This window comes from Vombatus ursinus, unplaced genomic scaffold (genome assembly GCF_900497805.2).
Source record: "Vombatus ursinus unplaced genomic scaffold, bare-nosed wombat genome assembly UNPS02014170.1, whole genome shotgun sequence".
Classification (NCBI taxonomy): Eukaryota; Metazoa; Chordata; class Mammalia; order Diprotodontia; family Vombatidae; genus Vombatus; species Vombatus ursinus.
The window spans coordinates 2,541,414-2,613,502 of NW_020953948.1; the positions used below are offsets into that span (position 1 = coordinate 2,541,414).

Sequence of the window (72,089 nt, forward strand, 5' to 3'; positions counted from 1 at the left end):
AAACAGAATTGCCTTCATCAAGTCAATTCACCAATTTGTTAAACAACTTATTACACACTCAGTAGATGCAAAATACTACATGAGGATCTAGAGATAAAAGGCAAAATTAAAAGTAATTCCTGGGGGCAGCTAGGTGGTACAGTGGATAGACCACTGGCCCTAGAGTCAGGAGAACCTGAGTTCAAATCCGGCCTCAGACACATAACACTCACTAGCTGTGTGGCTCTGGGCAAGTCACTTAACCCCAATTGCCCTCACAAAAAAAAAAGTAATTCTTGCCTTTAAGAAACTTAGGTTCTGGGCAGCTAGGTGGCACAGTGGATAGACCACCGGCCCTGGAGTCAGGAGGACCTGAGTTCAAATCCGACCTCAGACCAAACTCTTGGCACTTACTAGCTGTGTGACCCTGGGCAAGTCACTTAACCCCAATTGCCTAAAATAATAAAAAAAGAAACTTAGGTTCTTCCAAGGGATATGATATTTACGCAATAAGTGCAGTACAACAAGTAGGGAAAGGGTTCTTAACCTTTTCTCTGTGTTATGAATCCTTTTGGTACGTGAAGACTAAGGATTCCTTCTCTGATTGTTTTTAAATACATAAAATAAATACATAGTGTAGGAAGATCTTTTTGCATTGTTTGACCCTAGCCCTACATGGCTGAGAGACTGGTCTTGCTGCTTACTTGAGACTCCAGATTATGCTGACTCCAAAAACTTTCCAGAGCCAAAGACTGAAACAAGGAATATAACTCGACATCTTAAGCAACAGACATGCCTTATCTGGAAACTGATTCCATGCTGGCCAATCCAATGACCATTTCTTTTTCTCTTTTTCTTTTTTGCCCTTTTCTTTTTTTTTTTTTGGTGAGGCAATCAGGGGTTAAGTGACTTGCCCAGGGTCACACAGCTAGTAAGTGTCAATTGTCTGAGGCTGAATTTGAATTCGAGTCCTCCTGACTCCAAGGCTGGAGCTCTATCCACTGAGCCACCTAGCTGCCCCCAAACAACTATTTCTTTGTACCTTTTTTTGAATTCTATAATGTAAAACTTATAGAAACTGGGAGAAGCAGGCCACCTTTTTTTTTTTTTTTTTTGGCTCTTCCCCCTGCCAGATGACTTAATAAACTTCCTTCTAAAATTTTTTTAGTTCTGGTTTTGTCCTCTGTCATCAATAGGATCACAAAGGAAGCCAAATCTTCCATGTGTATATATACATATACACCATACATACATATACATGTATGGTTTGTGTATGCATACACACATGCACACACACTCTGATCATAATAAAATGCATAATAAATGGATGTTGATAGATTGAAAGGCCATTCTACTTGGCTAGGAAAACAGAATTGCCTTCATCAAGTCAATTCACCAATTTGTTAAACAACTTATTACACACTCAGTAGATGCAAAATACTACATGAGGATCTAGAGATAAAAGGCAAAATTAAAAGTAATTCCTGGGGGCAGCTAGGTGGTACAGTGGATAGAGCACTGTTCACAGAGTCCAGTTTAAGAACCTGGAGCTAGAGGGGTCAGAAAAGACTTCCAGTGGGAGATGACGCCTGAATTGAACCTTGTAGGAAGCTGAGACACAGAGAAGAGGACAAAGTACAGTTGAGGAAAGGACAGTTTGCAAAAAGGCACAGATGCTTGATGTTTGTTGAATGAAGAGAAGGGAGGGTTGGAATGCTGAATTTGGGGAACACTAAGGAGCTTATTTGGCTGGAAAGTAGAGTCCAAAAAGTGATATTATTGTCACCTCCTCTAGAAGCAGCAGTTCTATTTCTCTATGATCATCCACTTTCCCCCAACAGATCTAATCTTCTCTGTCCTCCCCTATACTTTTTATTGTCTTTAGTTTTCTTTGTCAACTTGATCTCATTTTGATGTTTCTTTAGCACTGCCAAGATCCCAACAGTATCCTTACAGCACTGTCATTTTAAAAAAAAGATTAATGTTTAAATTGTATTTATCTTTTTTTAGACCAAAATTGTCTTCTAATATATTCCCTACTCACATTGAATTCCCTTTTGAAACAAAAACATTTAAACAAAACCAATTGACAAGACAATCACGTCTCACAGTGTATATATTCTGTAGCAATTGTCCCCCCAAATCTCTGAGAGGAGGATGGTGTATCATTTTACTGTCCCTTCTTCTAGACAAGGGTTTGTCAATAGGATTAACCTGAATTTAGCTATTATTTAGCACTGATTTAATTACTTTGCTCTCTCTTTTTTTTTTTTGCGTGGCATAATAAAAGACTAAAATGGCAGAGAGTTAAGAGAAGTAGAAAAGATTAAGAAGAGGTGGCAAGAATACACAAAAGAACTATACAAGAATGATCCTGACATCAAGATGGCGTAGTTATCAATCTAGAGCCAGACATCCTGGAGAATGAAGTTGAGTGAGCCATAGAAAGTATTGCTATTGAGGCCTTGGCCCCTCCATCCCAAGCATATCTTGGTGTTAATAGTCCAAATAAATAAATTTTCCAGTGATGAAAAAAAAAAAGTATTGCTAACAATAAGACTAGTGTAGGTGATGGAGTTCTAGCTGAGCTACTTAAAATCCTAAAAGAAGATGCTGTTAAAATGTTGCGCTCAATATGCCAGCAAATTGGGAAAATTCAACATTGTCCACTGGATGGGAAAAGATGAATTTATGTCCCTATCCTTGAGAAGGGCAATATCAAAGAATGTTCAAATTACCAAACAATTGTGCTCATTTCTCATGCCAGCAAGGTTATGCTTAAAATTCTGCAAACTAGGCTTCAACAATATGTGAACCAAGAATTACCAGAAGAGCAGGCTAGTTTCCAAAGAGGCAGGAGAACTAGAGATCAAACTGCCAGCAGTGCATGGAGAAAGCAAAGGCGTTCTGGAAAAACATCTGCTTCTGCTTCATTGGTTACACTAAAGCCTTTGACTGTGTGGACCACAACAAAATGTTGTAAGCCCTCAAAGAGAGGAGAGTGCCAGATCATCTTGTCATCTGAAGAACCTGTATGCAGGTCACGAAACAAAAGCTGGAATGGAACATGGAACAACTGATTGATTTAAGATTGGAAAAGGAGTACAACAAGATTGTATACTGGCAACTTATTTAATTTATATGCAGAGCACATCACGTGAACTGCCAGAAAGGCTGAATCAAAAGCTGGAATTAAGGTTGCTGGGAGACCTATCAATACTCTCAGATATGCGGACGGTACCACTCTGATGGCAGAAAGTGAAGAGGAATTAAGAAACCTCTTGATGAGGGTGAAAGAGAAGAGTGTAAAAGCTGCCTTGAAGTTTAACATTGAAATAAAACAAAACAAAGGTCTTGGCAACTGGTCCCATCACTTCCTGGCAAAAAGAGGGAGAAGAAATGGAAGCAGTGTCAGATTTTACATTCCTAGGTTCAAAGACCACTGCAGATGGTGACTGCAGCCATGAAACTAAAAGATGCTTGCTCCTTGGAAGGAAAGTGACAGCAAATCTGGACGGCATATTAAGAATAGACAAGCTTGCTGACAACGGTCTGTATAGTCAAAACTGATTTTCTGTTAGCAGTGCATGGCTGTGAGAGTTAGATGATTAGGAAAGCTGAGCACTGGAGAATCAACGCTTTAGAACTGTGGTGCTGGAAAAGACTTTTGAGAGTCCCTTGGACAGCAGGGAGATCAAATCAGTCAATACTGGAAGAAATGAATTCTGACTATTAATTTAAAGGTCGAATACTGAAGCTAAAATACATTGGCCACTTAATGAGAAGACAGGACCCATTGGAAAAGATTCTACGTCGGGAAAGATTGAAGACAAAAGGATAAAGTGATGGCAGAGGATCAGATGGATAGTGTCATGGAAACAATGAATTTGAACTTGGACAGACTGTGAGCGATTAGTGGGGCACAAAAGGGCTTGGAGTGCTATGGTCCGTGGGATAAAGACGAGTTGGACACAGCTGAACAACAAAAGTATGTGTGTTCTGCTGTCTTTGCTTACTTTATCAAATCCGGACAAATCTCCTGTTTCTTTGAATTTTTACTACTTGTCACTTCTTATGGCATGATAGTGTACATTCACATGTATAATTTATATAGGCATTTTCCAATGAATGTTAATCCAGTTTCATTTTTCTGCTACAAAAGTGCTGTTGTAAATATACACGTGTATATGTACGTTTGAGGCAGCTAGGTGGTGCAGTGGATAGAGCATTCTTTGGGCCTGGAGGCAGGAAGATCTGAATTTGAATGCAGGATCAGACACTAGCCATGTGACCCTGGGCAAGTCACTTAACTCCTTTTTGCCTCAGTTCCTCATCTGTAAGATTGCGGTTGTGGTTGTGGCTTGCTCTTCATCCTGGAAGAGGACCATGACATCAGGGAGATGATGACGTGCCTCGTAATTGAGTTTGATTGGAGTGAGGGAGGGCCGTGCAAAGTCACCTGCCTCACCTTCCTCCTCATCTGCAAAATGGAGACACACTGGAGAAGGGAATGGTAAAACTCTGCAGAATCTTTGCCAAGAAAATCCCATGGACGTAGTCTATGGGGTCACAAAGAGTCAACTGAACAGCCAAACAATATGTATGAATGCAGACATGTACACGATATGGATCTGTGTATATCACCTTTCCTTGTTTACATCCTTAGGGCACATGTTGAGCAGCAAGATTGCTGGGACAAAAGGTATAAGCCACTGAACCATATTGTGATTTTTCTCACGTAATTCCAAATTATTTTCCAGAATAATTGGAAGACTTCTGAGCTCCTCACAATCCCTCTTTTAAGATTTTATCTTTATCACTTTTCTGATAGGCAAAAGATAAAATCTTAAAGTTGTTTTAATTTGAAGTTCTCTTATTCTTTTTCATATGGTTGGTGATACTTGAATTCTTTGGAAAACTATTTGTGTCCTTTGACCATACTGAAGAACGGCTCTCAATTTTGTCAGTTTGATACATATCTTTATCAGGCTTTTATCTGAGATATTTTCCCCCATTCTGGCTTATTATTTCAATTGCACTTGGTTTTCTTCAGGAAAAATTTTAAAGTCTTATGTGAATGAACTTCAACTTTTTCATTACTGATATAGGAATTTCCTTTGTCTACAAAGATTCCTAAAGATTCTGATTTAGTGGCTATGACCTAGGAAATAAAAATAATAATAAAACCAACCAACATGAGGCTAAGTAACTTTCCCAGAGTCATACGTCATTAAATGTGAGGCAGAATATGAATCCAGTCTTCCTGACAAGCCTGTCTCTATCTGCTCTATCTTGCTGCCTCTACTTGTCTTTTACAATCTCTTCTATCCCGTTTAGATAGAGTTCTCCTATCCATAGTTGTGAAATCTAACACCTGTTCTTTAAATTTTTAAGGATATAATCTTCTATATTTAGGCTGCATATCTATTTGGAGTTCATTGTGGCATGTGGTTTAGGACAGTGGTCTGAAGGTAATGTTCAGCCAAATTGCTTTCCAGTTTTTTCCGGCAATTCTTGTCAGACAGAGTAGTACTCTCCAAGAAGCAGAGAAATTTCACTAATCGATAATTGATGGAGCAAAGGACCTGATGCATAGTAGACACTTCATAACTGCATGTTGACTGATAATAAAATTTTAATAAAATGTTAGCAAACAATAAAGCAATACATCTTTTTAAAATGTTGACTATGACAAAATTGAACTCATACCACTGATGGTGCAACATTAGAAAAACAACATAACTTATCAAATAAAGAGGGAAAAAAAAAACCTGCTGATATTAATAGACACATAAAAGGCTTTAACAAAATATGGTTACATATTTATATTACAAACATTTTAAAAACATAGATAAGGGCCCTTCTTAAATGTGATTGATAGTATTTATTTAAAACCAAGAGCTAGCATTGTTTGCAATGGCAATTTTTTGAGTAACAACCATGATAAAGCAAGGGTGAACGCTTTCCTTAATTTTATCTGATTATGCTAAAAATGCTAGTTATTGAAATAAGACAAGAGAAATTAGTAAAGAGGAGTCAAAACCATCGCTGTTTACATGCATGATGGTTTATTTAGAAAACCAGACATGATTAATAAGGAAACTGAGACTAAATAGTTAAATATAAAATAAATCCAAAAAATTATCAGCATTTCTATATAGTATTAACAACAAAAACAAAGAGGAACTGACAGAAAAAAGGAATTCCTTTAAACATATCTACAAAATGCAGAAAATATCTACCTACCAAGACAGGTTTGTCTTAATTTATAGATTTAGTACTAAAACAATTAAATGTTCAAAAACGGGCTGCACATATAATAAAAATAATGGTACTCATCAAATCAGTCTGTAAATTTGATGCTATACCAATCGAATTACCATATAGACAATATAGAACTTTACCATACAAAATAAAGTTCACATGGAAGAAAAAGTTTTTAAAAATCAAAGGAAATTATTTATTAAGCACCCATCGGTGCAAGGCACTGTGCCAAGTGCTGGGAATACTAAAACAAGTCTCTACCCTCATAGAGCTTACATTCTACCAAGAGACAACATGTACAGAGATGAATAAATACAGCTGGAGGGAGAACATACAAACAACCAGGAGGTTCAGGAAAGGCTTCTCCTAGGAGGTAGCACCTGAGCTGATCATTGAAGGAAAGGAAGGATTTCTAGGGTCAGAGGAGGAGAATATTCATTCCAGGCATGGGGGACAGTCTGTGCAACTCTGAGCTATCATCTCACATACATGTTGGCAGAGGGCAAATAGTGAAAAAATTCAATAGAAAAGTAGACAAGCAGGCTTATTTACTGCTGCTGGTGTAGCTGTGAACAGGGACTATTCTGAGAAACAATTTGGAATTACACAAGAAGTTATTACTTTTTCATACTCTTTAATCCAGCAGTATTTTTTTCTTTGGAGGCAGTTGGGGTTGTGATTTGCCCAGGTTCACACAGCTAGTGTCTGAGGGCGAATTTGAATTCACATCCTCCTGACTCCAGGGCAAATGCTCTACCCACTATACCACCTAGCTGCCATCAATCTTTTTTTCTGGGGTTAAGCAATGGGGTTAAGTGACTTGCCCAGGGTCACACTGCTAGTAAGTGTTATGTGTCTGAGGTCGGATTTGAACTCAGGTCCTCCTGAATCCAGGGCCGGTGCTCTATCCACTGTGCCACCTAGCTGCCCCCATCAATCTTTTTACTGCATTTATGCCCCACAGGTCAACAGCAGTAAGAAAGGACACATATGTACAAAAAATGTTCTTAGTAGTACTACTGTAAAATTTGGGGGAAAATGAAATGTAGTTAGTGCCCAATGATTGGGAAATGGCTAAAGAAATTATGTTATTCAAATGTAATGTAATATCATGAACATAAATTCGGAGGAACACGGGAAGACTTATAGGAAATGATGCAGAGAGGAAGGCATAGCCTAAAGAATAAAATACATACTGACTGCAATTTGAATGAAGACAATATTAAAAGGCAATATAACTCTGGTCACGTACACAAAATGTTGGTACTAAATTATAAAAGTTAAAGCACAACTCTTTTATGTTGATGAGAGGAAAAGTTGGTAAAAAGAGGAAAGTGGCACGTACTATCAGTAAAGATTTCTATCAGTTGAATTTGCTTAACTGTTTGGGGGACTGAATTGTGTCAATGAGAGTGTCTGTTAGGAAATGTCTGCTTTGTCAAAATAAAACAAAACAATAAGAAAAAGACGCATAAATGAAAAATAGCTCCCCCAAGTGATTTAGAAAAGGAAAGATAAAAAAGAGTCAAGGCTCAGTCAATGCGCACCATATTGGATTAAGATCTTCAGCTACTTTGAGTGACAGTTTTCAGGAACAAAGAGGTGACAGTTTTGTTGTACTCTGCCCTGGTCAATTCACATCTGGAATGTTGTGTTCAATTCTGAGCATTAAATTTTAGGAAGGAAATGGTGAGAGGAGGGCAATGAAGACAGTGAAAAAGGCCAAGTTCATGCCATATGCAACCAGTTTAAGGAACCGGTGATGTTCCTCAAAAAGAAAATTCGGGGGAACACGACGGTTTTCTAATAATTAGAGCTCTCCCATTGTCAAATGAGCTGCCTTAGAAGATAGTGGGATTTGACCTTAATGGAGATCTTCAAGTAAAAGCTGAATGATTATTTGTGGGGTGTGTTGTCTTGGGACATGCTTTGTCCAGTATGGGTTGGATTAAATGGTTGTGAGTCCCTTGTGACTCTGAGATTCTGTGATTTTGTGAAAATCAGTGACATGTTTATAGGGCTTCTGTCAAATGTGAATTCAGTGGTGTTCAGCAAGGTTCACAATTAAAATTAATCCTGTGCTACAGTTCCTACATTTATAGTTACCCCGTTAACATGAAATTCTTAAATTATTGAAAGAGCATTTTCCAGTTAAAGGTTCTCTCAAATTCACTTCATTAATATGGTTTCTCTCCAGTATGAATTCTGATAATTAGGCAGAGACATTTTATGGCTGATGGCCACTCCTATAAAGCAGTTCTCTCTAATATTGAGTTGTTTGATATTCAACAATACTATATGAATAATGTGGTTCTGTCTAAAGAGCTTTTCACCATAATTTGTTTTTGCTGCAATATTGATTCTTCAATGTTATGTTTTGTATCTCAGCTAAAAACCTTTCAAAAGACTACAGGTTTCTCTCCAGTATGATTTTTTTTTTTTTTTGCTGACATTTAAAGTGTGTTTCATCTAAGGGCTTGACCACAGTCATTACACTAATAAGGTTTTTCTCCAGTATGACTCCTCTTATGGTAAATTAGGGATGAATTGTGCCTGAAAACTTTCCCACATTCGTTACATAGATAAGGTTTTTCTCCAGTATGAATTCTCTGGTGGTAAGTAAGTTGTGTGCTCTGAATGAAGGCCTTCCCACACTCATTACATTCATAAGGTTTCTCTCCAGTGTGAATTCGCTGGTGGAAAGTAAGCTGTGTGCTCTGGTTAAAGGCTTTCCCACATTCATTACACTCATAAGGTCTCTCTCCAGTGTGAATTCTCTGATGAGAAATAAGCTGGGTATTTGACCTGAAGGCCTGTCCACATTCATGACATTCATAAGGTTTCTCTCCGGTATGAATTCTCTGATGGGAAGTAAGGTGTGAATTTGACCTGAAGGCTTGCCCACATTCATGACATTCAAAAGGCTTTTCTCCAGTATGAATTCTCTGATGGTAAGTAAGGGATGAACTAGAGCTAAAAGCTTTCCCACATTCATTACATTCATAAGGTTTTTCTCCGGTATGGATCCTCTGGTGGTAAGTAAGATGTGTGCTCTGAATAAAGGCCTTTCCACATTCATTACATTCATAAGGTTTCTCACCAGTGTGAATTCTCTGATGGAAAGTAAGCTGTGTGCTCTGGATGAAGGTCTTCCCACATTCATTACACTGATAAGGTTTTTCTCCAGTGTGAATTCTCTGATGAGAATTAAGTTGTGTATTTGACCTGAAGGCCTGGCCACATTCGTTACATTCAAAAGGTTTTTCTCCAGTATGAATTCTCTGATGATAAGTAAGGGATGAGCTGTATCTAAAAGCTTTCCCACATTCATTACATTCATATGGCTTTCCTCCAGTATGAATTCTCTGATGGGACGTGAGCTGTGTTCTCTGGATAAAGGTCTTCCCACATTCATTACACTGATAAGGTTTTTCTCCAGTGTGAATTCTCTGGTGGTAAGTGAGCTGTGAGCTCCACCTAAAGGCCTCTCCACATTCGTTACATTCATGAGGTTTCTCCCCAGTGTGAATTCTCTGATGGAAAGTAAGGGATGAGCTAGAGCTAAAAGCTTTGCCACATTCATTACATTTATGAAGTTTCTCCAGTGTATGAGCTCTCTGGAGTTCACCAAGACGTCTTCCCTGAAGGAACGTTTTCTCACATTCACTGTATCCACACGTTCTCTCTTCAAAACGTATTCTATGATGCTGAGTGTTTGAATCACAGCTGAAAAGTTCCTCACATTCATTATCCTGGGAAAGTGTCTCAACGTCACAATTCCAGGCTTCTTTCAATATGGAATCCTGATGACCGTCACTTGGATTTCTTTCCTGGACTGATTTTTCCACAGTAAAGCCCAGTTCTGAAGCTGATTCATCTGTTTTAGACGTGGTCTTCCAATCTGTGACAAGCAAATAGACACATTACTATTAAGTCTTTTCTCCATCTGAAGAAAGAGAACTTCAGTCTATTTACTCTTGTTCTGTCTTCCCTTCTAATGCTGACTCCACCAGTGCCTTCAAGAAGGATATAATAACAACAACAACAACAAAATAACACCACCTTCTATGTGTTGAATGATTCTAGTTTACAAAGAAACTTTGTATATTTATGGGAAATCGTGGAGAACAAGAGGTGCTAGAAAAGTAGTGAAAGTTAGATATCTAAATGCTCCAGAAGAAAGAAAAGGTGGATTCTGCATACTACACCTAAACTACACCTAACCAAATTGGCAGCCAGTGTTGACATGGAAGAGCAGAGCTAGATATGGGGCTAGAAGAGACATAGGTTCAAATCCAGTCTGTGAAACTTAATAGTGATGGGCAACCATGGGCAAGACTCACTTAAGACTTTCATCATCCATAAAATGAGGATATTAATACATAGACCTCACAGGGTTGCTTTTAGGATCAAGAATGATAATGTATTATTTGTTATCGTTATTATCATTATTATATTCAAAGGAATCTGTGATTAGAAGGCACTGGACCATTAGAAGGCGCCTAATAACGTCACAAAAAACCAAAACTGATTATCTTTTAAAGGTCAAGAAATGTCTTATTACCAGTGCTGGAGCCATTCCTGAAGTGGGGGTCGGGGATGTGAGGGGAATATATGGCCAAGCACTGCGCTATGCGCTTTACAAATATTATCTCATTTGATCCTCACAACAACCCATCTAGGTAGGATCAGCTGTTTATGTACCCAGACCACCAGTTATTAAGAGTACGACTCCAGCCTGATCTATTGCAACAAGTTATTTATGATGAAAAATAAGATCGAGATGAAAGAAATGACAAGACCAAACTATAACAATGTCATACGAAAGTTTAACTAGCAGAAATCAAATGCCATAAGAAGGCAAACAAGAGTACAAAGTGATTCAGCAAATACCTGACATCCTTTGTATTACTTAGGGCTGTCTGGTACAGAGTAAGCACTTAATAAAATACTTGTTGACTGACTGAGTTCCTTACAAGTAGATGGACGATAGCCAAGGCAAACAGCAATGTTAAAATCTAGATTCATTAGTAAAGTATTACAGAGAACGCGAGTGGGAGGTTATGACCAGTATCATCTCACATGAGAGACAGAAGCAGTGAGTTAAAACTAGTTTAAAGAAATCTCAGTAAGAGACTCAATTAAATGAAGCTGTTTAAAGATGAAAATGGATGGACGACAAACAAAAGAAAAATTGAAGAAATCTGTAGAGATTTTTATAACAAACTTTTTCCCCACCAAGGACAAAGGACTTTATAGTCACCGTTATTAAATATCACTTAAATAGGTATGATCTATCACTCTGGTCTGCAGAGATCTAGACATTTTCATGTCCTGATCTTATAAGGAGGAGTTGGCTATCTTTTCAAGGTTTGCGCCATCTGGTAAGGGCATTTATACTTCTACCCAAGTCAAAGATGGAAAGGAGAAAGACCAGCACAGAAAATATGAATCCATTCAGGACAGAGAAGGAGGGTTACCACGTGACTAAATTAAGACAGGATAAGAATAAAGAAAAAACTACTCAGAGATAATTGGTGGAAATAGCCTAAGGTCAAAATCTAAACTCTCTGAGAAATATCTGAAATAAACAGGCTCCTCACGCCTGTCTCTCCCTCCCGCTTCTCCCCGTCCAATCCATTCTTTTCCCAGTTTTCATATTAACCTTCCTGTATCCATCACCTGATTTCAACACTGTCCCAACGCCTCCGCTTACTTACAGGATAGGGGAAACACATCTTAAGGAGGCATTCAAAGACCTCCAAAACCTTGTCCCAGTTCAGCCACCTACCCTTCCGTTCCACCCCGCTGCTGCTCCAGAACGACGCTCATTGTCCCGCCATTCTGAACTCTATCCCCTTTCTCATATTGCTTCCTCTTGTTCCGAGAGCTTCATCCTCCACCTTAGCATTTATTCAGATGCCAAAAGTACTTTGTTCATTTTCTATTTTACCTATCTAGCCTTCCAATATCTTCCCTCTGCATTAATTACTCACTTCTCTCAAGGCCCGACATAGAGCAGCTCTACAGTTCATTTTGACCAAATGATGGGAAGCCATCATTATCTGCCCTTTCCCATATCAAGCGCCAGATATTGCCTCTTTCTCTCGTAGGACAGCCTTATATTCCGTACCTCACTGGCATCCAAACAGATTAGCGTAAGGAACGGTCAGTGGAGACAAGGGAAAGGCTGCTTCAGGAAGCTGACCGTGAGGAAATGGGAGACAGAAAGCTCTGTGTCCTGCTGGGGCTACTGCTCTCCCTTCTCTGACAACCGAGGCAAACGTGAACGAAAAGATGTAGGAAAGTGATCTGTTCAGAACAACGCGTGAGGGAGCTTCTGTAGGAAGCTCCATTGCTGGTGTCCCTCTCGAGTGGTGGAGAGCTGAGAACCGTCTCCCGTGCAAACTTTCAAAGGCCTCCTCCACCCCCGACTGAAAAAGAGTACTCAAGGACCCAAATTTTTGCTCACTTACCTCTTAACCCTTCACTCTCCATGATCCATGGGGTTTTCCCTTGCTCCAACTGGGAGATCACATCTGGTTTGGAAACTGGAAGCCCTACTTGGGGAAAATAAAAGTCCTGAGGATAGAGAGCCACCTTCAAATTCAATGATACCCATTCATTTCCAGGGACAAGTAAGCACCCCAGAATAATCAAAGGGCAAGACAAAGAACCTCTGAAAGATGTTTGATACAGAGTTTCTGGGAAGCAGGGATTTTTTTTTCTTTTGAGGCAGATGAGAGTGTATAGTTCAAAGGCAGAAGGTTGGAAAAAGAAAGAAAATCAGATCATTTGTTCATCTCATGGGACCACAGATTTAGAGCTGGAAGTGGCCTTATAATGTGAGTCCAATCATCTCATTTTGCAGATAAGGAAACAGGCACAGAGAGGTTAAGTGACTTGCCCGGGGTCACAAAGTGACTGAGGCAGTATTTGATCCCAGGTCTTCCTGACTCCTACTGTACCATCTAGCTACCTACTAGAAAGCTAAGATTCTTTCTTGTATCTTTAACTTGAGGCAACAGAAGATGTAGAGGGTATGGCCTCAGTGGCAGCCAAGCGAAGACGCCCCTTCCCAGTTTTACAGAACAAATTCCTTTCTGCTCAGTGAAGGCAGCTAAATAGCACAGTGGATAACAGGAAGGTCTGAATTCAGATCCAGCCTCAGATATTTACTAGCTGTGTGACCCCGGGCAAATCACTAAACCTCTGGCTGACTCAGTTTCCTCATCTATGAAATGGAGATAATAACAGCACCTACCTCCCAGGGCTTTTGTGAGGCTCAGATGAGTTAACAATCACAAAGCACTTAGCACAGAAGGGCTGGTATATGGCAGGTGCTCCACAAATGCTTATTCTATTCTCTTCCCTAGAAAGTGTAAAAGTACCCTGACTCACAGAAACAGAGGGATTAGGAGCCACAGGCCACTCCAAACCCAAAAACACTGCTATTAAATCCAAACATTCCACGGCATTTATCAAGTGCAGAAACACAGGGGCAGCTAGATGCCACAGTGGATAGAGACCCAGCCCTGGAGTCAGGAGGACCTGAGCTGAAATCCAGCCTCAGACACATAACACGTGTTAGCTGTGTGACGCTGAGCAAGTCACTTAACCCCACTGCCTAGCAAAAACAAAAACAAAAACAAAAACCAGAAACACACCAGCAGACTCCCAGGTACAAAGTGTAAGCGGCAACAAGTCTCTCTTACCCAGAGAGACCAGGTTCCTGTAGTTCTCCAGCATCACATCTCTGTACAGCTCTTTCTGAGAAGGATCCAGATGTGTCCACTCATCCTGGGTGAAGTCCACGGCCACATCATTAAATGTCACTGCCCCCTGAAATACAATACGCATTCTTGCTTATTCAGAGACTGCCCCTCATCTGGAACTCCAGAGGAGATGAGGTGGCTAGGAAGTTTAGGGCCTGGTTACAAGGGTTAAGTGACTGTAAACTCAGGTTTTCAGATTCCAGTTTACCGTTATTTTCCTACACAATGACAAGAAGTGGTCTATGGCTCCTTCTAACTTGTGTGGGCTCTCTCTCCAACGGTGCCAGAAATGGAGCACTTCACTCTTAAAGCCCCTGACAATCGATAAAATCCACAGGTCCCTTATAATTAGGTACGTAGCACTAACACTGTCAACCTTGGGGGCAAAAAACCCAAAACTCAGACCAACTAGGTGATCGATAAATAAAATGAGGCATTGATTCAGGGTCGAGAAATTGTAATTCGGGGCAGCACGCTGCCTTATTCAGACAGGGATGTCCACGGAGGAAGGGAGGAAGGGGATTCTTATAGGGCCTAGTTGTGGGAAACAGCAGGAGGGCGCATACAGATATCTGTGTCTCGATACACAGAGCAGCTTAACGGCTGGACGGAAGCGTTGAAGGTGTTGTGGGACTACAAGAACAAGGTTGCAGAAGTGTCCTTGGAACCATCTCTGTCCAGGAACAGGGACAGTTAGAAACTGCTGGTCAGAGAACGGTAGGGGTCCAGATTGTCCCAGGGGTTGACAACACATTAAACATTCTCCAGCAAATTTCCATTAATAATCAAGTACCATTTCTATCAAATAAGAGACACTGTCCCTAACAATTTCCCATTGATTAATTAAAACTTGTTTACAAGAGAGAGCAGGCCCTCCATGGCACCAGCCACTGTAAGGAAACAGCCTTACCTCATATATTCCTACTAGGAATGCTACTCCAAGTCCCTACATAATACTTTCCCCAAAGCTGCCATCAATCCACAATTTTGGTCACGTTTTTATTTTAAAGGACATACTTCACATGAAATCATTTCTCTCATTCTAACTACTGTTTTAGACCAGTCGAACTCTAGGCGTGGTTCTCAAGTTTCCAATTTACTTTCATTTAATTACGCCCCCTCCATTAACAAAAGCACTTATTCCCCTCCCCCCAATTGATCCAAAAGGCTCCCCACAACTGTGTTTGCCTCTCCAGGCCTTTCCAAGTGTGCTATTTCACCCTGATCCAGCCCTGGTCTGCCTGAGGCTTCCAGCTTTGCCCTTCAAACTTCTATGGAAGCCCTGAACTCAGCCAGCCCATCTATGTCCTCTGCCTGCCTGCCTGTCTCTGGCCTCCCTGCTCCTGAGTTTTCCCAATGCAGATCTATCTGTCCAGCCCTAACCTCTCTCCTGACCTGCAGTCACAGTGGACAATTCACAGTTCAAGCTGACATCTTTTAGATGTCTTCTAGACATTACCTTTATTATTATCTTTCTCCCCAAACCATAACTTTCTTATTACTCTTGAGGGCACCACCATCGTCCCAGTCACCCAAGCTTGAAGTCACGGGGTCCCCCTTGACTCCGCACTCTTTCACTCTCCATATCCAGTCCTGTCAATTCTACCTTCCAAACATCTCTTGAATACATCCCCTTCTTTCCTCTGATACTGCCACCACTCCAGCGCAGGCCCTCATCACCTCATGTCTGGACTCTTGCCATAGCCAGCTGGTGAGTCTGCCTGGCTCCAATCTCTCCCCATTCCAGACTATCTTCCACCCAGCTGTCAAAGTAAACTTCCTTAGTCTGACCATGCTATCTGAGTGTTCAATAAACTCTACTGACTCCCTATTACCTGCAGGGTCAAATATCAAATCCCGACTTTTAACCTCTCATAACCTGGCCCCTTCCTACCTTTTAAGTCTTTCTGCACTCTACCTACCTCTACACGTGATTCACAGGCACTGGCCACCTTGCTCTTCCTCCAACATGGCCCATCTCCTGACTCTGTGAATTTTTTCCGGCTGTCCCTTGGCCTGCTCTCTTTCCTTATCTCTATATCCTGGCTTCCTTCAAGTCTCAGCTAAAAACATCACCTTCTGCAAAAAGCCTTTCCCAGTCCCCCTAATGCTAACGCTACTACTTTTCTTCTACCCTGTAAACATCTTATGTATGTCTGTCTATCTATCTATCTGCGTGTTATCTATCGGCATGTTATCTGTCTATGTCTATCTGTATGCTATCTATCTATTTATCGTGTGAACTCTCTCATAAGAACGTGAGGTCTTTTAGGGTAGAGACTGGTTTTGTATCACCCAAAGCCTAGCATAGTCCCTGGGACATAATAAATGCATATTGAATGACTGGAAAAAAATATCAAACTCTTGTAACTAATATGCTCAGTCAAGTAAAACAACTTCCTGCCCTGGCCATGTCTGAAAATCTGTACCTCGTTCAGAAAGGAGTCCATCACCTTTCTGTCAGGAAGTGGGTAATATGGTTCATCACTGGTCCTCTGGAATGATGGCTGATCATTGCTTTGATTAGGGGAGGGGGAGGGAAGGTAATCGTTAATAATTAGTTATTATTACGGGAACTTATTAAGCACCTATTGTGTACCAGGCACCGTGCTAAGCTGTTTACAAACATTATCTGATCCTCACAACAACCCTGTGAGGTTAGTGCTCTTTTTCAGTTGAGAAACTGAGACAAGAGATTAGACTTGCCCAGATTCACAGACGTCATACATGTCTGGGGCAGGATTGGCTTTTCTGACTCCAGCCCAAACATTACATTTATTGCGCCACCTAGTGGCAGTGATCAGAATTCTTAAGTCTTTCAAAGTTTTTTTTGTCTTTATAAACAACTTTTGTATTCATTATTGTAAAAATTCTTCTCCTGGTTCTGTTTACTTCACACTCTGAACCAGTTCATATTTTCTCAGTTTTCTCTCAAACTGTCCCTTTTGTCACTTCCTAAAGCACAATCGTAATCCATTAGATTAATATTCCATGATTTATCTAGCCATTGTTCAATTGACTCCCTTTATTTCTAGCTTGTTGTTGTTTTGGGTTTTTTTTTTTTCCCGGCCACCACATGGGTCCTTTTTCTCTTCTGTCGATTTCTTTGGAACATAAGGCGAGTACAGGCATGGCTGTGTCAGAGGGCATACACAGTTAGGTCACCTTTTCCGCGTAGTTCCAAATTGCTTTCCAGAATGGGTGGACCAGTTCAAAGCTCCACCATCAGAGCAATACTGTTGCTACTGGCACAGGACCGCTCAGCACAGCATACCCTCATCAGAGAAGGCGCTGTGCTCTATGAGTAAAACCAAAATTGAAGTGGCTCAAGGGAAACTCTAGAAACGCAAATTCAGAGACTCCACCCCAAATATTCACATAGTCTATTTGCGCCTGACCAATTCCAAGCTTGTGTCGGTCTGCTCAACCACAGTCAAGACACACTGTAACTTGAATCTAGCGTAGCGAGGTCCTCTTAGAAAACGAAGAATAACAACCAGTCCCAAGCAAAACAAACTAACAAAGTTGATCAAAGAGGAAAATGACTTGCTGGAGGGGCTGTGGGAAAACAGGTACATTAAGGTAGTGTTGTCGAGACTATTAAGCAATTTGGAACTGGGTCCCAAAGCTGCGCATACCCTTTGATAACAGTGATACCACTATGAGGTCAAAACCCCCCAAAAAATTGCAAAAAGAGGAAAAGGATCCATAAGTACCAAAATATTTACTGTAGCTCCTTTTATGGTGGCAGAGAATTGGAAATTGAGGTGATGTCCATCAATTAGGGAAGGACTGAACAAGTTACAATATATGAATGTGATAGGATACTATTGTGCTGTAAATGACATAAGAAATGATGAAGGGGAGGGTTTAGAGAAAAATGCATGAACTGACACAGAATAAAGAGAATAATTTTATAATAACAGCAACATTGTAAAAACAAAGACAAAGACATAGGAGTTCTGATCACTGCAATGCCCAATCCTGCTTCCAGAGGACGAAGGCTGTGCTGCTGATCTCTTGATAGAGAAGTGATGGCCTCAGAGTACGGACAGATACTTCTTTTTGGACATGGATAATCCAGTAACTCGTTTTGCTTGATTACACATGTTTGTGAGTTTTGGTTTTTCTTGCTTTTTCAATGGGGTGGGGCAGGAGACGGAGCTGGGAAGTAGAGAAGGCAGATTTTGTCCCTTCCAACTCTAAATCTTTGATCTTAAAACATTTTCCTCCGATGACCTGATATGTTATTTAATGTTCTTCCCTCTCGTTCTGCTTCTTATGAACCAAAACAAGTATATGATTATTAACAGGAGAGTCTAGGTGGGTGTCTGGAGAATGGCACTAAAACTTTCAGGTAAAGACCTCTTTCACTCATCTTTTGTGTTCTCGTCACCTAGTTCAGGACTGAGCAATCGGCATACCTGAATGCCTCGACAAATGAATAAGTGAATGTTGGGGAAGGAAAATGGGCATTAAGGTGGGCAGGGGGCAGATGTTTATTTATAGAGCATATCACAGGCCTTTCGTGTTCCAGCACACAGGCAAGTATTTTGTGTATACTCCAAAATCCTGGGTGCCAATGAGGAAAATCCAATGGAGGCTGGGAGGCAAGAAGGGTCAGGCCACGAACCCTCCCCGATTCCCTGGATCACAATGAATGAACGCTGTCTGCAGATGCAAGGTTTGCCACGCGCTCTGCAGACGTCATCCCTGATGCCCCCCCCGCCCCCCCCAGTCTCCCGGGTTTCCCCAGCGGGTCCGGAGCGCTGCCCCCCTGCGGCAGGAGTCGGAGCCCGGGCTCACCCCCGAGCTACCCCCACGGGGCAGACCCCACGCAGGGGCTCCCCGGGTCCTCGGTGCCAACGTCTACAATCGGGGTCACTCCAGCAGATGGGGAGGAGGAGGGTCTACACCGCAGGCCCCTCCCGCCCGCTTCTCCCCCCTCCCCTCCCCAGGCGGCTCACCTGTGGGGCCCGCGCCGCCCCGCACACCGGCATCAGCCCCAGCTCCATCCCTCCCTCCCTGGCTCCTCCTCAGCAGGCAGGCCCGGGGGCAGGAGGGGCCCGCGAGCGGCCCGGCCCGGAGGTGGGACGGCACATCCCGCGCCGGGCCGGGCCGGGCCGGGGCTGAGGCTCAGGGCGCTTCTGGAGGGGGCCGCTCGGCCTGGGATCGGACCCCCGCCATCCCCAGCCTTAGCCCAGGGCACTCTCAGGCCCAGAGCCTGACGAGCTCCCGCATCTGAATGAAGCCTGATCGCTAGGGGGCGGGGCGGAGAGGGACGCCGGGAGACGCTGCTGATTGGCTGGCTAGCAGCATCACGTGATCGTGGAGAAGCCGAGGGGGAGATCCGTGGGGCGGGGCCGAAGAACAAAGAGGAAGCGGGCCGCGGGAGTTCACTTCCAAGACCCTCGGGACGTGGGGAAGTGGAAACTACCTTGGCCGCAAGGAATTTTGGGAATCGTAGTCCGGAGGCTAGAGGAATCTGTTCTGCGCATGGGCAAGAAAAGTTGCCTCTTCTTCCAACTTTGGTCCAGTGCGCTAAGAGCAAGAAGCTAGCAAAACGCACCGTGAAGACAAGAACCTGCGATGGCGGGGAAAGAAAAGGAAAAGGAGGGACAGGACGCCAGGGGGAATGGGTCTCAAGGCTGCATGGGAAGCACCCTGGAGAGGCTTCTGTGAAGGGCTGCGTGCCCCCTTCAAACCCCCAAGTTCCCTGAGCCTCTAGGCATGGTCCCATTTGGCCATAAGGTTTTGGATAACCAATGGGCCACTGAAATAAAAATCTTTACTTTTGTTTTCTTTTAATATGATAACTTCTTCTGTGCGCCCTCTCTTCCTCCCTCCCGTTCCTTCCTTCCTTCCTTATATAACACTTATTTGTGGGACTTCCTGACCAGTCATGCAAAGGAACTCACAGGCTGAGATTCCAAAACGACAGCGGACTTCTCTCTCAGGGGTCTTGGGGTAATCTGAGGAGTTGGGTTTCTCATAGTGCTGCTCAGGATTCCTCACCAGTGTGCTTCCCATTGTTAATTAGCCATTACTACATGCCTTTTTTTTTTTTAAACTACTGAGATGGCATAGTAACAGCAGTTAATGCAAAACATTCCTTCAGACCAGGCAAGAATCATCCCCTGCACCTTCAAGATCTTTGGGAAGAGTGAACTCAAATTTCAATTACGAAGGTAGTGAGTTAGTTGTTGCCCTCCATTTGTTTTCTCGAAGAGGACCAAAATGGCATCACTGTGTTGGAGTCAAGTTACAGTGTGTTCAACTGTGGCTGAGCAGACCAATACAGCTTGGAATGCTCTGCCACACACTGGGCACAAATAGTCCACGTGAACCTTTGGGGCGGATTCTCTAAATTTGTGCATCTTGTGTTTCTTTTGAGCTACTTCAATTCTGGTTTGCTTACAGAACACACCACCTTTTTTGATAAGGGGAGGCCATGGTGGGCGGTCCTTTGCCAGTATCTCTCTTGTCACATAGTAAATTCCAAAGTTCTTCAGAGAGACCTTGAGAGTGTCCTTGTACCATTTCTTCTGACCACCATGTGAGTGTTTGCCTTGTGTCTCCATAAAATAGTCTTTTAGTCAAGCATATTTTTGGCATTCTAACCATGTGGCCAGCCAATCAGAATTGTGTTCTCTGCAACAGAGTTTGAATGTGTGGCAGTGCAGCTTGAGAAAGGACTTCAATGTCCCACACCTTTTCTTGCTAGGTGAACTTCAGAATCTTCCTAAGACAATTCAAAATTCAGTTTCCTGGCATGGCACTGATATACTGTCCAAGTTTTACAGACATACAACAGTGTGGTCAGCACAATGGCTCTGTAGACCTTCATCTACAGTCTTCTCTCCCACACCTTCCTTTGGAGCCTCCCAAACACTGAGCTAGCTCTAGCAATGTATGTGTCAACCTCATGATTAATGTGTACATCCCTGGAAAGTATGAAGCCAAGGTAAGTGAACTTATCTATAATATTCAAAACGTCTTCATTTGCTGTAACCAATGGTTTCCACATATGGATGGTGTGGTGCTGGCTGGTGGAGCACCTGTGTTTTCTTGGTGTTGTTAGGCCAAAATTAGCATAAGCAGCAGTGAATCAATCCATACTTTGTTGCATCTCAGCTTCAGAGTTACTTATCTTCAGTTAGCCACAGTTTCTTCAACTGTAAAATGAGGATTGTAATAGCACCTACCTCCCAAGGTTGTTGTGAGGATCAAATGAGAATTGTAAAGCACCTTAGCATAGTGCCTGGCACCTGTCCTCTTCCCCCCAGACACAGTTGCCCGTTGACTGGGAAATGTCAAAACAAATTGTGGCAAATTAATGTAATAGAATATTACTGTGCTATAAGAAATGGTGTATATGATAAATACAAAGATGCATGGAAAGAAATACCTGAAATGATAAAGTGAAGTAGAGCCCACCACCAGAAAATACACAATGACTACAAGAACATAAATGAAAAGAAAAACCACACACACACAAATCAAAAATGAATGTAACAAAATTACAAAGTGCATGAATGACTAACAGAAATATGAGAAGCTATCTCCAACTCACTTCTTCACAGAGCAGGAGGCCCAAGGGCTTGGCACATTACACACGTTTTTGAACTTTTTCAATATTGATTAGTTTGCTGATCTTTCCTCTTTTTCTTTAAAATATATTATTTGTTATGTGGGATGGCACTCTAGGAGTGGGAGTAGAAGAGATAATAGGGGAAACTATGATGTATGGAATGGAAATGGAAAACTCAATAAAAACTTTTTGTAAAAAATGTAAGTTGTGTGATCTGGATAAAAATCTTCTTGCATTCAGTATATATATCTTGGTTACTAAACCTTTCTCAAAGAAATTTGATAAAATGATTATTTTCCATTTGACCACTTCTCTTCTTCTCCTAGGTCCATTAATTTGTCTTTGCAGAAGCTTTTCAATCAATCGACATTTATTAAGCAACTACTATGTTCCAGGAGTTATCTATTTTATCTTTTGTAATTCCCTCTCTCTTGTTTGGTTAAGAATACATCTCCTAGGATCTGAGTTCAAATCCATCTGCAGACACTTAACACTTACTAGCTGTGTGACCTTGGGCAAGTCACTTAACCCCATGGCCTAGTCAAAAAACAAAAACAAGAACAAAAAAGAATACATCTCCTACCCATAAATGTGAGAAGTATATAATCTGTTTTTGTTTGAAAAATGTTTAAAGCATGATCTTTAATATTAAGGTCATGTATCCATTTAGAATGCATTGTAAAATATGATATAAAATGTTGGCCTAAGTCTAATTCTGCCAGATTGCTTTCCATTTTTCCCAGAAGTTTTTATGAGATAAGGAGTTGTTTTCCCCCAGGTATACACACAGCTTACTTTCTATGAGAATTCACACTAGAGAAAAACCTTATGAATGTTCGGAGACTTTTATCCAGATCACATATGTTATTTCCACCAGAGAATTCACACTGCAGAGAAAGCTTATGGATATGTTAAATGTGGAAAAGCTTTTAGCTCCACTTTATTTCTTACTTGCTCCAGAGAACTAATACTGGAGAAAATAATATCAATATACTGAATGTGGGCAGACCTTCAGATCAAACATACAGCTTATTTCTCATTAAAGAATTTATGTTGAGTATTGTAAATGCAATGAACATAAGAAGACTTTCATCCTAACTATACATCATACTTCCACCAAAGAATTAATTCTGGAGAGAAGCTAACTTTTCAGTGTCACCAGGCAACTCTTTTAATCCATATTACATATGAATTGCCCATCTGAATTTGGTGGAGGTTATTTCTATACTAAGTTCCCTGAATCAATCTTCGCAGATCTATACAAATACGTGAATGTGTTTTCCATGCAGAGGTTGCATGGCACAGAGGACAGCTAATGTCACAGACAGAAAGACCAGGGTTCAGACCCCGTCTCTGACATATCCTGGCCCTGTGAACCTGGGCAAGTCACTTCACTTCTTAGTGGCAGAATTAACTCTCTAAGATTTTGATTTATAGAGAAGGTACTGATAGGCATAGGAAGTTCCTCACCATGAGCTCCCTTTTTATTGTTATTCAGTTGTTTCACTCGTATCTGACTCTTTCTGACCTCATTAGGGCTTTACTCTGATGGAATTACAGGTGTAGTGAAAAAAAAAAAAAGCCAAGTTGTATAGGTCACAACTTATTTAAACATTCCTTGTTGTTTAGACACTCTGCTTATTTCTAACTTTTACTATTACAATTTTTTTTTGTACACATGGATCTTCTCTTGGCCTTTATGAGGTATGAACTCAATAGTGAGCAATGCTGGATCAGATTAATAACAAAAAATTCCAATTGTCTTTTCAGAATAGTTAGACTGATTCACAGCTCCACCGTAGTGAATTAGCATGCCTATTTTCCCACAGTCATTCCAATGCTGAATTATTCCAATTTTGTCATGTTTATCAGTTTGATGGGTAAAAGATGGTATCTTAGAGTTATTTTAAGTTTCGTTGTTTTGATTAACAATTTAATTTTGAATGTTTTTCAAGTGTTTGCATTTATTATTTTGAGAACTTCATAACCTTTGATATTTATTGGGGAATGAGTTTTAATCACATTGATTCTCTTGTTGATTATGGATGTCCTATTTTTAGCAGTGACTTTTTTATGTCAAGATATAATCCAATCTATATCTTTTCTTTTTCCAGCTGCAATGATTTTGTGTCAAAGTTTGTTTTGAAAATTTCTATAATAATTCTGTCTCTTAAAAAAGACTGCTACAGTTAGTTGGTTATTACATTTGTGAAAGCTATACTGTAGCATTCTTTAACAATGTTATACTAAGACTTTAGATTAACATTTGAAATGTATTATTGTATATACTATAATTAACTAATTTAAAGCCATTTCTCAATAAACTGCTATCCAATTGCCCCTAGCAGTTCTTGTTGAATAAAGAATTCTTTCCATTGTATATTATGTTCTTAGATTTATTAAAAATTAACCTGGTATATGTTTCATTCTAAGCTTTACTTATGTGATCCAGACCACTAATCACCTTTTCTATTTTTAACCTTTGTGGTATATGCATGTAACAGAATACTATTATTCTATAAGAAATGATGAGCAGGCAGATTAAAAAAAAAAACCTGGAAAGACTGAAATGAACTGATGCTGAATGAAATGAGCAGAACCAGGAGAACACTGTACACAGTAACAGTAACACTGTGCAATGACCAATGTTGATAGACTTAGCTCTTCTAAGCAATGCAGTGATCTAAGACAATTCCAAAAGACTCATGATGGAAAATGCTATCCCTATCCAGAGAAAGAACTATGGAGTCTGAATGCAGATCGAAGCATACTATTTGCTCTTTTTTGTTTCTCATGTTTTTTCCCTTTTGTTCTGATACTTCTCTCACAATAAGACTGATGTGGAAATGTTTAATATGATTGTACATGTATAGCTTATATCCGATTGCATGCCATCTTGGGGAGGGGGGAGAAAAAATTTGGAACTCAAAATCTTATAAAAGTGAATGTTGTAAACTATCTTTACATGTAATTGGAAAAAACAAAGTACTGTTAAGTGGAAAAATTAAAAACAATTCCTTAGATTTTTTAAGTCACACCTCCATTTATCTTAAGGTGTTTTAATCTCTACTGTGATCTTTGGCATAGATTAAACCCAAAGGACCAAAAGGGAAAGGAAAAAACATGGAAAATTCTTGGTCTCAGGGCTCTTCTAGTTTTTATTCCAGGAACATTAAGTTGAGGTTGATTCAAATGGTCCAAATTTTGTGATTACCAAAGATAACAAATTAATTGGATTTTGTTGCAATTTTTTGGTTCCTTGTTTTGAAATTTTTCACATCATTCAATTGAGACTGGGGGGGGGATTGAAAAGTACCATTTTGCAAAAAAAAAAAAGTCCAAAAAATTAGAGAAATCTGTTTTTTTTTTTGTAAAAAAAAAATTATTTAACTTCCTGAGAAATGTACATGAAACAATTTATTGATTGAGTAAAATAAATAAAATTTGTTCATTTAAACTCAGAATTCAAGGCATCAGTCCAGTGGGTCAACAGAAAGATTGAGAAAAGCTGAGGATCCCCAAGGATCTGGTGCTTTGAGCACCTTGATGTCCAGACACAGAGATACCAGAAGAATACCAAGCAATTCCTCAGATGTTTTAAGTCACACCTAGATTGATCTTAAGGTGTTCTAACCTCTACTGTGACCTTTGGCATAGATTAAACCCAAAGGCCACAAGTGAAAGGAAAAACATGGAAAATTCTCGGTCTCAGAGTTTTTACATTATTTTTTCAAGGAACATTGAAGTTGAGGCTGGTGAAAATGATCCATACTTTTTTAATTACTAAAGATACCTAGGAAATTGGATTTCATTGAAATTTTGCTCTGCCTTGTTTTGAAAATTTTCCCATTATTCAAATGGGGCTCAGGTCTGGAAAGTACCATGTTGATCAATGTTTTACCAAAAATTGGAGAAATCCATTTTCTTGTTCCACTAAAGGAATTTTTTCCACTGGAAAAAAACATAAATGTTTACCGATCTATTAAAATATAAGGAAAATTTGTTCATTTAAACTCAGAATCGAAGGCACCAGCCTCATCTCAGGGCCTGTGGGTTGAGGGTCACTGGGATGAGCCAAGGCTTTAGGTGTGAACCTGGCCACAGAGCCTAGCCAATCAGTACCCAACCCAGGAAGCACACATTCTGTTTAAAAGTGCAGTTCGGGGGGGCGGAGCCAAGACGGCAGAGTGAAAGCACTGACTTACTTGAGCTGTCCCCCAAACTCCTCCAAATACCTGTAAAAAAATGGCTCTAAACAAATTCTAAAGCAGCAGAACTCACAAAAAGACAGAGTGAAACAAATTTCTAGCCCAAGACAACCTAGATGGTTGATTGGAAAGGTATATTGCACTGGGCAGGGAGAGGAGCACAGTGCAGCATGGGCACACAGGCCACAGAGAACCTGGAGCAGGCCTCAGAGGGCTGATTCATGGGCAGCTGTGGCCATTTCCAGACTTCTTAACCCAGGAATGCCACAGACAACTTAGAAGGTCAGTGGGAAAAGTCTGTGACTGCAGTGAGAGAAGGAACTAGGTCTCAGCCGCAAGTCCCAAGCGTGGCCTCTGGGGCAGCGGCTGCCTCTTGAGCTCCCAGCCCACAGACTGAGGGGGAATCAAGTGACTGATCAGAGGGGGATTGCAGGGATCTCTCTGCCAGTGCTGAGGTAGGAATCTCTTGCTTTGCCTGTGCTTGGATCTGGGTCACAGTTCTGAGGGGCAGTCCTGGGGCAAGGAGGAGAGCTGGCATGGTGGAGCTTGTTGTGGCAGTGGAGAGGAAACATCTCATCCCTTATCATACCACCTTGGAAGAACTGAAAATTTACAGGTCCCTAGAACTATCTCTGAAAACAGCTCTACAAACCTCTGAAGCTTGGGACAGTACATTCTCCACATTGGAAGCAGACTCTTACCTTAACAAAGAGTTTATAACTCAAGTAATTGGCTGGGATCATGAGGAAGCAGCACAAAAAGAGTCAGACTATATTATCTTACTTTGGTGACAAAGAAGATCAAATCATACAACCAGAAGAAGACAACAAAGTCAAAGCTCCTACATCCAAAGCCTCCAAGAAAAATATCAATTAGTCCCAGGCCATGGAAGAGCTCAAAAGGGATTATGAAAAGCAAGTAAGAGAAGTAGAGGAAAAACTGGGAAGAGAAATGAGAGTGATGCAAGAAAATCATGAAAAACAAGTCAACAGCTTACTAAAGGAGACCCAAAAAAATGCTGAAGAAAATAACACCTTAAAAAATAGCCTAACCCGAATGGCAAAAGAGGTCCAAAAAGCCAATAAGGAGAAGAATGCCCTAAAAAGCAAAATTGGCCAAATGGAAAAGGAAGTCCAAAAGCTTACTGAAGAAAATACTTCCTTAAAAATTAAAATGGAGCAATTGGAAGCTAGTGACTTTATGAGAAGTCAAGACACTGTAAAACAAAACCAAAAGAATGAAAAAATAGAAATGTGAAATATCTCATTGTAAAAACAACTGACCTGGAAAATAGATCCAGGAGAGAGAATTTAAAAATTATTGGACTATTTGAAAGCCATGATCAAAAAAAGAGCCTAGACATCATCTTTCAAGAAATTATCAAGGAAAACTGCCCTGATATTTTAGAACCAGAGGGCAAAATAGAAATGGAAAGAATCCACTGATCATCTCCTGAAAGAGATCCCCAAAGGAAAACTCCTAGGAATATTGTAGCCAAATTCCATAGTTCCCAGGTCAAGGAGAAAATATTGCAAGCAGCCAGAAAGAAACAGTTCAAGTATTGTGGAAACACAATCAGGATAACACAAGATTTAGCAGCTTCTACATTAAGGGACCGCAGGGCATGGAATATAATATTCCAGAGGGCAAAGGAGATAGGATTACAATCAAGAATCACCTACTCAGCAAAACTGAGTATAATCCTTCAGGGGAAAAAATAGTCATTCAGTAAAATAGAGGACTTTCAAGCATTCTTGATGAAAAGACCAGAGCCGAATAGAAAGTTCCCCAGCACAACATCCAGAAGATTGTGGTGAAGGGAGACAAGGTCACCTTTGGTAACTTCTCCTGGCCCAAGAACATCAAAACCAACTATTTAATTTGGGGCACAAACAAGGAAGGTCAACCCAGAGAGCACTACACTTTGGATTCTATCTTGTTCCTGCTTAATTATGGACATCTTTCTCATGCTCAAATTTGTCTGGCATGCAGCAAGTGAAAACATTCCTAAATGGTGAAAAGTCTACATCTACAAAGACTGACAGAAGTGAACCTCTCAAAATAGATCTTCAATGACCTGCACAAATAAAAAGAATAGAAGGCCAAATATTAGCAGAGGCAAAGAAACCACAGATCAAGGAGGAAGACTGTGGACATCTTGGTAAGGAGCCACTGGCTGTTGTCTTGTAAGGTCACAAAGAATGAAGTGTACAGACAGATAAGATTAGATTGGAAGCTATGACTGTGGAGAAAATTGCTGCAAACAAAGCTAAAATTATGGCCAAGAGAAGGGCTACTATCAAAACTGACCTGGAGAATGACATATCTGCACTTAGACAAACAACATTTGTTGATGCAGATTTGTTAATGACTAGAGATGTGGTGAGTTGAGAGAGAGTAGGGAAGGCAAGAACTACCATTCTGCAAAGCACAGGAAAGGATTTTGCTGAGCATACTTTTGCAACTCTTCAATCTGTAAAAGCCAGAGAGGAAGGATGTACGACAGAGCAGAGGTCTGCACCTAATACGACACCTCTGGATCCCACATTACAGAATAAGCCACCACCTTCTCCGGGTGCCTACAACAAATATGATCAGAAAAGATTCAAAGGAAAAGAAGAAATGGAAGGCTTTAAAAATGACGCAATGGGCATCTACCATGGAATGACTGTGAAGTCTACCATGGAGGCTGCACCAGCCCATAAGACTCAAACTCCTTTGTTACCAAAGGAAGATTCTATAGTCAGACTTTTTTTGGACCTTTGCTTGCTCATGATCCTAGCCAATTAGTTGAGTTATAAACTCTGTTAAGGTAGGGGTCTACTTCCAGTGTGGAGGGTGTACTCTCCAAAGCTTAAGGGGTTTTGTGCAGCTATTTTCAGAGATACTTCTAGGGCCCTCTAAATTTTCAGTTCTTCCAAGGTGGTATGATCAAGGGCGAGGTGTTTACTCCTTTCCTGGCCTGTGCTCTGGTCTATAAGCGACCACAAGCACTCTTTTCTGCTTTGGAACTGTGAGGAAGATTCCCTTTCCACTGCCACTACAAGCTCTACCATGCCAGCACTCCTCCTTACCCCAGGATCGCCACCCAGAACTGTGACCCAGATCCAAGCATAGGCAAAGCAGAGAATCCTGCCTCAGCACCAGCAAAGAGATTCCTGTAATCCCCCTCTGATCAGTCACTGGATTCCCTGAGTCTGTGGGCTGGAAGCTCTGGAACCGCCCTGGGGCTGGGACCTAGCTTCTCTCTCGCCACAGTCAGAGACTTTTCCTACTGACCTTCTAAGTTGTGTTTGGCATTTGTGGGTTGAGAAGTCTGGAAACTGCCACAGCTGACCATGATTCAGTCCTCTGAGGCCTCCTTCAGGTTCACTGAGGCCTGTTTTTCCTGCACACCCAAGTTAAACTGTGTTCCTCCCCCAGCTGGGCACGACAGACCTTTCTAATCAACCATCCAGGTTGTCTTGGGCTGGAATTTGTTTCACTCTTTTCGTGGGTTCTGCTACTTTAGAATTTGTTTAGAGCCTCTTTTTACAGGTATTTGGGGGAGAGTTCAAGCAAGTCACTGCTTTTACTCCACAATCTTGGCTCCCCACCCATTGGACAGTTTTTGGTGAAGAATAAATCCCATTTGAGATTCTGACTCTCAATTCTGAAGCTCTTGATTTATGAACTTGTCAAATTTTATAAATGAAGATAATCACACAATAATGTTCTTTTACTAAGACCTTATTTGATGCTTCATGCTTTGACAGGCTGATGTGTCATAATTAAAAGCAGAAGGGTTTTTCTTTTTGCTTACAACTATTTTTAATAAAAAACATTAGCCTTCTAGTCTGCAATGGAAATTGTATGTTTTGATAGCAGTTGTTTTCTCCATCGGTTAAATTAATGTCATGTAGAAAGTCGAGTTCCTCTTTAGAAGAGAAATGCAGGTTACACATTGTGTATGTGTGTGTGTATGCATGCATGAAATGAAGCTGTTGGTTACTTTGCTTCTGATGTTTTCATTGTCCCATTGTTTTCCTTTTTGAACATGGTATGTTGTGACCAATATTAAATTTGATTCCTCAAACTGGCAAAACCAAGCAAAGTAAAGAGTATTTTGAGTGAATCCAAACACCAACCCCTTTGTGTACTCTATATTCTATTAGTCTTCATTTACAGAGGGTTGATGAAAAATCTAAAACCACCCTTGGGCTATGACTGAACTGTTCAATCTCAGAAACCTTAGACCCCTTGTCCTTGTTCCCTACACAGTGTCACAGCCATTTTACTCCAAGCTAAGACTCAGGCTTTCTCCCATCAGGAGGTGGCTGCTTTTTGTCTGTGTGGTTGACCTTTTGTCTAATGCTAATGTCTCCACTCAACGCTGTAAGGTCTCCAATCCAGGCACTCTCCTTCCTGAACCTGTGAAAGATGGTGAAGAACCACATGACTGCCTTGAAGTAATTGAGGCCACAGAGAGTGCCTATGCCATGACCTCACAGACAACCCCTTGGAGGAGCCCTATCTTACAGAGTTCACAGATGGTTCCTCCTTTTATGAAAATGGCAGATGAGTGACTGGAGGAGCAGTTGTGAACTGAGCAATTATTAAGTGGGCAGATGCATTGTCCATTAGACTTGGGGCACAAGGAGCTGAATGACACTGACCAGGGCAGGCTAGCTGGCTGAGGGACTCCAAATGAACATTTACACTGAATCCAAATATGCTTTTGGGCTCTCACACTGCTGGGGCCTTGTAGAAGCAGCATGGCTTTATCAGTGCAAGCAGTAAGGCAATAGCTCATGTCTCTCTATTGACCAACTCCTACTCTTTTGCTCCACGTGGTCTTCTCTGTGATGCATTGCCAGGATTATATTAGAGGATGGTCACTTTGGTGGGATGGCAATGGGTTTGCAGAGAAGACAATGAAATGGGCTGCTCGCTGGGGCCCTCCAGAACCAGAGACACTGCTCATGCTCTCCACCAGCCCACCCACAGACTATTCTTTAGTCACAGGTGCTGAACTTGAGGTACGGATGACGAGATGTGAAGCTTCTCTGAGACAGCCTGTGAGTCATGCGGGGCTTCTATTACTCCAAAAAGACTACTACACCTCCTGTGCCAACAATTCCACGCCCGGGAACATAAAGGACCTGAGGCTCTTGTACTACAAATTCTCCAGTTGTGGTTTGCCCTGTAGTCTTCACGCAGAAGCCAATCTACTGCCTTTTTTTGTAAATGGTTCAACTCCTCGAAGAAAAGGGTGACAAAGGGGGTAGAAAATGGGCACCCTTACTACTAGAACACCTGCGCATAGACTTTATTGAATTGCCAAAATCTGTGGGCCATAGATACGTTTTAGAATGTAAAACCCCATTGGGCCAAAGCTGGAAGCTGCAACATACACAACAAACACAATAGCACGTCTGATCAAGACATAATACCAAGGTTGGGCTGCTATGTACTGAGCAAGGATCATGTTTTACCACAGACATCAATAAACCACTCTCCAAGTGTTCGGGGATAAACCCCAAGCATTCTTCTTCTTGTTTTGGGCATCAAATCATGCCCAGTTCTTCATGTGCTGCTGAAATGTGTGGGAAAGTTCAGGTACTGAGTGAATTTCAAAGATGTGGTTTTTTCCTCTTGGGGGTCCAAGTCCTACCACCCCATCAGTTTCTCCTATTAACCAGATGCCAAGGGAGAGTCTGGTACCAGTATAAACCCAGATCTGTGTTCTTGGCAGCAAATCACTGGGAACTCTGCTGACAAGCTAATGCTACCCATTTGGGCTGGTGGAAACTTAATGAAGAGGGGGCTAAGTGCTCTTAGCCCCTCTTGAATATTTTAATATTTTATTGTCAAGATGTGGGAGTGGTTGGATAGGGAAGTTAGCTGAGGAATGAGGCTTACTCATGAGTTTTGAGCCACCTGTAGCAATCTGGGCACCCCCATCAGGTTTTCTCTGGCTTTATTTCTCCTTTATGAGCCAGACTAAACTAATAAAATGAACAAGGACACAAGCTCATTCCCCTCCTAGGAAGGGATCTAATGCAAACAGGGTCCAGTTTGGACAGTAAAGAGAATTCAGATTCCCAGTTGAATGGGGCCTAGCTCAACCTAGTTAAGGAGCACATGCCTTGAGAAAACACTTGAAGCAATGACATTCTTTAGATAGAATGGGTCAGGGGAGGGGCTTCTCTTGAAGCTAGTTTAGAGATGGCCTTTTGCCAAGTGAAAGGAATATGACGAATTGATACCAAGTGATGCAGCATAAAAATGGATTTTCCTCAGCCACCAACCACTATTCAAGAGGCTCAATCCTCGGAGCTACAGCCTGAGCTTAGCCATAAGGGATGAGAGCCTGATAAGGTATGTGATCTGTCTATCTAGTTCTCTTTCACAGCACTGGCAGGAGGCAGCCTTCAAAAATCGTGCTCCATTTTTACCAAGACTTGCGATATTTGGTGACACTTGATTACCACAAAGGTAGAAATTACAAAAGATGGGAGGTCCTCTACTCATCTGCTACATGCTATATATGCATTTATTTCTATATTGTTTTCCCAAAATGTTTTTTTTTTTTTTTTGGAAACTGGAACTGTGCAGTGTTTTCAATTGTGTTAAGATTCTTAATAGAAAGCTGACAAATAACATCTTTGATTATTTTGCTATTTTGGGAAGCAAGTTCATCAGTTCTCCTTGCCTATCCTCATTTTGTTAAAGCAATGGTTTTTGTTTTACATTGAGTTAATCTTTCCCTAATGTGAACAAGACAATTTTACTACTGTAGAAGAATTTCATTTTATTTCACGTCCTAAGGATGTAGCTGGTATGTTTCAAATATGTGTGAAAATGCAGGATACGGAAAAGGTTTTTTGTTCCTACAAGAATTTAACGCTGAATGTAATGTAGCTTTAAAAGACTTGAATGCTATGAATGAAAAAAAAAAATACACCTTAATTTTGACATCAGAATGTGTGCAGTCTTCATGTTCCATCAAAACAAGGGGACAGGAGAACTGAGGATCCTGGCACTGTAGTAGAAAGTCTTCCAAATATAGGATCTAACTCCAGAAAGCATATCCACCAAGCTTCGAAGAGATATCATTTTCAGCTTTGAGGATACAGCCTCCTAGGAAAACCCTTGTGCTAGGGTGTTTTCAGTTGATTGGTGTAATCATTATTATGAGCATTTTCTTAGTTCCTTCTTATCTAAAAGTCTGTTTCCTTCATTAGGATCTATATTGAAGACAGAGGCAACAGTAAATATTCAGGGCTCCTAGTTGTCCAGATATTGGCCATCCCTTTACTGTTTATAAAACTTTAGTTACACAAATATTATCTGTGACAAAATGATCAAAGAAATTTCTGTGAGAGAAAAATAACGTTTGCTGAGAAGTAAGTGGGAATTATGAATGCTACTCTACTTACCCAAAAACTTTGATCCACTAAAATATATTTAGAAAAGTAGTGCTCTGGTTTTTAAAGTCAGATTTAAAAGCTGCATCAAATTTGTAAATTTAAGAAAAATGTCCATTTTAATGGATAAGGCAACTACTGGTTGGCTTGCCAAAAGTGACAGGATCTGGGATTTGGAATAAAATTATTTCTTAAGAGGTTGCTTACAACATAGATCATAATTAATTTGATGATTTGTCCCCTAGAAATCTGACCCACAACTGCTCTGGCCAATTCAAACAATGTTCTGTTGTGCTGAACTGGGTTCCTCTCCCTCTAGTCCCCACTCTCATGACAACCATGATAGCTATGATTTTCAGAAGAATTTAAGACAAAAATTCTGATACATAATCACTGGGTTATATCTACTAATGAGAGTTTGAAATTTATGCACTGAAATGTGAGAATAGTGTATTGAATAAATTACCACACAAACTGAGCTATTAGAATATTAATTGAAAATCTGGTATCTTCTCAAGGGAACTATTGCATTGTCCTGTGTTATTAAAAAAGCACAATCCCTAGCCGTGTGACCCTGGGCAAGTCACTTAACCCCACTGCCTATCAAAAAAAAAAAAAAACCCCCAAAACACACACACACAAAAAGCACAATCCATGAAATAAAACCATATGACTTCTCACTGATGAAGTAAACTTCCTGAGATACAGTAGTAGGTGGTAACTTGTTTTAAATTTTATTTGTTTAATAAACTACTGTGAACTTTAAAGAGACACGTGAGGCCCACAATAATAAGATGTAATAATATGTTGAATGTCCAAAAACCTCTCAATTTGTGGGTTTGGGAAGTTGTCTATCTTTTTAAAGAAACACTGCTTAGTTCAATTACAAATGGCATGACATAATGATATAGAGAATGTGTGCCCTTAATGAAGATGTTTCTCTGTCTCTGATCTGGAACAATACATAATTTTAAAAAGGATACTAAGAAGGAAAAAAAATAAACTTATATGAGGAAGATACTGAAAGTCTCTTTATGCTACTATATGAGAAATAACCAAGCATGCTTTTGTGGATGTGACAAACGTCCTATCCTTTTTAAACAATAAAGACCACAAGAGAATGGGAATAAAAGACGAAGCACAGAATGGAAGAAAAGATGAGTTTCCTGGAATCCTAAGGACATTTAGAGTATCAGAAATATGTGACATTCATTTAGATACCCTATCTCAAGGGATTTTTATATGGCACCAAGGAATTAAAAAAAAAAGTACATATTTTGATAACTAAACCAGGTTGAGGATAACTGAGGGGTCTCAAATGCATCAGTGAGTGAGGGGGGGTTTCTATCCCAAGCATGTGAAGACTTCCCCTGGTGGAATGGATGAATGAGAACAATTTGTTCCAAAGGCCACGAAGGGAGCTAATGCAGCTGCTGTGGAGTGCTTACCACTTGGTTAGACATCAAAAATGCCAGTCATCCACTGCATTTGAGGACATCACCAGTCACTTTGACTCTATCCTGCCACTGGACAGTGATGACTCTGGAAGAGTGAGGCTGACTACTACATGCAACTCTGCCTCACTTAAATCCAATTAACACACAAATCAAAAGACATCACCCATACCATCTTACCATTTTTACCTGTCTCAAAGTCCTGTGGCGATAGGCAAACATCAAAGCAACAGGTGTGGGTACACTGGGAGCTATAGTCACAACCCTGCACACAAGCAGCCCAGGTCATAGGGTCATACTCTCACTGGAAGCAGCAGTGGGATTCAGCAGCCCCCTGGTCATCCACGCAGCCTTTTAAGGACCACACTGCTCACTTCCTGGTGTGAACAGGCTAGAAAAGGTGCCCTAAAAATTATCTGCTTACCCAACTCTGGCCTGATTACTGCAGCAGGTGGGGATCCCACTGGGCAGTCAAAACACATTAAAAAAAAAAGGTACAAAAACTTCTGCAAAGATGATTCCATTCACAATCAATACATGGAATGGGTACATATTTACAGACAACACAAAATCCAGTAGATCTGAAAGATAAACAACAGCTCTTGTTGCAAGAGAACTCAGCAGGTGTCTAACCAAATAGCAGCCCTGAGTGAAACAAAGCCACAAATGAAGGCCAACTTACTGAAGTCGGAGCTGGATACACATTGTTCTAAAGTGGCCATAGTGAAGGGAATGCCATGAAGTTGATGTAGGCTTTGCAATCAAAAGTAATCTAGTTAAACAAGCTTGTATGCTTACCAAAAGGAGTAAATGACATTCTTATGACAATGTAATTGCCACTTACAGGAAAAAGCCATGACACCATCATCAGTACATATGTTCCCACCATAATGAATCCTAATGAGATCAAAGAAAAATTTTATGAAGACCTGGAGACCCTTATCATCAATGTGCCAAAAGAGGACAAGCTTGTAATTTTGGGAGACTTTAATGCTAGAGTAGCCTCAGACTACCAGACATGACAGGGAGTCCTTGGGAAGAATGGAGTCAGAATCACAACAATGGTCACTTAGTACTGACTTGCGCACCTCATGACCTTCTCATCATCAACACTGTCTCCTGTTTACCTAAATGCAATAAAACTTCACGGACGCACCCTCACAGCAAACAGTGCCATTTAATAGACAAGATGTAACAGTAACAAACACATACTCACATTCAACAAAAGCAACTGTTCCAAGGCAAAATGACTACCAGAAGAATTAATGTCAACAGATTACAGCATTTCTCTGAGTGGGAAATTTGTTGCTAACTTGGAAGGAAAGTTGAGCCAACACACAATTGGCAAGAGTGGAACAGAAAAGAAGTGGGCAGTTTTCAGAGATTTGGTGTACAGCACTGCATTTGCTCATCTGGATCAGAACATTTGGAAACATAAAAGCTGATTTGACAAAAATGATGGGGAAATCCAGAAGCTGCTAAATGAAAAACAAGAACTCCACAGGGTTTACCAGCAGGATAGTTCCTCTATCTCTAAGAAGGCAGCATTTAATTTCATCAAAAGTAAAGTGCAAGCAAAGCTTAGAGAGATGTAGGATTCTTGGCTCAGTAAGAAGGCAGACGAAATTCGGTTTTATGCTGATAGTAATAATCCAAAGCACTTTTATGATGGTCCTGAAGGCTATTTATGGGCTAAAGACCTGTGGTGCATCTCAACTACTCAGTGCTGATAAAGCCACATTGATAAGGATATGATCCTAGAAAGACGGGCTGAACACTTCCATAGTGTTCTCAATACACCATCATCAGTCAGTGTTGAAGTTACTGACCATTCACCTCAGGTTGAAGTCAATCCCTCCCTAGCTGAAGTTCCAACTGAAGAAGAGGTTTTGAAGGCCATTAGGCTCCTTTCATGTGGCAAAGCATCTGGTTCTGATTCTATTCCATTTGAGATTTACAAGGTGTGGGGGTGAGGTCCACCGCTCATACAAAAGCTGACTAAAATTTTCCAGGTTATGTGGCAAGAGGTTGTCCCCTAGGGGTTCAAAGATGCTTTTATTGTCAAACTCTATAAAGGTAAAGGAAATAGATTGTCCTGTGACAATCACAGGGAGGTCTCTTTCAAGATTCTTGCCTGAGGCTTCTTTAATAGGCTGATTCTTCACCTAGATGGTCATCTACCAGAGAGAAAGGGCCAAGGAATGGTCGATACTGTGTTTGCTTCCTGACAACTCAGTGAAAAATGCCAGGAGCAAAAGTCTGTACACAACATTTGTAGATCCGACCTTGGCCTTTAAACCGTCAGTTGTGAGAGCTTATCAAAAATTATGTCCACATTTGGTTGTCCAGAGAACTCTATCAGTATTAGAAGTCAATTTCGCAAAGGCATGCTTGCCTCAGTTCTGGATGATGGATGATGCGCTCATGCTTTCCCAGTCACCAATGGAGTGAAACAAGGCTGTGTGCTTGCTCCCGTGCTTTTTAGCATGTTTTCAGTCATGCTGTCAATGCCTTCAATGAGGATGAGCACGGCAACAAGGTATCACACTGATGGTAAATTCTTCAACTTGAAAAGGCTGCAAGGCAAGACTAAAGTAGAGGGAGTGTTGGTGCATGTTTTTTTTTTTTTTTTTCAGATTGTGTATTCAACACAGCCTCTGAAGCTGAGATCATTTATGTGCTGCTTGTGCTAATTCTGGCCTAACAATTAATACCAAGAAAACACAGGTGGTCCATCAGCCAGCCCTACACCATTCATATGTGGAACCATCAGAAGTTTTGAATACTTGGATAAACTCACTTACCTTAGCAGTAAACTTTCCAGGGACATATACACTGATAATGAGACACACTACCAAAACTAACTCAGTATTTGGGAGGCTCCAAAGGAAAGTGTGGGAGAGAAAAGGTATTATATTGTACAGACCCTCTAATACTATTAATAATAATGCCTCTAATAATTGATATATAATAATGCCTCTAATAATTAATAATATATTCATCACAGTTGTTATTTTTTATGGTGTGAGTTTCCACTGGATTGCTGTATCAATTTGTTCACCTATCCTGCAATTTGGGGTCCTAAGGTTGTTTCCAGATTTGTGTTATTTTTTTTTTTTAGTTGTTGTTGTTAATGCTACATATAAGACTTCTAAAAACAACTTTGTATAGTTTTTTTTCCCGAGGACATATTTTAGTAACAGAATTATTACCTAGTCAGACTATGACCACTTTTACAATCCTTGTCTATTGCCAGATTGCACAAATTCTATCAATATCAGAAACCCTTTTTTCTCAGTCCTGCCAATTTTTGAATTGTTTTAAAGTAACTTTTGTCAACTGTTTGTGATTATGGAGACAAAGAGCTTGTATATTTTAGCACGGCAAACAACAGAGAAAGTTAGGTTCTTATAGATTCTACTCTCTGGAGCTTATTTAAAAGTTTCCTATGTCAAGGTCTTCCTTTCCTTCCATTGGCAACCTCAATTTAGAGGTCTTAGCTTCTCATCTTGAAGGCAATTTTTATGCTTAAGTTGGAAGAAACTGACTACTACATTCACACCCATGCCTTTCAGTACTTAATACATGTTAGACTCTTCATTAGTTCTGGTGTACAATCAGATGATTTTTGGATTCTTCAATAAGTCAATCCTGTTTTATTTTTTGCTGTTTTAAGAATTTTAATTCTCTAAGCTTTAGGAGTTAGAAAATTACATGCCTCTGACTTTGTGCTTTATGACTTTCATACAGGTTATTGTGGCTTCTTTCTGTTTAAGGATTTAAACCTTTTCTTCTCAGCTATGGAGAATTTTCTTCAATACAATCTTCAGATTGCATCCCTTCTCAAATGCCTATTTTTGGTAGGTTGGAAAACTGATTCATTTTCAAGGTCGGTTAGATTTATTTCCAACACTACCTTATTCACTTAAAAATTCTAGCGTTTTCATTTTGTCATCACAGTTGCTATTTCTCTATTCTTTGCTGCCTTTAGTGATGTTTTTAATTCACCCATTGTGTGGAGCATGTGACTTGATTCCTTTTCTTTCTATGGTAGATATTTATTCTTATTTTTCCCTCAGTCTATCTCATTTACTCCCCCCCCCCCCTTCACTTTATTTACTATGGAACATCTTTTGTGGTCTTGTTGTTTTGCGGTTATACTGCATAACTTTTTGGCAGCACCAAACACTATCTTAGTTTTTGCTAAGTTCATTTTCAGGTTTAATTTAATTTTGTTGTTATTCATTGGAGTTCTCCAGTCTTTCTATGAGGATGTGTCTGGAATGGGCACCCAATGATGCTATTCCTCCCCTAAATACACACACACACACACACCACCTTCAACACTTGTTAGAGGTTTCCTTGAGAATTAGAGACATGGACAAAGGAGAGTATGATGTAATTTTGGAGCAGAGTAACACTAAAGTCTTAGCGAGTCCCCTTATCAAAACTATCATCATCTCCGGACAAGTGAGTTTCTCCAGTCCCAAAATGGCTTTCCACATTACTCAAATCTTGCCTTACTCTAAAACTGAGAGAACCATATTTAACTCCTTTCATTGCCACGCTCTATCAGATCCATTATACCTTCTCCAGCTCACAATGAAAGCACACTTTATGGAGAGGGTCCCAGAAGTACTAGCTTATGCACATTAAACAGAATATGTGTGCAGGGCTGTTCTGCCTTACCTTAGGGGAAACTGTGTTTAATATTTCATCTGAACTTTTTATTTCTTCACTTTAAAATCATTTCTAAATTTAATGGTTCCAATACAAAAGTTCTACTGAGAACCTGTTCTTTCAGATGCCATACCTGAGCCTCGTATAAAACTAGCTCTACTAATGGGAGTTTATATGAATAGCAAAGAAGAGAGAAATAAACAGGGAATATTTTTTCTTCTCTCAAGCTAAGTGACAAGTTTGTTTGAAGCTTTATTTACATCTTCTATACCCAGAATCATTCTCTGAAGTAAAATTGCTGATGTATTAGGAACTAAATTTGAACTTTTCGGAAGCTTATTCCATTTATGATGTTTTTTCCATTACGGTTTTCCTGACACAGAATGAGTAGATGCTGAAGGCCTCCCTACTTCCATTACATTTCTATTGTCTGTTCAGAATTAATAATCTGATAAATAATGGGATAATTTTGTCTGAAAGTGTTCCGAGCATCCCTACATTAGTAGGATTTCCTTACAGTATGAATTCTCTGATGCTCAGTAAGCTGTTGCTTTTCAAGAAAGACTTGACATATTCGTTATATGCATGTGTTGGAGGCATTTCCTCAGTATAGATCTGAGCAGAACCATAGACTGCTGCTTTAATTACACTTCAGGTTTAGTTTGACTATGAATTCTCCGATGACGAGAAAGGGAAGAACTGTGTGCGAAGTTTTTTCCACATTCATTACATTTATAATGTTTCTGTCCAGGGTTACTCTTCTGATGTTGAGAGATTAAATCATCACTGAAGGATTTTCCACAATCAATAAATTTATAGGACTTTTGTCCTGTATGAATTCTCTGATGCTTCGTAAGGGAAGAGCTGCTACTAAAAGCTTTGCCACATCCACTACATTTATAGGGTTTCTCACCTGTATGAACTCTCTGGTGTAGAACTAAAAATGTATTCTGCCTGAAGGCTTTGTCACATTCATTACACTTAAAGGGTTTCTCTCCAGTATGAATTTTCTGATGATGAGAAAGAGAAGAACTGTCACTAAAAGGTTTTCCACAATAATTACATTTGTAAGGTTTTTCTCCAGTATGAACTCTCTGATGTCGAGTCAAAGATGAACTGTCACTAAAAGATTTTCGACAGTCACTGCATTTATAGGGTTTCTCTCCTGTATGAATCCTCTGATGCTTAGTAAGAGAAGAGCCATCACTAAAAGCTTTGCCACATTCACTGCACTCATAGGGTTTCTCACCAGTATGCATTCTCTGATGTAGAACCAGAAACGCATTCTGCCGGAAGGCTTTGCCACATTCATTACATTTAAAGGGTTTCTCTCCAGTATGAGTTCTCTGATGGTGAGAAAGGGATGAACTGTGTGTGAAGGCTGCACCACAATCATTACATTTATAGGGTTTCTCTCCAGTGTGAATTCTCTGATGTTGAGTAAGGGATGAACTGTCACTGAAGGATTTTCCACAATCACTACATTTATAGGGTTTTTCACCAGTATGAATTCTCTGATGCTTAGTAAAAGAAGAGCCATCACCAAAGGCTTTGCCACATTCACTGCATTCATAGGGTTTCTCACCAGTATGCAACCTCTGATGTAGAGCCAGAAATGCATTCTGCCTAAAAGCTTTGCCACACTCATGACATTTAAAGGGTTTCTCTCCAGTATGAGTTCTCTGGTGTTGAGAAAGAGACGAACTCCGCGTGAAGGCTGCACCACAATCACTACATTTGAAGGGTTTCTCTCCAGTATGAATTCTCTGATGTTGAGCAAGAGATGAACTGTCACTGAAAGATCTTCCACAGTCACCACATTTATAGGGTTTCTCTCCTGTATGAATTCTCTGATGTTTAGTAAGGGAAGAGCCAACACTGAAAGCTTTGCCACACTCACTGCATGCATAAGGTTTCTCTCCAGTATGAACCCTCTGATGTAGGATAAGAGATGAATTTTTACTAAAAACTTTCCCACATTCGTTGCACTTACAGCGTTTCTTTCCAGTATATGTTTCCTGACGATGATTTACTAATTTACTTTGTCTGAACGCTTCCCCCAATTCATTATATTTGTATGATCTCTCTCCAGTAGTTATTTTATCACACATAGCTGAGGGACAATGAAATTCTTTCTTGCAAACATTATGTTTACTAAGTTTCTTTTGTGAGGAGATTGTATTATTTTTACTTGCTGAGTACTGTTTGAAGGTATTTCCATGTGCATCATATTTATGGGGGCTCTTTCCTGAAGAGATGTTTCTCTCTGTAACAATACTTGACTTAGGATGAAAACTTCTCTCAAATATATCACATTCATGGATTCTTATTTCATTAGACATGTTCTTTTGAGTTATTTGCTCCAGATTTCTTTCTTGGCTCCCCTGTTGCCTCTGGAATCTGCCATCACATTGCCAGGGTTGTCCCGAATTTGAATCCCGTAAGCCACAACCTACAAGCCTTTCCTGGGATGATTCTGTCACCGAAGTACCTTGCTTTGCAACTGAGTTCTTGGTCTCAGGCCTAGCTTCCCAATCTGGGGGGGGGGAAATTAAAATAGAAATGTTCCTTGTTCTCTTTGGCAGGAGAAAGGAAACTTCTACGTAAGTAAATCATTTATCACCATTAATATATTTCTGAGGATCATGAGATTATACATAGGGTAAAACCCCAACTTCATTTTTTTTGAGGTTATGTTCTCACTCAAATTGAAAATAACATTAATTCCTATTTGTAGTGATACATTAATTGTACAAATTGCTTTCCTCACAAAAACCTAGTGAGATAGGTAGATCAAGTATCATCCGCATTTTTAGGCATACTGTTTGATATATGAAAGACATCAAAGAGATTAGCTTAGGTGACAGAGGGAGTGCATTTTCAAAAATAAAAAGTTTGCAGAGGTATATATACAATGGCAAATTATATCGGAACTTTAAGTTCGGACAAAAGATTAGAAAACATCGTACCTAGGGAACCACAAGGTGGTCTCTCAAGTTTGAAAAGATGGCACATAAAACTGGATGGCCTGGCCTCCAAGTCAGGAAGACCAGGGTCTCAAGTCCTGCCCTCAACACATACCGGCTGAGGGACCCTGGGCAGCGAACTTGAGCTCTCAAGGTCCTAGGCAACTTTCTAAGACAGTAAACTACAAAGTAGTTGCCACTCTGCATTTATATATGGTTTCCTCACCAGGAACTACCTATGCTTATGAAATCATGTCTAGATGCTCACATATCTAGATGTCCTCTAAAAAAGAAAAATTAAAGCCAAACATAATGGAGAAAAGAAAAGAAGTAAATAATAAGATGATTTTGATATTGGCAAGTAGGCACACTTTCTTTTTTGTTTGTTTGTTTAATTAGAAGCCTAGAAGCTTTCCATAGAAATAAGTGAAGGTACCTTGTACCTGTCTTGGGGCTCATTGCTTCATAGTACCCAGTGCCTTGCTACTGGGAAAAAGCAGGGAGGTTGCAGTATAAATCAAGCAATTCCCAATTCCATGACAAGTGGAGTGAAAGGCAATTTTGTTACATCAGTTTGCCACAGACAAAGGCCAAGAGTTACCGATGAGAATGACAAACGACTGATGATCTTTCCTAATAGGTTTCAAGGGCAAGGGAATTCTGCAGTGACCTACACCGTATACCATGCTTCTGTTTCTGCCAGTTCCCAGTAACAGCTATGTGTAAAACAAAGGCAAGCTGGTATCCCTTCTGTAAGAGAAGTTACAAGCCTGGGAGAATGTCTCTCCCACACTCCACTTTATCAGAAAGAATGGGGCACTCCTTTAAAAACATAAGAACTCCAAGCTAAAAAGTAAAAAAGGTTCCAAAGAGGAAGAAATCTAGACCTAGATCAGGCTGAACTACAGGGTTATGACATAGGAGGAAGGGTGAAAAGAAATGAAACCGACTGCAGTATGTGGCCTGCAGTTTCTCTCTCCATTCCATCCTTACCTCTTCAATGAACCTCAGGTGATTCAGCAGTCATACTTACAAGTCCTTTACCAGCCCGGCCTCTGACCTTCTTCATGAGAACCTCCCTGTTGACATTCTCCTTCAGTTACCTTACTGGAGGGGTCACACAGACCTTACCATCATTTGAAATTCCTCCATTTCTACCAAGTAAACTATGAGCTTTCCTTTGTTGACCACAGCCTCTGGGCCCTTCCTTCCCTCCTCAGCCTATTCTTTGCCTCCATCCTCACCTCCAGTGCCTGGATCTTTCCTCTAGTCTCGAGGTCCATCATTCCTGTTCTGGCTTAACTTCCCTCCTGGAAGTCTTGACCCTATGGTCAGCTGTTGCAAAAATTCATTCTTTTCTCCCTTGAATCCCTTAACTTTGCCCCATGCCAATTATTCTGATCCCTAAAGCTGCAAAACCCCTACTAGTTGCCTTTGCCACTTCTGCTCTGAAGCCACAGAACCCTGAAAGTCATGAAAACACCAGGTTGAATGACTCAGCTAAAAATGTACATTCTCTTACCTCTCCAGCCCTTCACTGTCCATCAGGAGTCCAGCAGATGATGTCTTACTGGCTTCCCAATTAGTCCTCATATTGTTCAAAAACTTTTCTCTCTAAAGAACCTCCAATTACACCCCCACACCTTCTCATTGTGAGAAATAATTCATTCGGACACCTACTCTATTCCAATCACCATCAATCAATTTGATATGATTCCATAGGGGTAGTGATTATAAGTTCTGCATATCAGGCCCCAGAACTGTGAGTTGCATATCACCTGCTTAATCTTAGGAAGCTAACTAGACCACTTCACTGGTCATATTCACTGAGGAGACAAATAGAGAGTGGCCTCATATCTTCCCTCTCTTGGTATGAATGACTTCATATTTAAACTAACTCCTATTTGAATAATATGACCATTTTCTTTAAATAAGACAGGAATAAAGAAGTCCAAATAGACATAATATATTCTGTTTTCTTGACTGCTGATACCTTGTTAAAATACTATATTAAAATATTCATTGAAATGTACATATTTGCACATATGTGTATAGGTCAAATCTTTTTTCAACATAATTCAAATGAACGTCCAAATTGATTATTTTATTAGAATTGAACATTGTTCAAAAGGTGAAGGCTATTGCTTTGGGCTTAGAACTTTGTTCTGCATACAGCATATAAAATATCCCTATATGGAAAAAAAACAATAAACTAACGCCCAATTCAGTGTAAAATTAGTGGTTGTAGCCACTTACCTCCATGCTACTGTTTATTTACTTGTTTTCTCTTCCTCAGTTCCCACAATTCTGCTGTTGTTCCACTGGTCAGTTGTGTTTAGTTCTCCACAACCCCATTTGGGGTTTTCTTGGCAAAGATCTTTATTTGCATTTACTTTGTTTCATTTATCTTATCTATACCACGAACTCTTAAGCTGGGGTCACTTTACAATGACATATGCCGGCCTCTCCTGCGTCTCTAATATGCCCTTTGCTACTGAATCCCACCTGCTTCTACAAACCTGCTAATTTCTCCCATTCAGAAAAGCCTTCCTTTGAAAATGCTGCTGTCGTGAACTGCTGCCTTCTTTATCTCCTCCCTAAATGGTGTGGAGAGAGCACTCTGCCCTCACACCTTCATCACCAAATCACTACTCAAGTGCTGCAATCTGGTTTCTGACCCCACGAGGGAGACGAGTAATCTCTCCAAAGTCAGCAGACATAACCTCACTGTCGACCCCAAGAGCCGGTCTAAGTCTTCGTGACAGTCCAAACTAGAGATTCTTTCCTAAAAGTACTTCCTCCAGGGGCGGCTAGGTGGCGCAGTGGATAAAGCCCTGGCCCTGGGTTCAGGAGGACCTGAGCAAGTCACTTAACCTCACTGCCTAGCCAAAAAAAAAAAAAAAAAAAAAGTATTTCCTCCCCTTTTCTACCTAGATCCCTGAAGGTGGATAAAATTGGGGGGGGGGTGCGGGAAAGCGATGCCACATATGGGGAGAATAATAGTACCCAAATGGTCAAGTTAAAAGATGTGGGTACAGTCAGAGCTCACCAAATCAAACTAGTAGATACACCACTTGACAATTGGTTTTTTGAACTTTACCCAACCACAGACCATACTTGTTTGCTTTTGATCTTTGGATCCCAATGTGATTCCATTATCATCTTGGACTTCAGGACCCTGGACATGATTCTGGTCTACTTCTCACCACTTAATTTCTGATCTTATGCTCTGACCTGGCCCACTGCCTGCTCCTCCTCCCCCCTCACAGAACCTGGCCAGCCCAGGCACTGTGGCTGGATTGCTCCTCACGGGCCCTCAGTCACAGACCCAGCCAGCTCTGCCTTCCCAATTTCCTCTAACGATACTCTTTTTCCACAGGCCGTGTCCCAGTCAAAATAATTTGTCAATTCGTGCTTTTGTTTTGTCCTCTTCCACCTCTTTCTAGATGCTCTTCTCTATGCCCTGAAAGGCTTCCTCTCACCTGTTGAAATCCCTGCCTTCCTTCAAGGCCCAGCTCAGGTACTACTTCCTTCATGAAGGTTATCTTGATCTGCCAAGATGAAAGGGACCCAACCTCAAATGTTTCAGGGCATTTATTTGGACTTCTTTTTGCTTCTCATATACTAGTCTGTATTATTTATATATGCGTCTCAAGACATTAGACTCTATTCAGAATAATGGAATTAAGAGAAATCAGAAGGCAGCAAAAGCGGTAGCAGAGGCAAATGGTTTTTGTTATGTATTTGTTATCAAGATGCAGCAGCTAATGCATATCTGTAAGTAGAAGGAAATGAAGATGCTAGAGAAGGTGGAAATAATCATGGGAATAATGCCCCAAGAGAATGAAAAAGGATGAAATCTTGAATACAGGCAGAAAGGTGCGTGTTAAAGAGAAACACCTACGCCCTTCTCTCAGACTTGAAGTCTGAAGTCCTCTCTCCAGGTCTGGATGACTGAGTGAAACTCCTTGCCTAACATTTCACAGCCTTGGGATCAGAGCTGCTGACTGCAATGACTTCCTTCTGCCTGTGTTCTCACTTGCTTACCTGGATACGTGCTTGTTGGCCTTTCCTCCTCTGCTATCCATGGTCCCTCTCCTTGCTCCAACTGGGAAATCACCTTTGGCTTGGACACTGGAAGCCCTGCTCATGGGTTTTTAAAAACAAAGAAACCGTCAGAGGTTGGGAAAAAGTATCCACCTTACATTTTAGTCCAGGCTGTTCCTTATCAGGAGAAAGGAGGCATGCTAGGAAAGCTCAGAGAGTGACACAGAGGTCCTTAAGGAGGCTGTGTGCTCTAGGACCAGAAGTCTCTTTGGCAGTCAGAGTAGAAGGGCAGGCACAGACATCATTTAGAGAGTTCTAGAAAAATGAGTCCATTTGACTCCAATCCCGCTAAGAAGATGGGAATCTTGGCTGTCTTCAGGTCTCTGCCCTGGAGCTTTGGGGAGAATTCCCAACCCTGGGGATCAGAGAACGACAAAGGTACAGCCTCTGAAGCAGCTCCCTAAAGCTGCCAATTTCCATTTACTACCAAAAAACAACTTTCTCCTCAGTACAAGGAGCAGAAACACTGTGGATATGATGGTTTAAGAAGCGATAAATCCCTCAGATCAAGCCAAAGTTCAGAGAGATACGTTAGCTGGGGTTTTTAACCCAGGGTTAGGAAAGTGGTTTTTTTTAACTATTTCAATAATTAATTTCCTCTTAATTCTCTGTACTTTTTTTGCATTTGAAAACATAATTCTGAGAAGGGGTTTATAAACTCCTTATCAGACTGCCAAAGAGGGCCATGACACAAAAAGTAAGAACCCCTGCCTCAGAGCAACTTCCAAGTAATGAACAAATCCTGAGTGGCGAAGGGAATCGTTCTCACCGAGAGACACCAGGTTCCTATAGTTCTCCAGCATCACGTCCCTGTAGAGGTACCTCTGAGCAGGCGTCAACTGCTTCCATTCCTTCCTGGTGAAGTGCACAGCCACATCCTTGAACGTCACAGAATTCTGAAACAGCAAACACATTCATGCACCTCTGAAGACCAAGCCTCTCGTGGACCTGGCAGAAGGTGGGAGAAGTTGGCAGGGTTTAAAGAGATTGGTTAAAAGTGGTCAAGATCCTGAGCATTCAGTTTAAATACCTGAATACCCACTGTGTTAAAGTCACCTTGTTCTACAGCAGGGGTGAGGAACCTAAGGCCTCGAGGCCACACATGGCTTCCGAGATCCTTGGGTTTGGCCTTCTGACTGAGTCCAAGTTTTACAGAACTCCATTGTTGCTCTTTTCCCCCCTACTTTTTCCATGGTTATCTCACCTTTCCCCCACCGTCATCTCTCACCCCCCATTTTTTTAAACTGCCTCTTGTAAGAAGTTATGATGGTCTCACAAAAGAGATTCCTGTTTTGGCCATCTGAAAATGTGTGTTCCATTCAGCTCCTCTTGTCCCTCACCTCTCAGACAGGATTTGGGCAGCACGCTGGTCATGGCACTTATGTCTTTCAAAGTTATTGTTCTTTAAAATATTATGGTCACCCCATACTTATTCTCCCAGTTCTGCTTACCTCAAGAACTCATTATCTTTCCATCCCCAAGCCCTCCCTTCTTCTTAACCTTCTTATTGCTACAAAGATCACCAGCATCCTTCTAGGCACACAGGTTCTCAAAATTAGTCATAGGAACACTTACTAGCTGTGTGACCCTGGACAAGTCACTTAACCCCAACTGCCTAAAAAAAACCCAAAAACCAAAAACCAAAAACCAAAAAAAAAAAAAACAAAAAAACATTAGTCATAGGATCATTCATCTAGAAGCTGGAAAGAATCTCAGACACCCTCTGGTCCAACCTCCTCATTTCACAGATGAGGAAAACAAAGCCCAAGAGATGTTAAGCAACTTGCCCAAGGTCACACATGTAACAAGTATAAGCCTTAACACCTGGTTCCCTGACACCATAGCCAGTACTCTCTCCACTTACGTCAGTCATCCTCGCTCAACACTTTTCTCCTATTAATCCTTCACTTCCAATCATCTGTCAAGCCTGGAGAATTCTACATTCACAATCTTATATTCATGAAAATGTGTCTTATACTCATTCCCTTCTATCAGTTCTCCCAGGCATCTCCCTTGTTCCAGCTCTGAAAACTTCTCCTCATCTGCTGCAATGGCCTCCTCATTGGAGGCTATACCTCTAGTCTCTCCTCTGCAATTCATCAATCCTTCTCCTTCTCCACTCAATTTCAATTCATGTGTGTATAAGCATACATGTATACATACATTCTTTGTGTGCATATACATTTATATAAACACGTTTCTATGTGTCGACGTGTGTCTATGTATGTATACGTGTTTATGTGTTTGTATGTATGCGTATGTGCACACACAAAATCATTTAACTATATGGTATATATAATATGTATACATAATATATATATGTACACACACACACAACTACATGCTCACGTGTTCAAAGAACTGGAAGATGTGATTGCTGAGCTACTGTCAATGATATAGGCAGGTGTACAAATATACATGTTTATAGTATATATGTGAGTATGTACATGTATGTGTGTATGTGTATATATAGATCGAGCTCTAGATGTTATATACTCCTTGACTATGAGCTGTTCTGACTCTGTCAATACCACTTGAATTATCGCAGAAAACTGGAAAGAAACCACAAATTTAGAGAATGACATGATTTTCAAATCAAGGAGAACAGTCTGCAAACTATTAACCAGCAGACAACTTCAATTCCAGGGAAAATTCTAGAATGGATCATTAAAGAAATGACTGGTGAACATTTGGGAAGGGAAGTAGTGATAACAACGAGCCAGCTCAGCTTCAAGAATAGGTCTCGCCAGACTAAACTCATCTCCTTTTTGGACAGGATGACTAAATCAAGATAAGAGGAATGCTACGGATAGAGTTTGCCCAGATTTTAAAGGACATGGGGGAAAGGATACAGAGGGAATTGTAGGTTATGTGAACAGAAAATATATCGATAAAATCTTTTTTTTTTAAAATAAAGGGGAAAAAATGGTTGGTTAGAAAAAATCTTTGAATCCAATGTTGAAGATACATAGGGAACTTATGATATTATAATAATAGCTAGCATTTATGTAGTGCTTTTAGCTTTGCAAAATGCTTTACAAAATTCTGGGAGGTAAGAGGAAACATTCCCATTTTACAGATGAGGAAACTGAGGCAGAGGTTAAGTGCCTTGCTAGGTTCCACAGCTAGGAAGTGTCTGAGACCAGATTAGAATTCAGTTCTTCCTGACTCCAGGCCTGGCTTTCTATCTGCTTCTATCTAACTGCCTCATGAACCATTTTAAAAGAATTGCAAACTGTTAGCAACAATGAACGGCACAATACCAGAATAGATAATGAGAGAAAGGCAGGCAAATCAAAACCACCCTCAGTTTTCACCTCATACCTAGCAAACAGGCAAAGATGACAAAAGATTGAAATAGTTGATGTGGAGGGGGTTGTGGAAAGCCAGGGCCACTAAAGCACTATCCATGGAGCTATGAATTGGTCCAATTTGCTTAGAGAGCACTCTGGGATTATTCAAAGAAATAAGACTAAAATGTTCCCCACCCTCTTGACCCAGAGATCTCAGTACTAGGTACAGACCCTAAGGAGACTAATGACAAAAGATAAAGGCTCCATATGCACCAAAGCACTAGTAAAAGTATTTTCAGTAGCAACAAAGACCTAGAAACAAAGTAAATGCCCATCCACTAGGGGAGTGACTCAACAAATTGTGGCATACAAATGGAATGGAATCACTATGACTAAAGATAAGCATAGAACTTTTTATAAACTGATACAAAGTGAAGCAAGTGACTACCACAATGAAACCATGACCAAGTTTGGTCTCTGAGGGACATGAGAAAGTAGGAAACTCATTATGGAACCTGGTGGGTTGCCTGGGGTCCTGAGGGCTAAAGTGACCTGCCTGGAGTCACATGACAAATACATAGGAAAGGGACCTAGACCTTGCATTATCAGAATTATCATCCCTTCTCCTTCCACTAGAAGGGGAAATTCCAACAACAGATGTGAAACAGCTTCATTTCCCTTTGCCTTCCAGGCATCTTCTGCATTATGGGCAGCTCCAGTACCAGGGGAACAGGCCATCAAAATCTCCTGCTTTCTGTACCATGTGCTGACTCTGTATGTCTATGTCTAACTCTGCAGCCTCTGGCATCCAATCCTCCCCACCATGTAGAAACAGGCAGCTGCTACAGTTCCTGGCAACATGGTCCACCTCTGGGATTTTGCGATCCTCCTCAGTGAAAATCCCTTTTGCCTTCTTCTCAACTAATCAACTCAATTTTGCCTTCTTTGTGAATCCTTCCCCAAACACATGAATATCTCTGAAATCCTAAAGCACGGCTTGTATGCATTTATTCCAAAGAAACTGCAACCTTCTAGATAGCACAGACTCTTCAAATGGTATAAATCTTAAATCATCCAGCACAGTACTGATCATGTACAGGGCCAACAAAGTCACTGAATAAGTGAATGACGAGCATAGAGCAGGGTGATACGAAGGGATGAAATGAGGCCAATAACGAGCATTCCCTATATAGTAGTAAATGAACCAAGACAGGCCCCAATTAATTAAGTTGGAGTTGTCTGGACCGAAGCACAAGAAGGGGGCTGTACTGGAAAGAAAAGTATCTCAGATGAGAGACGGGAATGTAACTACTAAGAAATGAGATCGCATTTTGGGAAAGAAGGGTAACTCCAACTCACCTGGGTCCTAGTTGTGAGGAGGCAAGGAGCCAATCCTTTATCTCCTTTGATCCCATTTTGGAAAAGGGCAGAATCCTGAGAGAGTGGAGCTTAAGAGAGAAAAGCAAGCATAATTCAGGTCAACAAGCATTTATGAAGAATTTACTAAGGGCCAGGGCCAGGGGAGGGGAACCCGTGGCCTTCTAGATCCTTAAGTTCAGCCTTTTGAAAAGTTCCCTACCCTTGGGCCAGGCACTTTGCTGAGCACTGGGAGTCAAAGAAAGGGGGAAAAAAGGCCCCAGTTGTCAAGGAACTCATAATGGGAGTGACAATGCGTAAACCAGTATGTACAAATAAGATAAATATGATACACCATTATTGCCTTTCCCAAGACCACTGAATACTAATGTTTTCCATCAGAGATTATCTCCATTTAACCCTGTATCTGTTTTGTATAATTTTATAAATCATAGAAAAGGCTTAAAAGACCCAAGTTCTCTTCCTAGTGTGGACATTATCAATCTGTGGGACTTTGGGAAAGTAACCTGCTCCTTCTAGTTTCCAGGGTCAGTGACTTACAGGAGCGATGGCATAAATCTCGGGCCAGGTGAGGAAGTCCCCTGAGGGTTTAAGTGTAAGTATAAGTATATTCACCTCTTCCTATCCCTTCCTGCACAGGAGCAACCAATGGAAAATGTCTTCCTCTCTGCGGTTTCATATTTTACCACTGTTACCCATGGGAGAATTTAATAGAGGATATTACTTTGGATGCTGGACGCTATGACAGTGTAGGCTTGTGTTAAGACCCCAACAAAGTGGTCTGTCATACACTAGGCAAGACCTGACCTTTAACTTGTTTATTCTGCATGGGTCTTTTCCTTTAGGTGGTTATTTCTGTATCTCTTCTCCTTCCCTTCCCTCATCCCTTTGCAATTCTTACCTCCCTCTTCAAACACTTGGGCTGAATGTTCCATGACTTCCTCAAAGTTTTCCCATCGGGGGACCTGATCTCCCTGGGCAAGTTGTTCAAGAATTGCTTAGTACGTCAGCCACTGAAGACAGAGCTCCTGCATTCAATTCAATGCTTCACTGGGCTCAGCCATTGAGAATCCTCAAACCTGAAGACCCAGCCAGAAGAGTCTCTTCCCAGGAAAGTTACATGGAGTTGTGATCTGTGGATGTGGAGAAAAGTGCCTCATATCTGCAGCTGGGACCTTCACTTTGGGAAGTCTGCCTCATTCAGACTCGGGCAGAAGGTTCGAATCCGCAGAAACAACCCAGCAGCCTCCATCTCCCGGTCTCTACACCGGGAGCCCAGGAGAGGGCAGGGTCAAGCCACCACGGCCCTCTCCCTCTTTCCCTTCTCATTTCTCCTCCCTCTTCACAGGCCTTGCAGACATATACAGTTCAAAATGCGAATACAAAGCAAAAGTGTTCTTAAATCAGCACAAACAGAATTCTACAAGCTGACCTCACAGACAAGAAAATAGGGACACAAAACATAGACTTAGGGCCGGTCACCCATCAACAAGCATTTAAGAGCTTAGTATGAGCCAGGCAATGAGGATGCAACGGAACGGAAGATTCAGGGATTCAGTCTAGGAACAGAGACATGAGGAAAAGGACGATGATGAGAGAGGATGACTTATTCAGAGTCCGAATCTAGAAGGAAGAACTAATAAAGAAATAAAGAAGAATGAGGTTCTCTGACCTAAAGTTTAAAACAAAAATTTAATGGTGCCATCCAAGACACTTGAGTATGTTACCTTAACATGTAATAGATCTCAATGACAAGATAAATAAGATAAGAACATATAAGATATATATCTTATATATAATATATATATCTTATCTTATATATAGTTTATCTTATATCTTATATATAGTATATATATTATCCTATATATAAGCTATATATCTTATAACTTACATATAATATATATCTTATCTTATATATAAGATATATTATATATAACATATACCTTGTCTTATATATGATATATATGACATATATCTTATATATAAGATATATGTATCTTATATATGACATAAGAATAACATAAGATAAGGAGAAAAACGTCCCCTTTCACCGTAAGCAACTGCCCTCAAGGTTTCAAGTGGCCAGCTGCACTGGGAGGCCAGTCTCCGGAGTCTACATCACCCCGGGGCTCCTGCCCTGACGCTTCCTGAAGGCAACACCGGCCCGCACTCACACAGCTGGTGAACTCGGCCGCCAAGGTCAGCCCGAGGCCTCCCATCTCTCGCCGCTCCAGGTGAGCCGGAGTCTGGCGTCATCGTGTTCTCAGTCTATTTTAGACCTGACCACGTGACTTCCTTCCTCCATTTCTGCGGCCTCCCACGGCCTCGAGGATAAACGTGACCTCCTTTCCCCGTCTGTCTGGGCAGTCTGGGCGGACACCGCACCCCTCTCTGCCCTCCCCTCGCCCCCCACCGCTAACGTCCTCCCCCCAGAACCCCCTTGTGTCTAAGCCCTTTGCATCTTACCGCGTCTACACCGCCCGATGTCCCCACGGGCCCCCTGCCCCTCGGGAAGCTTGCGTCCATTTCCAGCGCCCGCACCTACACCCCTGGCTCAGACGGACGCTCGGAGCCGCGTGATCCCATCCGGTCACTGAACGGGCCCGGGGCTCAGACCACAACCGCGACCGTCTCGCACCCGCCGAGCCGTACTGGCGAAGCCGGCCTGCGAGGCGCCTGCGCACTACCCTCTGGCGACGGCCCAGCGTTCACTGCGCCCCGCCCCCTCGCCATTTCGGGGCGCACAGCGCCTGCGCGAACGCTGCGCGGAACTACGATTCCCAGAGTTCCATCTTCCTCCTCCCTTTGTCTAGCTTTTGGTTACTGGGCCTTCTGTGTGTATTATTTTTGTTTTTCCTCCGCCGAATCTTCCGTAAACATTTTCCTGAAACATCTCCGAAAACAAAGGTCCTTTACTAACTGGACAAACCTAACTGGGGATGGCGTAAAGGGAATGGGAAACGGGAGGGCGACCGGGAGCCGAAGAAGTCTCCACCAATCGGGAGGGGCGCTCTCAGTGTCGTCTCTTCCCCGCCCCCTCTATCGACAGGCTTGTCTCCATGACAACCCTTTGAGTATGCGTGTCTTTCTTTGGTCCAGGAAACAAATAACACCATCATTCAGTGTGGTAGACGCCACACCTACCCCATTATTTTTTTACACAATATTTGTAATATTACGAATTATAAAAAATTATGAAAAATACTTTTTCCTCCTGATAGCATCTATAAAGCGTTTTGAGGTTTGCAAAATGCTTAATAAATCTCATTTATACAACAACCCTCTTACCCTATGCTATTACAATATACCAATTTTACAGATGAGATGAACCAGGGTCACATAGCTACTAAGTTGAAGATCATCTGAGCTCCAATAAGGGCCAAAACCTGACCTAATCAACCAGAAGAAGCACCCCAACATAACATTCTTTGTTTTCTGAGTGAACTCACAATGCCCTTCCTGTGTCAGCAACTACAGGGCCAGAAGAAGCTGACCAGCAATCTTCTGTTTATGACCACCAAGACGCCTCAACCCAGATACTATATTGAACCGTGGGACCGTTTTTTTGTTTTGGCTAGGCAATGGGGTTAAGTGACTTGCGCAAGGTCACACAGCTAGTAAGTTTCAAGTGCCTGAGGCCAGATTTAAACATAGGTCTCCTGACTCCCAGGCAGATGTTCTATCCACTACACCACCTAGTTGCCCGCTAAGGAAAATTTTCAAATAATAAATATCCTCAAATGAAGAAAAACATTGTTTTGAGAAATTTCTTACTGCCCACAATTTGCCAAATATTTACTTGCATCTTATCAAACTTCTTATTTAATTGCAAAAACTAAAAAGCCGTATAGAATAGATCTTGTTACCTACAATTAAAATGTCAGAAACAGTTCACGGAGGAAAAGTATGAAATTTCATGGAAATTTATAAAATTCCTTTGTCACATGATATTTATCAAGCAACACAGTTTAAAACTTGAATTTCCTAAAAAAGTGTTAAATAAATTTTGGCTTGGGATTAAGACAATTATCAACATTTGCTGAAACGTACTTCTGCCATTTTTGGTGTGAGGATGGAGAGATGGGCAGTAGGCCTAAGCAAAAATGAGAACACTCAGGACTGTTGACCTTGAAATGGCAATTGCCCTCGGAATAAAGAATACTTTGTTGGGGTGTGGGAACCCCTGAAAATATCAGGGCATTGTGGTATCATTGAAAAGAATTCTCAGACTCAATCCATCTTCAAGATGAGTGGCAAAACTTGTTCCTTCCCTAAGGAACCTAGTATGCAGATGTCATACCTAGGGGGTAGTTTTGTGTTTTCAGGGTAGTATTTTTAGATCTGCTATGTCAGTAAGTCAACTGATGGTCATGGTCATGGACAATCTGTTCTTAAGCAATCTAAATGTAAAAGAGTTGATGTATAGCTTGACTTGTATGTATTAAAGTTCTTGTAACAGGGAGAGATACATAGCTTGACTGGGCCCACTCATGGATTACTGGTCTTTGGCTGGGGTCCAATCACCCCATCATTTCAGCGGGGCAGTAGAGGCAGTTAAGATTATTTGAGATAATTGATATAGGATCAGAATATGCATGAAACAAGACAAGTACAATTTTAAAAGGGAATGTGTGTGTGTGTGTGTGTGTGTGTGTGAGAGAGAGAGAGAGAGAGAGAGAGAGAGACAGAGAGAGAGAGAGAGAGAGAGACAGAGAGAGAGAAAGAGAGAGAGAGAAATAATAAAATAATGTTGGGGCCACAGTTTGTTTTAAGTATCTCAGAATCTAATTGGGTATTTTTGAGAAGGAAAAAGTTTGCAAACCGATCTATGTCTTGTTAACAAATGGCAACAGTGAAGTTTTCAGATTCTTTCTCTTTGTTTACATTCCCCAGCTATAGCCAGGTTCTAAAGTGTATAGAATTGGGTAAGGGAGGGGCAATCTTTTTTCCTCAGACCTATATTGGGGATTGAATGGCTTGATAAATTAAATGCTAAAAGATTATAAGATAATAATAATAAGAGCATCTCATATACCCACATGCACAGAATGAGGGATTTATTGTTTTGCAGCTAGGAGATTAAGGTCATCTCACTAATTATTGACAGCATGGTTTAAAGATGGTGCCAGTCAACTTTGAGAGGAAAGAAAGTTGGCTTACTGGCCTATATTATTATTATTAACTTTACTGGTTCATAAGAGAAAAAGGCTGTGAATTGGGAAACAAACCAAAAAATTGGTTTCACTTGTGAATGTGAATAATTTGTGAAAGGATGATGCTTACCTTAGATTGGTTCATCCTAACTAAGAAAACTTATCTTTCTCAAATACAAGATAAATACACTGAGGAAGGATAAGCAAGAATAGGGTGCCTTCTGTAAATTGTTACCTGATAATAGCACAAGGTCACTTGACATATTTATGTGAAGAAGATTGTCCTTTGGAAACCTAGAATGAAAAATTTCCCAAATCAGGAGAAAACAGATCACACTCACTTCTGACCTGGCATGCCCATAGTGGAAGAAATTGTATCTAAAAAATATGGAATCATCTGTCTGGTTGATGACTTCTTCCTCAAACTGGCTCATCTTAATTGAGAGCACTTATCTCTCTCAAATACAGATTAAATGCTCTGAGTTAGGATGTGCAAGAAAAGGTTGTCCTCTGGAAATGACTGTGTGGTAGAATCCACAGGAGCTCACTTGCCACGCTTATCTGTGAAGAGGTTCTCTTCTCATCAACTAGGATGAGTTCATTATACTTGAGAGTGTCACATACGAACAGAGACCACTTATTCCCCTTGACCCTTTCACCACAAAATTCCCTATGTCTTAATGACTTGAGACTTGAGTTTCATTCTCAAGCTTGACAACCTGGTGTGTACATTGTGGGGGAAAAAAATCTTGCAGATCATTTGGTCCTCAGGGTGGCTCATCTAAATGTGAGCACATTTATTTCCAATTTCCAATTAATGCTATCAGTTAGGAATTGAAAGTCAAAATTTCCCTGGGGAACTTAGAGTCAGCAATTGGTAAATCAGAAGAAAACAAATCTTACTGACTTTTGGCGTGTCAAAGTGAACCAACTTCTGGATGCATGGCTTGGTCCTCAGACGGACCCATCCTAACTGAGAACACTTATCTCTCTCAAAAACAGAAGAAATGATCTGAGTTAGGGATACACAAGGCTAGCTTATCCTCTTCAAATTACTGGTTGAAAGTATCTACATATGGTAACTTGCCATACTATGAAGAGATCCTCGGATTCCTGAAAACTACGGACCATTAGGTGTTAGTGTGCTGCTCGAAAACTGGGAATGCACATTGTGGAAAGAAATATGGAACTATCTGTGTGATAGATAGCTTAGTTCTCAGACTGGCTCATCCTAACTGAGAGCACCAATCTCTCTCAAATACAGAATAAATCCACTGAGTTAGGAAGTGCAAGACGAGGTGGTCCTCTGGAAATGACTGCTTGGTAGAATCCACAGGAGCTTGCTTGACATGCTTCTCTGTGAAGGGGTTCTCTTCTCATCAGCTAGAATAAGTTGATTAATCTTGAGTATGTCACATAACAAAAGATGCACATTGTGAAAAGAAAAATCTGGCAGATAGTTTGGTCCTCAGGCTGGCTTATCCTAAATGAGAGCACATTTATTCCCAATATCCAATTAATGCTATCAGTTAGGGATTGAAAGTCAAGATTTCCTTAGGGAACTTACAATCAGAAATTGGTAAATCAGAAGAAAAGACATCTTACTGACTTGCCCAAAGTCATACAACTAGTAAGTGTCTGAGATCAAATTTGAACTCAGGTCCTTCTGATTCTAGGACTGGTTGATGATCTATGCACTGTACCACCTGGATGCCCCTCTGATGAGTCAGTCTTTAAAAGTCTGACCAGGCTTCTCTAGAAAGCCTTGTACCCTAGCTGAAGGATTTTCTCCTTCATGGAAGCAGGGTCTCCCAATGTAGCTGGCCAGGACAGTCTAGAGGCCAAAAATGTCACTTGGTCAAAAGGACTAGTACTTGCTTAGGCCTCTTCTTACCCAAAATGGATAGATCCTAGAATACAGTAATTTAAACCGGGAAACTAGGCAGTTCCCATCAAAATCACATTTACACACTGACTCTTTACCTTACCATACAAACAGTAGATTTAAAAATATGTCACTGAGTCCTGTATCATAGAAATATCCTGGACTTGGAGTCCTAGAATGGAAAAAAAAAAGTTTTAGAGTTTATCTGGTCCAACAATTCTCTTTTTGCTGAAGACAAAAGTGAGAGAGGCAGAAAGTTTCAATTACTTGCACAAGATCACACAGTAAAACTGGCAAGCTAGATGCCAATCCAGTTGCTCTGTCTCTGAGCTGTATCTAAGTGCTCTTTCCGTAGCACTACATTGCCTCCTTTGATTGGTCTTGTTCACGGGAAGGCAAACATTCCCCAGAGCAGGGTATTCTCACCTGCCTTAAAGCTTCCCTTTTTACTGGGGGACATGGGACTTCCTGTATCATCCTTCTCATGAATCTCTCACCAAGAGCAGATTTAAAGCAGCTTACAAAAATAATGAAAGACTTGCTTAATTCTTAAAATATTAAAGTAATTCAAAAGTAATTACCATTATATTTTGTTCCTTTTTCCCCTTGACATTTTCCATATAATTTTGTTCCAATGTTGAGGTTTTGACTCAGCCCTCTGCATAACATGATCCATCTTATTTCTTCCCTTTCACAGCTAAACTTGTAGAACAAGGAATGGACACAGGTTCCCTCCAATTTCACAACCTGGGAGCTACGTTTGAGCTTACCCACAAAAAGTTACGGAGAAAGGTTAAAAAAGAAGATTTGAAAGTGAGAGAAAAGGAGAAAGAATTGAAGAGAATAAATCAAGCAACCAACAAAAAGAAAATGAAACACCATTCAGGCTCCATTTTGCTTTCAAATGTCCCAGAGAGCAGTAGACGTGAAGAGAGTTGTAATGAAAAATTGACTGTGCTTCCTTCATCACTCAAGTTTATTTGATGACAATCTGAAGATCTGGAAGATGCCCTTATATGTCCCAACCTCCCAGATTGATGAAAGTAAAGACAATACCAATGTCCAGATGACAGCAAAGACAAGCATGAAAACATGTCAAGTATGGCATGTCAATGGCAGCCGTAACGACCACACCAGTGATGCCTACAGAAATGGCAATGTTGAAGGCCATAACCTAAATGGAGAATTGGGGCTTCATGGAAGTCTGAGAGTGGATGAAAATGTTTGGAATAGCTGTTGTGATGAATGGGTGAATGAATCTGCTAGTGAAGGCTTAAAAAAGGGTTAATTTTTTTAATGTTGAATTGATAACTATGTATTTTCTTTTGACCATGATATTTCCCATATAACTGTGTTCCATTGTTGAAACCACTTGACTGTACCCTCTTCTCACGTGAGCCATCCTCTTTTTCTTCCTTTTCAAAATCAAATTCCAAGAACGAGAAATGTACACTGGTTGCTTTCACCTTCCAAACATGCAAGCTAAATTTGAGTGCAACCAAAGGAAAGCTGTAGAAAGAGGAGGAAAAATTGTAGAAGTGAAAGGGAAGAAGGAAGAAGTACACAAATCGTGTAAATGAAGAAGTGAATTAAGCCAAAAGTTCAGGCTCCCATTTGGACAAATCATGTCAGTTTCAAGTGACCCAGAGAACAATGAAAGTGAAGTGAATTCTGATGAAGGATTCATTGGGTGTCCTTTGTCATCCCAACAGGTCCCAGGACAATTTGAAGATTTGGAAGATGCTCTTATGTGTCTGAAGCTCCCACCTGGCTACTATGGAGCAATAGGGAGTTAGATCTTAATGGATGGGTGGAGCCAGAGCTGTGTCCCAGCTGTAGTTCCACTTTTGACTTTTACCTTTGGGGACTGAGCAGAGGGACACCTGGTACAACTTTCCCAGGAGAGCAGGAAACCCCAGGCAGCCAATGTGCACTCAGATTCTAGAGTCTCCCAGTGACCAGCAGAGATGCTGCAAGGGGGGTGATGGTGAGGCAAGTTGGGACACTTACCTCTGGAGCTTTCCTCACATTCTCTCCCTCTTTCTCTCCTGCCTTTCTTTTCCCCTGGTGCCTAGCTGGAGAGAAGGAAAGTGTTTACACTAGGGAATCCAGTATCACCGCACCTGCCTGCCTATCCCTTTCTGAGGCAGTTTTCAAGGCCATGAAAAAGTCAGGCAAATGCCAAGAACCTTCCCTTCACCCCAAACAACAAAGTCAATAAATGCCCATGTGGCAAATTTATACAGAAGAGTCCATTCCTCAAAGAAGAGATAAGAGAAGACATACCAACCCTATTACTTTGCAGAGGTGGAAGGTTCTTGGTCATGCTATTTTGCAGATTTGGTTGATATGTCTGTCACTTTTGCTGACTTTTCTCTTCCCCTTTCATGCTTTTGATGAAAAGTGTTTGTAGGGGTAGCTAGGTGGTGCAGAGGATAGATCACCAGCCCTGGAGTTAGGAGGACCTGAGTTGAAATCCGGCCTCAGACACATAACACTTACTAGCTGTGTGACCCTGGGCAAGTCACTTAACCCCATTGCCTACCTCCTCCCCTCAAAAAAAGCATTTGTTATGTGAGATGGTTGTGTGGTAGAAAAGGGAGAGGGAGTTGGGGAATCATAGTTGAATATGAGTATGATTACATAAAATGAACGACTTGCTGCAAAAACAAAACAAAGGCAGCTAACATTAGAAGAAAAAAACAGGAAAATAGGGAGAATGTCTTGGCATCAAGTTTGTCTGATGAAAGTCTAAAGTTTATCTGGTCTAGTCTAGAGTTTATCTGGTCCAACAATTCTCTTTTTGCTGAAGACAAAAGTGAGAGAGGAGGTATCTAAAGAGCTGAGTCAAATTTCTGAGAAAAAAAATAAACATTCTCAACTGAAAAGTGGTTAGAGAATAGGAAGAGCCCATTTTCAGAGGAGGAAATCAAAGGTATCAATAGTCATATGAAAAAATGCTCTGAATCACCAATGAGTAGAGAAATGCCCATTCAAAGTGCCCTGAGGTACTACCTAGCACCCATCAGGTAGTGAAGAGAACCAAGAAGGAAAGTGAGAAGTGTTGAAGGGCTTCAGGGACAACAGGCTCTAGGCTCTGTAGTGGGCTGTTGGTAGAGTTGTGAACTAGTCCAAGTTTTCTGAAATTCAGTTGGGAACTATGCCCCCAAAGCTATCAGTGATATAGGCACTAATTCCATATTCCCCTAAAAAGTCACTGTACTGGTCTGGCTTTATAAACAAGTGATTTAATAAAAACAGCTGTAAAAATAAAAAAAAATAAAGTAAGTATTTAGGAGACTCATGAGATTAATTGATCAAGATTATTTCTGGGGAATGAACTGTTGGACTGCTCTCAACAAGTATCTCAGGGCTAAAGTAACTAGATGAGGTGCTAAGGAGAGAGCTGGGTGGGGAGGGGAAGAAAGCAGAGAGGTGTAAATCTTGGGGAGGGAGTGGAGGGACAAAAGGATTTTTCTCCTGTAGCAGTCATTCTGAGGAAGGGGATTCACACCTTCTTAATATAAGTGGGATAAGGCAAGAGAGAGAAAACATATAAAAGGCCAGCACCAGCTCATTCTGGTGATTCCTATTAGAGCTGTGTTCCTGGCTGGGAAGCCTCCTGGAAAGACATCACAGGTAAGTTTCCTTCTGGGGAGATGCCTTTTTCTTTGACTTCTATGAAAATGGAGAGGGAGTCTGTTTAAGGGGCTGAGGGGAGATCCCCTGATTAGGGGGCTTGCAGTCAATGAAGTTCCTGGGTTTGACTCAGTGCTTGGGACAGGGTCCTAGGACCCTCAGCAGAGTCAAATTCCTTGCCTGGCTAAACTGCAGTTCCATCCTCTGTGAAAATAGGGCATTTCCTGCCTGCAATATCCTCACTCTATCATAGCCTTTTAGTGTCAAATATCCAGAGATTGGCAGTTCTAGGCCATAAGGTGATCAGGATGATAACAAGAGACCAGGCCCACTCAAGGGGAGCTGTGTGTCTATCTGGATGACCTGCTAATTAGATGTGGAGTGTCTGGTCTAGCTAGAATGGAATTCACACTGAATTCACGAGGGAGCTCCTGAGCTAGCCACCAAAAGACATTGGAGTAATAGTGCACCACTTGCTTTCTTTGTGAAGACTTTCTATGATCTCAGTAGGCAGCCAGTCAGACAACAAGCTAGTACAGAGCACTTAGCATCTGCCAGTCTGTGTACTAAGAGCAGGGGATTGGGTGAAGAACCAGCCAAAAAGATTGTGAAGGAAGAGTCAGACCCCTAGAAGGAGACTTGAGAGAAAGAAGGATCATGAGAGCTGCTATGGGGAATCAAATGAATCAAATGAATCAAATACAGAGTTGTGAAAAGACTGGTAAATGCTTGCAAAATGCAAAGCAATTCAATGTTTACGATTTTTTTTGTTTTCACTGTAGTGTTTTCCATGTAATTCTGTTCATAGTTGTGAACACATTGAGAACTATTGTCTAATGATAATTTATTTTTTTTCTCATCTTTTTTTAAAATCTAACTTTTAGCAAAAGTGTTCAGTGCTTATCTCCCCTTTCTCAACCAAGCAGAGATGTTTCAGAACTCCAAAAGACAAACTGTAAAGAGAAGTGAAAAAGTTGTGGCAGTAGGAGAGAAGGAAGGAGAATTACAGAAAGAGAAGGAATCAAGAAACCAACCTGGAGATAATGAAGCCTCACCCTCAGGCCCCATGTTGACCATAGGGGCCACCATGACAGTTTCAAGTGACCCAGAGAACAGTGGAAGTGAAGAGAGTGCTGATGAAGAATTCATCATGCTTCCTTCGCCACCCCAGTTCGTCCCATTACATTTTGAAGACTTGGAAGATGCCCTTGTGTGTCCTGACCTCTCACCTGTCTACCAGATTAATGACAGTGAAGACAAGAGCAGCGATGCCAGTGGTGGTGATGATTCTGATGACAGCACTGAGAAGCGTGACAGCAGCAGTGATCACAGTGACAATCATAGCCATGATGGTCATGCCAATGATGTCCACAGCAATGGCTGTGGTGAGTATGAAGAGGGGGTGCTGGGAGAGGCTTGAGGAGGGCTCAAAATGTTGGGAATAGAGTCAATCTGTTAGAGAGGGTAGAAAGGATTGGTTAATTTGGAAGCAATTCAGAAGTATTGACATTGGGGCAGCTAGGTGGCACAGTGGATAGAGCACCAGCCCTGGATTCAGGAGGACCTGAGTTCAAATCCGGTCTGAGACACATAACACTTACTAGCTGTGTGACACTGGGCAAGTCACTTAACCCCATTGCCTAACCAAAAAAAAAAAGAAGTATTGATATTGACATTTTCTTCATTTGTAAATATGGTTTTCCTCACACAGTTTTGTTCCTATGTGGAGACCACATGAGTGTACCCTCTTCTCAATGATCCATCCTCCATTTCTTCTCTTTCACAGTCAAACTCCCAGAACAAAAAATGCCCACTGGTGGCTTCTGCCTTCACAATATGCAAACTATGTTAGAACACAGCTACAGAAGAGCTGTAGAGAAGTGGAAAAATTATAAGACTGAACGAGAAGGTGGTAGACGTGCACAAAAAAAGTGAGGAAAGAAGTCAACAGAAAGATCAAGGAGCCCCACCTTCAGGCTCCACTTTGGATGATGGTGTGGGTGTGGGTGTTTTATGTTAAATTTTTCTGACTTTTCTTCTTTCACACTCTTAATAAAACTCATTTGTAATGTGAAGTTTCTGTCTGGGAGAGAATGGGGAAGGAATGCTGTTTGAAATTCTGGTGATGGGGAAAAACATTTCAATAAAATTTATTTTGTTTTTTTGAGTTTTTAAAATTAATTTATTTTGATTTATCAGCAATCACTTCCATATGCTTTTGAGTTTCAAATTTTTCTCCCCCTCTCTCCCTACCTTCCTCTCCAAGACCATGCACAATCTGATATAGGCTATATATATATATATATATATATATATATATATATATATATATATATATACACATTCCTATTAAACATATTTTCACATTAGTGATTTTGTAAATAAGAATTAGAATCAATAAGAGGAACCACCAGAAAGAGGAAACAAAACTCAACAGAAGAGAAAAAAAAATAGCACATAGCATGCTTTGATCTGCATTCAAATTCCATAGTTCTTTCTTTGGATGTGGATAGCATTTTCCATCATAAGGCCTTTGGAGATGTCTTAAATTCTTGTATTGCTGGGAAGGGTTAAGTTTATCAATATTAGTTAGAGCACAAATGTGGCTGTTACTGTGTACAACATTCTCCTGGTTCTGCTCATTTCACTCAGCATCAGACCATACAAGTCTTCCCAAGTTTTTTTGAAGTCAGCCTGTTCATCATTTCTTATAGCACAATAATATTCCATTGCATTCATATACCACAACTTGCTCAGCCATTCCCCAATTGATGGGCATCCTCTCAATTTCCAATTCTTTGCTACCACAAAAAGAGCTGCTATGAATATTTTTGTACATGTGGGTCTTTTCCCATTTGTATGAGCTCTCTGGGATATAGCCCTAGAAGTGCTGTTACTGGGTCAAAGGGTATGCATATTTTTGTAGCCATTTGGGCAGAGTTCCAAATTGCTCTCCAAAATGGTTGGATCATTTCACAACTCCACCAACAATGCATTAGTGTTCCAATTTTCCCACATCTTCTCCAACATTTATCATTTTCCTGTTTTGTCGTGTTGGCCAATCTGATAGGTGTGATGTGGTACCTCAGAGTTGTTTTGATTTGCATTTCTCTAATCAACAGTGATTTAGAGCATTTAGAGCACATCTGCCACAAGAAGGTGGCAGAAGTGAACAAAGAAAGCAAGAAGTCAACAGAAAGATCAAGGAGCCCCACCTTCAGGCTCCACTTTGGATGATGGTGTGGGTGTGGGTGTTTTATGTTAAGTTTTTCTGACTTTTCTCTTCCCCTTTCACACTCTTAATAAAACTCATTTGTAATCTGAGATTTCTGTCTGGGAGAGGATGAGGGAGGAATACTGGTTGAAATTCTGGTGATTGGGAAAAATATTTTAATAAAATTTATTTTTAAAACCACTACTATCTTTGTAAGTTGTATTGCTTAGATATTTTCTCTGTTTCTAACAGTATTCTAAATATGTATTGGCATTAAAATCTGTCAGTTCTACTTTGAATGTGTGAGAGAGACTGGGAATCAAGGGAAAACTGTCCTGAAGCAGTGAGCAGAACCAGGCGAACATTACACACAGTAACAGCCACATTGTGTGATGACTAACTTTCATAGACTTGGCTCTTCTCAGCAATGCAAGGACCCAAGACAAATCCAAAAGACTCATGATGGAAAATGCTGTCTGGGGTTAGCTAGGTGGCACAGTGCATAGAGCACCGGCCCTGGATTCAGGAGGACCTGAGTTCAAATCTGGCCTCAGACACACAACACTTACTAGCTGTGTGACCCTGGAAAAGTCACTTAACTCCATTGCCCCCCCCCAAATGCTATCCACATCCAGAGAAAGAACTATGAAGTCTGAATGCAGATGGAAGCAGACTAATTGATCTTTCTTTTTTGTTGTTTTGTTTTCTTTCTTCTTTCTCCTGGTTCTTCCCATTGGTCCTAAGTCTTCTTTACAATCTGACTCATGTGAAAATATGTTCTAAAACATTGAAATTAAGAGAACTATTGAACTAATACATAAAACTAAGAGCTGGTTTTATGAGAAAAAATAGATAAACCTTCAAAAAGAAATTGAAGAAGCCATCTCCTTAAGAAAAAATCTCCAGGGCCAGATGGATTTGCAAGTGAATTCTAACAAACATTTAAAGCACAATTCCCATACTTTATAAACTATTTGAAAGAATAGGTAAGAAAGGAGCCCAAACAATTTCTTTCCATGACACAAGCATGGTGCTGATACCTAAACCAGGAAGAGCCAAAACAGAGAAAATTATAGACTAATTTCCCTAATGAATATTGACGCAAAATTTTTAAGTAAAAATATTAGCAAAGAGATTACAGTTTATTACCAAGATGATACACATGACCAGGTGGGATTTACATCAGGAATGCGGGGCTGGTTCAATATCAGGAAAACTATCAGGATAATTTTCCTCCAAGGTCTATCTCAGCCAGTTCCTCATACCTGGTAGTTTGATTCCTCACTGCTCTGAAACACGGGTGGACTCTGTGATGAGACAAACTGAACCAAATGTCTTCCATGTGCCCTGGGCATCACGCCAGGTCTGGAGCCAAATAAAAACTCTTCCTTGCCTGTTTGTCTTTCTTGGGCTTTGTTGCAGGTTATCAACTCTTTGCACAATTGTTGTTGTTTTCTGAGAAGGGAGATTCCTAATGGATCTGTGGTGGATCTGAGGAGTGGAGTACTAAGCTATTGGCCTGAGAGCCCACCTAATCAGAGGCTCTTGGCATCAGCAACACTTGAGTTTCAATCTTGCCTCAGAAACTTAGCATGCGAGAGAACCTGGGCAAATTACTTAAACTACTGAGACTCCTACAGCCTCTTCCTCCATCTGTAAAATGATTATAATAGCACCTACCTGAAAAGGTAGCCATCAAGTGGAAGTGAAATCAGATGTGTGTTTTTTATATTTTTATTAATTTATTTTGATTTATCAACAATCACTTCCATATGCTTTTGAGTTTAAAATTTTTCTCCCTCTACCTCCCCAAGACAGTGTGCAATCTGATATAGGCTATACATATACTTTCCTATTAAACATATTTTCACGTTAGTGATCTTGTAAATAAGAATTTGAACCAATAGGAGGAAGCACAAGAAAGAGGAAACAAAACAAAACAGAAGAAAAAAATAGCAAATAGCATACTTCAATCTGCATTCAAACTCCATTGCTCTTTCTTTGGGTGTGGATAGCATTTTCCATCATGAGACTTTTGGAGATCCTTGCATTGCTGAGAAGGGCTAAGTCTATCAAAGTTAGTCATAGCACAACATGGCTGTTACTGTGTACAACATTCTCCTGGTTCTGCTCATTTCACTCAGCATCAGACCATACAAGTCTTTCCAGGTTTTTCTGAAATCTGCCTGATCATCATTTCTTCTAGCACAATAGTGTTCCATGACATTCGTATACCACAACCTGTTCAGTCATTCCCCAATTGATGGGCATCTCTTCAACTTCCAATTCTTTGCCACCACATATAGAACTGCTATAAATATTTTTGTACATGTGGATCCTTTTGCCATTTGTGTGATCTATTTGGGATACAGTCCTAGAATTGCTATTGCTGGGGCAAAGGGTATGGACATTTTTATAACTCTTTGGACATGGTTCTAAATTGCTCTCCAAAATGGTTGGATCATTTCACAACTCCACCAACAATGCATTAGTGTTCCAATTTTCCCACATCTTCTCCAACATTTATTGTTTGCCTGTTTTGTTAGGTTGGCCAATCTGATAGGTGTGATGTGGTATCTTGATTTGATTTGCATTTCTCTAATCAGTAGTGATTTTGAGCATTTTTCATATGACTATAGGTGGCATTAATTTCTTCATCTGAGAACTGCCTGTTCATCTCCTTTGACCATTTATCAATTGGGGAATAACTTGTATTCTTATAAATTAGCTTTATTTCTATACATGTTTTAGAAATCGGGCCATTATCAGACACACTGGTTGTAAAAATTCTTTCCCAGTTTCCTGCTTCCCTCCTGTTACACTGGCTTTCTTAGTGCAAAACTTTTCAATTTAATGTAATCAAAATTGTCCATTTTGCATTTCATAATATTCTCTGTCTCCTGTTTGGTCATATATTCTTCTGTTCTCCATAAATCTGATGGGCAAACTATTCCTTGGTCTCCCAGTTTGCTTATAGTATCAGTCTTTATATCTAAATCATGAACCCATTTTGGCTTTATTTTGGTATATGGTGTGAGATTTTGGTCTATGCCTGGTTTCTTCCATATTCTTTTCCAGTTTTCCCAGCTTTTTTTGTCAAATAGTGAGTTCTTATGCCAGAAGCTGGGGTCTTTGGGTTTATCAAATAATAGATTACTATAGGCATTGACTACTGTGTCTTACATACCTAACCTATTCCACCGATCCACTACTCTATTTCTTAGCCAGTACCAAGTAGTTTTGATGATTGCTGCTTTATAATACAATTTAAAGTCTGCAACAGCTAGGCCACCTTTCCCTGCATTTCTTTTCGTTAGTTCCCTTGATATTCTGGACCTTTTGTTATTCCAAATGAATCTTGTTATTATTTTTTCTAGTTCTATAAAATAATTTTTTGGTAGTAATTGATATGGCACTGAATAAGTAAATTAGCTTAGGTAGAACTGTCATTTTTATTATATTAGCTTGGCCTACCCATGAGCAACTGATGTTTTTCCAATTATTTAGATCTGACTTTATTTTTGTGAAGAGTGGTTTGTAATTGTTTTTATATGTTTCCTGGGTTTGTTTTGGCAGATAAACTCCCAAATATTTTATAATGCCTACAGTAACTTTAAATGGAATTTCTCTTTCTATCTCTTGCTGTTGTGCTTTGTTGGTAATATAGAGAGATGCCGATGATTTATGTGGGTTTATTTTATAGCCTGCAACTTTGCTAAATCTGTTGATTATTTCAAGTAGTTTTTTACTTCATTCTTTATGATTCTTTAAGTATATCATCATATAAATTGCAAAGAGTGGTAGCTTAATTTCTTCTTTGCCTATTATAATACCTTCAATTTCTTTTTCTTCTCTTATTGCTAAAGCTAACGTTTCCAGTACCATATTGAACAACAGTGGTGATAACGGACATTCTGGTTTCACTCCCAATCTTATTGGAAATGCTTCTAACTTGTCCCCATTACATATGATGCTTGCTGAAGGTTTTAGTTAGATGCTACTTATTATTTTAAGGAAGACTCTATTTATTCCTATACTCTTTGTTGTTTTTAATAGGAATGGGTATTGTAATTTGTCAAAAGCTTTTTCTGCATCTATTGAGATGATCATGTGGCTTGCGAGTTTTGTTGTTGATATGATCAATTATGCTGATAGTTTTCCTAATATATATATGTGTGTATACATACATACATATATACACACATATATTTGGTGAGACAATTGGGGTTAAGTGACTTGCCCAGAGTCACACAGTGAGGGAGTATTATGTTTCTGAGGCCAGATTTGAATTCAGGTCCTCCTGACTCCAGAGCTGGTGCTCTATCCACTGTGCCTGGCTGCCCCTAGTTATCTTAATATTAAACCAGTCCTGCATTCCTGGTATAAATCCTACCTGGTCATAGTGTATTATTCTTTTTTTTTTTTGAGGCAATTGGGGTTAAGTGACTTGCCCAGGGTCACACAGCTAGTGTCAAATGTCTAAGGTCAGATTTGAACTCGGGTCCTCCTGACTCCAAGGCTGGAGCTTTATCCACTGTGCCATCTAGCTGTCCCCATCGTGTATTATTCTTGTGGTAAGTTGCTGTAATCTATTTGCTAATATTTCATTTAAAATTTTTGCATCTATATTCATTAGGAAAATTGTTCTATAATTCACTTTCTCTGTTTTGACTCTTCCTGGTTTAGGTATTAGTATCATATTTGTAACATAAAAAGAATTTGGTAAGACTCCTTCTTCCTCGATTTTCCCAAATAGTCTATATATTATTGGAATTAATTGTTCTTTAAATTTTTGATAGAATTGGCTTGTAAATCCATCTGGCCCTGGAGATTTTTTCCTAGGGAGTTCATCAATGGTTTCTTCAATTTCTTTTTCTGAGATAGGCTTATTTAAGTATTTTACTTCCTCTTCTGTTCATCTGAGCAATTTATATTTTTGTAAATATTCATCCATTTCACTAAGATTGTCAAATTTATTGGCATACAGTTGGGTAAAATAGTTCCTAATTATTTTTTAAATTTCCTCTTCATTGGTGGTGGATTCACCTTTTTCATTTTTGATATTGGTAATTTGGTTTTCTTCTTTCTTTCTTTTAAATTAAATTGAACAAAGGTTTATCTATTTTGTTGTTTTTTTTTTTCCATAAAACCAGCTCTTAGTTTTATTTATTAGTTCAATAGGTTTCTTAATTTCAATTTCATTAATCTCTCCTTTGGTTTTTAGTATTTCGAATTTGGTGTTTAATTGAGGATTTTTAATTTGTTCTTTTTCTAGTTTTTTTAGTTGTATGCCCAATTCATTGATCTCCTCTCTCTCTATTTTATTCATGTAAGCATTTAGTGATATAAAACTTCCCTTAAGAACTGCTTTCACTGCATCTCATAAGTTTTGGTATGTTGTCTCATTATTGTCATTCTCTTGAATGAAGTTATTGTTTTTATGATTTGTGGTTTGATCCATTCATTCAATAGTAGTAGATTATTTAGTTTCTAATTAAATTCTAGTCTATCTTTCCATGGCCCTTTATTACATATGATTTTTATTGCATCATGATCTGAAAAGGATGCATTTAATATGTTTGCTATTCTGCATTGGATTGTGAGGTTTTTATGCCCTAGTACATGGTCAATTTTTGTGTATGTGCTGTGTACCACCGAGAAAAAAGTATATTCCTTTTTATCTTCATTCAATTTTCTCCAGAGGTCTACTCTATCTAACTTTTCTAAAATTCTATTCACCTCCTTAACTTCTTTCTTGTTTATTTTGTGGTTAGATTTATCTAGTTAAGAGAGGGGGAGGTTGAGATCCACCACTACTATAGTTTTCCTGTCTCTTTCTTCCTGTAACTCCCTGAATTTCTTCTCTAAGAATTTGGATGCTATACCACTTGGTACATATATGTTTAGTAATGATGTTACTTCATTGTCTATGATGCCTTCTAGCAGGATGTAGTTTCCTTCCTTATTTCTTTTTAATAAGATCTATTTTTGCTTTTGCTTTGTCTGAGATCAGGATTGCTAGCCCTGCTTTTTTTTACTTCAGCCGAAGCATAATATAATCTACTCCAGTCTTTTACCTTTACCCTGTGTGTGTGCCTCTGTTTCAAATGTGTTTCCTGTAAACAACATATTGTAGGATTATGGTTTTTAATCCACTCTGCTACCCCCTTCCCTTTTATGGGAGAGTTCATCCCATTCACATTTACAGTTAAGATTACTATCTGTGTTTATCTTTCCATCCTATTTCCCCCTTGTTTATTCTTTTCTTTCTCCTTTTTCCCTTTCCCTTCTCACTAGTGTTTTGTTTTTGACTACAGCCTCTCTCAGTCCTACCTCCCTTCTGTTAGTCCCTTCCCTTTTATTCCCCTTAACCTTACAACTTCTTCCCTCCCTTCTATCCCCCCTCCCTTTTCTTTTCCCTTTTCCCTCCTACTGCCTATATGACAAGTTAGATTTCTATACCTAATTGATTATGTTATTCCCTCCTTGAGCCAAATCTGATGAGAGTGAGGTTCAAATAATGCTCGTCTCCCTCCCTTCTTTCCTTCTACTGTAATTAAATTTTTCCTCTAACGTAATTTACCCTTGTCTGCCTCCTCCTTTTCTTTTCTCCCAGTACAAATCCCTTAATTAGATCAGATTAATTCACTTACTTAGATCCATTTAACCCACTTAATTAGATTTCTTTTATCATTACATCAAAGTCAACTTACACCCACCCCCTCTATGTATACCTCTTTAAAATGGTATAATAACAATAGAGTTCTCAAGAGTTACAAGTGTCACCTTCCCTTGTAGGGATGTAAACATGTTTTATTTTCCTTATTAATAACATGTTTTTTTTTTCTTTTCTGTTTACCTTTTTACACCTCTCTTGAGTCTTGTATTTGAAGATCAAATTTTTCATTGAGTTCTGGTCTTTTCATCAGGTAATTCTGGAAGTCCCCTATTATGTTAAATGTCCATCTCCTCCCCTGAAAGATTATGTTAATTTTTGCTGAGTAGTTGATCAATGATTGTAATCCAAGCTCCTTTGTCTTACTGAATATCATATTCCACGCCCTATAATCTTTCAATGTAGAAGCTGCAAAGTCC

At 40.4% G+C, this 72,089-nt stretch overlaps 2 protein-coding genes and 1 pseudogene across 2 annotated transcripts; 1 reads left to right on the top strand and 2 right to left on the bottom strand.

Moving 5' to 3' along the window:
- Positions 1-8,632: 8,632 nt before the first annotated feature.
- LOC114041229 (zinc finger protein OZF-like) lies at positions 8,633-19,028 on the bottom strand. Its single transcript, XM_027859583.1, is given in 5 exon segments — positions 8,633-8,757; positions 8,760-10,144; positions 12,720-12,806; positions 13,959-14,085; positions 18,986-19,028. Coding segments are annotated over 5 exon segments (1,656 nt in total). The 5' UTR covers positions 19,019-19,028; the 3' UTR covers positions 8,633-8,733.
- An 892-nt stretch (positions 19,029-19,920) lies between these two features.
- Positions 19,921-30,382, top strand: LOC114041244 (annotated as a pseudogene).
- Positions 30,383-37,741: 7,359 nt separating this feature from the next.
- LOC114041227 (zinc finger protein 345-like) lies at positions 37,742-53,693 on the bottom strand. The gene is made up of 6 exons (XM_027859580.1): positions 53,570-53,693; positions 52,005-52,236; positions 51,086-51,174; positions 47,203-47,329; positions 46,374-46,469; positions 37,742-41,896 (listed from the first exon to the last, which is right to left on the bottom strand). The coding sequence occupies exons 2-6, from the start codon at positions 52,036-52,038 to the stop codon at positions 40,005-40,007; spliced, it is 2,238 nt and encodes a 745-aa protein (XP_027715381.1). The 5' UTR covers positions 52,039-52,236; positions 53,570-53,693; the 3' UTR covers positions 37,742-40,004.
- Between the last annotated feature and the right edge of the window lie 18,396 nt (positions 53,694-72,089).

What these genes read in the sequence shown, in the direction of transcription:
- LOC114041227 (XM_027859580.1), bottom strand. Translation starts at nt 52,038, where the DNA reads ATGGAACATTCAGCCCAAGTGTTTGAAGAGGGAG. An exon ending in TAGGAACCTGGTGTCTCTCG is followed by an intron (nt 46,470 to 47,202) that starts GTGAGAACGATT and finishes ACCCATGAGCAG; the next exon opens with GGCTTCCAGTGTCCAAGCCA. An exon ending in GCCAACAAGCACGTATCCAG is followed by an intron (nt 41,897 to 46,373) that starts GTAAGCAAGTGA and finishes CCCCCCCCCCAG; the next exon opens with ATTGGGAAGCTAGGCCTGAG.